The 72,089-nt window shown below is 39.1% G+C and overlaps 1 protein-coding gene across 1 annotated transcript; it reads left to right on the top strand.

The window, feature by feature from the left end:
- Window positions 1–15,829: 15,829 nt before the first annotated feature.
- LOC129740280 (calcium-activated chloride channel regulator 2-like) lies at window positions 15,830–49,285 on the top strand. Its single transcript, XM_055731892.1, has 3 exons — window positions 15,830–17,130; window positions 44,849–48,605; window positions 48,715–49,285. Exons 1-2 carry the CDS (start codon window positions 16,915–16,917, stop codon window positions 48,326–48,328), a joined length of 3,696 nt encoding a protein of 1,231 aa, XP_055587867.1. The 5' UTR covers window positions 15,830–16,914; the 3' UTR covers window positions 48,329–48,605; window positions 48,715–49,285.
- Window positions 49,286–72,089: the final 22,804 nt, after the last annotated feature.

Genomic DNA, 72,089 nt, shown 5'->3' on the forward strand with positions numbered 1-72,089 from the left:
TTGGTTATTCATAAGCTTGATTTAACAAAACTGAATATGAAGAAATAAACTAATTGAAAATCAAAACCTTAACTGATTTAGACAAAAAATGCCTTTTGAAAATAACATCTCACTGGACGTGCAAAATCACAAAGCTGCGTTTGCCGTAGCATTTCCGAAACTTATCAGCACCTAAACGAGACACTTTTGACTACTGAGAACAATTACTTCAAATTTTATCTTACGCTCCTATTATTTGTAAAACTAGTAAAACTTCTTGATTGAAATGAATGTTATAGATAATTCCTGTAGATCCTGTTTTCCAATCTCAGACACTTCGATCTTATTCATGAATTAACGGTTGTTAATGAAACCATTCAAGAACTTCATTTTGATTTTCCTGATCAGATTAAAAGAAAAGAAAAACAAACTTGAAAATCAACCAAACACTTAGGAAATACTTGTGTATTACTACTTTAACAGCATTAAACAAAAATTAAGTTTTATTGCCTCTATAGTTGAATAAATAACAAAACAGCTTCACCAAAAAGAAAACTAAAATAAATTCAAACGGGGCTCCTTGTATATTTTTTGTTGTTTGCCTAAATTATTTTAAATCAATTGTTCAGTTTTCGGATCTCAAGAACATTCAATTTTCTCGTTTGGTTGTGATGTTTCATATGTTATAAGCGTTTAATTTTGAATTATGTGCATTCAATTTTCAAATAACTATTACCAATGATCTTCACATGTTTCTACCCAAAACCATCCGGTTCCATAACTTTTAACATGCTCAAGCTCAACTTTCAAACATTTGTACTACTAAAAAAAATGTGGATGAACTTAAAATTTTCAAAAATTTTGAAGAGTGCATTGCTTTCTTCATATTCAATCAAATATTTTGAAACCTATCGTTTGATCCAAACTTATTCTAAATCTACTTGCATGCAAGCTCGAATTGCATTGGATTAGTTGAAACGTTTCCATGGAAAAATGATGGCTGGAAACATTTCATGTTCTGCTTCTCAAAATTGAGGTTGGGACTACACAAATTTTAAAATAAACATTCACAACAGCAATAATGATTACATTCAATTAATGTGATTCAAAGGCAAGATATAAAAAATCGACTTAGCTTGGATATTATCTGGAACACATCCATCAAGGCCCTGGCTAGCTTGCTAGTAGAGCACACCGGTGCTTGTCCGGAGGGCAAAGGACCAGCCCCCTTCTCCAAGCTTGAAAACAAATATTCACATTTCCTCTCTACTACCCGAAAAATAACTTTCTCACGACTTCACAACACTCTATAAAGTACTTCAGCATAATGCGTACACAAAAATAACAGCATTGCAAAACAATTTTATGAAAACAAAACAATTTATACAAAACATCCACTAGCGAACGAAACACCAAATCCTGAATTTCCGAAAAATTTTGACAAGCGGAAAAAAACGCGTGCGGTTACCACGAGTTCACGCCTACTCCTCCATTCCCACTAGCTGATTGATTTTTATGGTTGGTTTTCTTAAAGCCTAAGTTAAGACAAATATTTCACCCCAAGACTGTAACTCGATTGGATTTGAAACAGAAAAGTTATTGCGCTTCAAAGGCCGCAAATTTTGTCCAACATGCAATGAGTACTTTTTACGCATTGCGTTTTATACGACAATTTTCGACCAAAATACAATCTTTGAACCGCAATAACTTTTCTGTTTCAAATCCAATCGAGTTACAGTCTTCGGGTGAAATATTTGTCTCAACTTAGGCTTTAAGAAAATCAACCATAAAAATCAATCAGCTAGTGATGAAAAAAGTTATTGATGAAAAACCAGTATTTTTCGTTCCTTCCGGGCAAAATACCTCAAAATTTTATTCACGTTTGAGACTTAAGCAACCCCTCCCTATGGTCAGATCTTCCTGACACTTGGCATGTGACCTTCTGGTAAGCTAATAAATAATTTTGACCTGGAGCGAGTGAGATTTATCATGTTTAATCCTTCTATACTATGATAAGTGTACTGCAGTTCGTTAAATTATTAAAAACTGCAAAAATTACAGTTATGGTAAAGTAGCCATAACTTCTTCAATTTTCAACCGATTTTGATAAATAACCACTTGAAATCTTTGTTTTAAATTGACATTTAAGCGCAAAAGAAAATCAGATTTTTTAAATACTATTATCGAGTCTAAAACTTTCGTTGAATCAAAATTTTCTCTAAAAAATTGCGTTTTTTATAATTTTTTTTCTCATAAAGTCACTAATATCAGCAATACTGTTGGTCAAACGCAAAACTAGTGTTCAGATGATCGATAGAAAACTTATTTACCTTCAATATGCAAAAGAGAGATTTCAAATTACTGTTATGCCGTCCGAGATATTTTAATCTAAAAACAACAACTTTTTTAATTTTCTCGAAATTTCATATTTGGAGCATAACTCAAAAACGGTTCTACTGAGATTTTTTTTAATTTCATTTTCGGATTCAGCGCCCGATTTCACATTGGAAATGACCTTCAGTTTACTGAGTTCAAAAATGCTGTAAACTAGTGTAATTAGTATGGTGCGTATTATACGGTATGAAAGCTAACGCCGAAAAATATAAGTGTACAAGTGTACGCATTGTTCTGGAATATACGGTACCAGTCTGGGCACCCTACCACTCTGTCCACAGCGAAAGACTAGAAAGGATTCAGAAAAAAATCCTCCGCTACACACAGCGTCGATTGCCATGGGAAGATCCCGTACGGTTACCACCCTATTCAGAGAGATGTGCCCTGCTATCAATGACGTCTTTGAGCCAAAGAAGAACTTTTCTACAGCGCATTTCGTAGACGAGAATGCGCTGTAGAAAAGTTCTTCTTTGCTAACCCCACTATCTCGCAACAGGGCCGTCGCAATGTTGCTGTGTTTGGTACCGAACACCACCAGGACGTTGTTGCACTCCACACGCCGCCTCTGACATGGAGAACAAACGCCCCCTATTTCAGTTATCATCCACCGGGGTTGAGTAACCGATCTGCACTATGGTTGCTCGCACCTCAGCTAACATCACATGGGGAGGAAGAGAATCGGAGTTGTAAGACAAGATGTGATATGACCACTACCTGAGAGTTGATGGTATGGGGTCTCGAGTTGCACATCGTCTAACATCCGCCAGCCAATACAAATCCGTTTCAAATTAAGATTATAAAATATTACAATAAAAACACCAATAACGGTCGAAAACATAAATTTAACCCCACATAATGGCTGAAATTAGAAATGGTTTCTTTCTGCACATCGAAACCAACTATGGTCACATTAAGATGGCTGTATTGGATTAATGAATTATTTCAAAATAAGAGGATCACTTTGAAAAATGCTTGCATGGTAGGCATTGTAAAACTTCTGCAACATATTTTATTTGTTTTGCGGTCAGTCTGCGTAAAAAGTTGCTATTCAGTAGCCACTAGTATTTTTTTAAACTAACAAAATTCAATTATTTGGTCCCTCTCGAAGATCACCAAGTGTTCACATTTCTCGATTCTATGTAGGATTGCTTCCACGAAAGCAGCATGAGAGTCTCAAGTTGTCAGTCCGATTCAATTCACCCGCAAAATTCACCCTTCGCACCTTCAAGAATCTAACACTTACCGAAGAAGTTGTTTCGTTTTTCTTCTCAACCAAGAGGTTTTTCGATCGTTGGCAAGTTCAGGGGTAGAACCAGCAGCCCCACAATGGTACTCAACAATGCTGATAGAAATTGCATTCAATAGCAAAAAGGATTGGAGCCGTTTCGTTTTTTTTTGCGATTTATTCTCCATCGAATGTTTCATTTTGCGATTTTCTCTTGAGGTTGGAGTCCTAGAGGAGGATATTTTTCATCTGTAGATATTATTTCACAGACGTGTTTTTTCCATTGGGAGACTTTGTATAGTTACAATAACTAGTAGGTGTGAGCAAAAATTGTGACGACTTTTGAATTATCGCTTTTATAATTTTATCATTCGAGGTTCAAAGAATGGTACCTACTACTATGTGATTTGCTTGTAAAAATATGACTGATTGAAAATCACAAAAATTTTCTTCTACAATTTGTTTGAATTGTTTAACGGATAAATCAAGCATAAGTTTACTTTTTTTGGACGTTGAAATTGGCGTTTAGGACCAAAAATATTTAAAAAAAAGGGTCCGCAATAAGAATAGTACCACTTGTGTTTATCAACAAAAACAAGATTATTTCTAGAAATTTACTGTGTAAAAGTGAATAACAATGCTTCTACGAATTATTTGATTAGATAACAGCTTTTTAAGGAGTTTTCTAGAATTTCAAAGGTTTTCAAATGTTTTAAAAGGGGGTTTAAGAGATGATCTGCTAGAACTAAAGAATTTGATATTTGATCTGTAAGTCTTTACCAAACTACTAACTTTCTTCGTACTCGTCATAGGATTTGAGTGTTACCATAGCGATGTCATTTTTGTCATTTTCGTCATTTTTGTCATTTTTGTCATTTTTGTCATTTTTGTCATTTCTGTCATTTTTGTCATTTTTGTCCGTTTTGTCATTTTTGTCATTTTTGTCATTTTTGTCATTTTTGTCATTTTTGTCATTTTTGTCATTTTTGTCATTTTTGTCATTTTTGTCATTTTTGTCATTTTTGTCATTTTTGTCATTTTTGTCATTTTTGTCATTTTTGTCATTTTTGTCATTTTTGTAATTTTTGTCATTTTTGTCATTTTTGTCATTTTTGTCATTTTTGTCATTTTTGTCATTTTTGTCATTTTTGTCATTTTTGTCATTTTTGTCATTTTTGTCATTTTTGTCATTTTTGTCATTTTTGTCATTTTTGTCATTTTTGTCATTTTTGTCATTTTTGTCATTTTTGTCATTTTTGTCATTTTTGTCATTTTTGTCATTTTTGTCATTTTTGTCATTTTTGTCATTTTTGTCATTTTTGTAATTTTTGTAATTTTTGTAATTTTTGTAATTTTTGTCATTTTTGTCATTTTTGTCATTTTTGTCATTTTTGTCATTTTTGTCATTTTTGTCATTTTTGTCATTTTTGTCATTTTTGTCATTTTTGTCATTTTTGTCATTTTTGTCATTTTTGTCATTTTTGTCATTTTTGTCATTTTTGTCATTTTTGTCATTTTTGTCATTTTTGTCATTTTTGTCATTTTTGTCATTTTTGTCATTTTTGTCATTTTTGTCATTTTTGTCATTTTGTCATTTTTGTCATTTTTGTCATTTTTGTCATTTTTGTCATTTTTGTCATTTTTGTCATTTTTGTCATTTTTGTCATTTTTGTCATTTTTGTCATTTTTGTCATTTTTGTCATTTTTGTCATTTTTGTCATTTTTGTCATTTTTGTCATTTTTGTCATTTTTGTCATTTTTGTCATTTTTGTCATTTTTGTCATTTTTGTCATTTTTGTCATTTTTGTCATTTTTGTCATTTTTGTCATATTTGTCATTTTTGTCATTTTTGTCATTTTTGTCATTTTTGTCATTTTTGTCATTTTTGTCATTTTTGTCATTTTTGTCATTTTTGTCATTTTTGTCATTTTTGTCATTTTTGTCATTTTTGTCATTTTTGTCATTTTTGTCATTTTTGTCATTTTTGTCATTTTTGTCATTTTTGTAATTTTTGTAATTTTTGTAATTTTTGTAATTTTTGTCATTTTTGTCATTTTTGTCATTTTTGTCATTTTTGTCATTTTTGTCATTTTTGTCATTTTTGTCATTTTTGTCATTTTTGTCATTTTTGTCATTTTTGTCATTTTTGTCATTTTTGTCATTTTTGTCATTTTTGTCATTTTTGTCATTTTTGTCATTTTTGTCATTTTTGTCATTTTTGTCATTTTTGTCATTTTTGTCATTTTTGTCATTTTTGTCATTTTTGTCATTTTTGTCATTTTTGTCATTTTTGTCATTTTTGTCATTTTTGTCATTTTTGTCATTTTTGTCATTTTTGTCATTTTTGTCATTTTTGTAATTTTTGTCATTTTTGTCATTTTTGTCATTTTTGTCATTTTTGTCATTTTTGTCATTTTTGTCATTTTTGTCATTTTTGTCATTTTTGTCATTTTTGTCATTTTTGTCATTTTTGTCATTTTTGTCATTTTTGTCATTTTTGTCATTTTTGTCATTTTTGTCATTTTTGTCATTTTTGTCATTTTTGTCATTTTTGTCATTTTTGTCATTTTTGTCATTTTTGTCATTTTTGTCATTTTTGTCATTTTTGTCATTTTTGTCATTTTTGTCATTTTTGTCATTTTTGTCATTTTTGTCATTTTTGTCATTTTTGTCATTTTTGTCATTTTTGTCATTTTTGTCATTTTTGTCATTTTTGTCATTTTTGTCATTTTTGTCATTTTTGTCATTTTTGTCATTTTTGTCATTTTTGTCATTTTTGTCATTTTTGTCATTTTTGTCATTTTTGTCATTTTTGTCATTTTTGTCATTTTTGTCATTTTTGTCATTTTTGTCATTTTTGTCATTTTTGTCATTTTTGTCATTTTTGTCATTTTTGTCATTTTTGTCATTTTTGTCATTTTTGTCATTTTTGTCATTTTTGTCATTTTTGTCATTTTTGTCATTTTTGTCAGAATTACATTATGAAAAGTTTGCTCATTGGCTCTACCTGTGTAGAATCTATCTGCTCGATATTTGACATTTGTGTCTAATGTCATAAAGGTGAATTGATCGATCTGCTCCAATCACTCGGCTGGTAAATCAGTAGAGCACAAGCTATGAATCATATTGCCGGCTCTTCCGCTTGCTCTTCACTGGAAAACAAATATTGGTAGAACTTCCACGAAAATAACAAAACCATCAGATTTCCCACATTCACCCACACCTATTGAGAATCTTGGCGGGAAAAGTGATTTTCACGGAATTCGCTCAACATCACGAACTGCAAGCTTCAGCTTTGCGGCGTTCGCTTTGTCAGCCAGAGCACGGTGGATGTAGGATGGATTTGTTTCCGCTTTTCCTCGGCAACTACCTTTCAGAGACGTCAGGGTAAACGGAAGGTGCTTTGAGTTGTTCGCATTTTCTTTTCCATTTCGCACCTTTGATTTGGTGCTTTTGTTAAGATACTAGGGTATCGGCTCCCCTTTTGATGATTGCTTTAAATCAAACATGTCTCATTATCTCTTTTTATAGAAATTCGAAGTTTAAAATAGTTTTTAAAGCAAAGATTTAATGGATTTTGGAAAACATATATCTAACAGTTGCCTATACACTAGAAAATCCATTTGTAAGAAGCCGATTTTCTTTCAACAGAGCGTTCCCTGATGGAGAAGTGTCGGAACAAACAACGAACGCGAAAATATGTCCTCGATACGTACCTCCCCCGCTCACGATTGAGCAAAAGAGTGAAAGAATGAGTGCTCAATCCGCAAGGCACATTGTTTTCATCGTTTTCCACATCCACAACAATTGTGGTTTTCATCGAACCCAAGATTATCGTTAAGACGATCATGGTGATTGGCACTGTGACTTAGATTGAAGGTCTGAGCTGTACCTAGTACGGATTGGAATTCACTGTTGATTTAGAGAGTCAAGTGCTCACCGAGAACTCGTTTTGTTTTCAAAATTTATGCAGTACAATTTGTTTATATGCACTTAGCAGAAACGGACCATCCTATTGAAAAATGAAAAAATAGGGAAAATAAGTTGAAGATGCTTTACAAAAATTCAAATGAGTTAAACGTCGTTTGTTACGATTTGTGATTTATATCATGTTTATTCGAATTAAAATTATATTGTTCAACTGCATCAGTAATTGCTTTTCTCACTTTAAAAATATCTATCATGCATTTAAGGGTTGATAGAATAAAAATTTGTAAAAATCTAGAGAAAATAGTTTATACAAACTAGCTGACTCAATGGAAGAAAGGAGGGCTTCAAATAACCATGAATAATGCTCGTACTCAAATAACTATCTATTGAAAATTTGGTTTATTCGAATAGTTCTCGAGTTATGCAATACCCTACCCTACCTATCTCTCCACTGTAAGGAGGAAAGCGTCCCTAATGATGTTACACGCATTACTCGTATCAAAAAACAATTTGGCGACTTTCGATTCTCGAAATCTTCAAAAACAATGTATGGTTGACCCTCCCTTATTCCTATTTCCTCACCGGGATCAGGGTGAGGTCTCCAACAACCATGAAGTCTTTTCCCGTATCCAAATATACTCCCATGCCAAATTTTAATCCATTTGCTCGAGGTATACGAGAGACCCCTCTTACATTTCTGTTTTCCAATGGAAGGTTATGCAAAAATTTGTATGGGTGTCCCCTCCTCTCTTCTTATCCCTTTAATGGAAGTAGGAAAGGGTCTCAAACAATCATTGCATCCCCTCCCATATCCATTTACCCTCCCATGCCAAGTTTGGCTTGATTTGTTCAACCAATTCTAGAGTTGTTTAACAATCTATATGGAAACCCCCCTCCCCCATAACTTAACATGCCAAATTTGGCTCCATTTGGCTTATTAGTTCTAGAGTTATTCTAACATGTTTTGTTCAGAAGGCTCCCTCCCAATTCCAGTTAAAGGGAGTGTTTTCCGAGTCTATAAAGAACAGACCTCCTTTTTTAATATTTAAAAAAAAAAAATACGTCACAGAAAGGACACATCATCTACTGGATGATTTGAAACGTTGTTATCATGTTGTTATCTTGTAAGTCACACGGTTCGTTTGACAATTTTCAAATCCGTTGTGGAGAATGAGGATACTTGATCCCTGGGGATACTTGATTCCTTAGCTATATCTCGAAACTGGAATGTCGTACAAAGATCAAATATTCTAGAAAAATGTGCCAAAATGAGCAAAATAACAATGCTTGTAGTTTAAAAAATTTTAACAAAATAATTGTTTGAGTAATTGAACTTTGTTTGAAAAATTTCACAAAATGTAACTTGAAGATAATTTTTCATCACTTTAAAATGTTCCTTACATGGGAAAATTATGAAAAAAAAGTTTGTTCCAATGTATCAATCGTTTGAGCGTAAAATGAACTTCATCATGTCATATTTTCAAAGCAATGGAAAACTCTCAACTTTTTTCAGAAAAAGTTTTCTAAAATGTTGATTATGGGTACAATTGATCCCCTAGAGTTGGGTACAATTAATCCCCCTTCCAAACGGCATATTCTTCTTCTGAATTGATCGTCATGATTGCTGATAACGAAATTACTAATATTTATCCCAAAACTAATATTTAAAAAAAAAAGACATACATCGTCTTAGCCGATTTAGGCTTTACAGACTGAATAAATGACGTGGACAACTTAAGATTAACATTTAACACCCAGTACCGAGATGGGAATCGAACCCATGCCATCAGTGGATCAGCGATTACCGTCTTACCACTCTAACCACTCGACCACCGAGACGTACCATATTTATCGAACAATTGTCTGAAGAAAAGAGCAAAACTAATTAATTTTCTCTTAATTATAAAGAATAGCGTCTTTAAGTATGCGATGTTATTAGCGTTGAGACAAAGTTATAGAATTTTCTTCTTATGTCTGCTATAAATTGTGAAATGAGAACAAACATGACCAAAATAGTCAATTAACATTCTATCTTGGAGTTTTGTTAGATTTTTATACAAGGATTAGGGCTTCCTGAATAAAAGATCAAGTCTCCTTCAATAGGGAATCAAGTCTCCCCTAACTTCAGAAAAATCGCAATTTTTTACTCCCACGAAAAAACTTCTGGTTTATCAACGGGTTCAAGTATAGTTCTAATTTTTGGAGCATAGATACTTGAAGTTACAAGCTGTCAGAAAATGTCAAAGACGACGAGTTGCTAAATTTTTCCAAAAAGATATGGTGAAAATAAGAAAAGGGGATCAAGTATCCCCACTCTCCCCTACATATTTGATACTCTCTTCGACATAATAAAACAGGGTGATATCTTTACTTTTTTTAAATAAATAAATGAGTCAGGGGATCATTGTTGAACAATATTTGAATGTGCGATCGAGACTTCCCGTACCGCCTCGGGTCGAAAAACAATTAATCCCCCTTCCAATTAATCCCCCCCCCTGGTGAGTTCTCATACATAAAAACATACATACATATTCACATTCATACATACATAAATGAGTCAGAGGATCATTGTTTTCGTGAACATGGCCTTTTCAAAAATCAAATTATCCTGCAGCCTAGCTGAATTACTGTTCAATGTACTTTACCCCAAGAATCGTTCCGATTTTACCGTTTCAAGTCACATCGATTACATCAAATATTCATATAATGGATAGCTGTAAAAAATAACAGGTTTCTTAATTCGAGTTAAAACATTAAAACATAAGAGATTTAAGCAACAGTTAATCCAAAGAGTGGATTGCGATCTATAAAGATTATTCAGAACCAAAAAGGGATATTTAGTAGGTATGTATTTATAAATACTGTTTTAATATAAAGCAACTGGTGTTTTCGTAATACATATTTTTATTCAGAGCTCAAAATCCATATTCACAGTTATAACACAATGAGCTAAATTCACGTTGAGCATTAATTTGAAAATGGATTTTGAATTATTTTTAGGCGTCGCTGATTACATTTTTTATTTCTGTAAGCTCTTGTTTTCGATATACCTTTTCAAAATAAGTAAAAAATCATCAAAAAAATCGTGCACTTTTTTATCCAAAGTGTGACATATTATAAAGATTTGGAAAATAGAGGTTTTATCTTAATGATCAATTTTCCGGAAGATGTTGAGTAAATTTGTCATCTGGGTTAAAGTTATAGAAGTATTCATTTTTCATGTTATGTTTCTTCGTTACTGAATTTTTAAATCATTTTGAACCAAAGTGAATATTTGATATTTTTGAAAGCTTTAATAAAAATAGATTAATATCTTCAGACAAATACTTAACTAAAAAAAACTTCCTTTTGTGATGTCAGAAATATTTGAAATGATATCTATTAAATTTTCTGAAAGTTTGTGACATTGATCTTTTCAACGTGTTGTATCTCTGAAACAAAATTATCTATGCAATTTAAGTGTCGTTTTCTACCGGGAATATACCACCTAGTGACGCTTTGTTTTTCATGGAGGTTAGTTACTTCATCAGTAAATTGATTGCACTCTGATTGATTTCTCTCACTGATTAATTTCAAAACTTCTAAAACCATATCTCTAACAAAAGAACTGACAGACAAAATCTGACTGGGGCTTGTGATATAGCTCAGTTGGCAAGTCTGTTGCCTCCTGAGCCGATGTCCGCGAGTTCGAGCCCAAGAGTAAACATCGATCACAGTTGTACCGGATAAGTTTTTCAATAACGATCCGCCAGCTGCAACGTTGAAAAAGTCGCGAATGCCATAAAGATGGTATAACGACTATAATCGAAACAAAAAAAAAACAAAATCTGACCAAATGATTGAGTCGGAACGCAAAAATCTTTCACCAAAAATGTGCCTTTGTTTTGATGGTTTCTTTGTGAAATAAAAAAATTCTGTTGTATTCGACTATTTTCTTTGCAACAAGGTAATAGCTCAAGTTTAACATTCGGAAGATCTTTTTGTGCTTTTTGAAGCGAATATTCTACTCTTAATCTTAAAGGTTGATTATTTCAATAACAATTGATTAAGTTTCTTCATCAAAGAATAGTATTAACAATCACAAATTAATCTGTTTTTTCATATTTTTTGAATACATAAAAAACTCAACAAAAAAATAGATTTAAAGTGTACATAATAAAAAAATCAGATTTTCACTTATTTCATAAAATATATGTCGCTAATTGTTAACTATTTGATTCGTTTCAGTTCAAATAAAATTTAGGTTTTCAAAGTCAGAGGGGGATAGGTGCCAAAATAATCGATTTGAGTTAAGTTTACCTATAAGAAAAATCTTATCTTAATCTACATCCGGTTCAATACACAGATTTTTTTTTAACATTTTTAACACTTTTTCGACTGATTTGCAACTATTCGATTTAAAAAGAAAATGAAAAATTGAGCAACTTGACAACTTTTAAGCGAAAGTTTCATTGGGTCTGTCTCTGATTCGGAGGGCTTCATTTTAAAATCAGGCATGAGAGCTTGAAAAATAAAGTTCCAAAAGATTCAAACCTCAGAATTTGATTTTGATAATCTTATTTTAGAATTAAATTTAAATTTAGATATTTATGAATCGAAACCAGAATTGATAATAATTTTTTTTAGATAACTGGGAGATTTTTTTTTAGCATTTGCATCTTCAAAAATGTGTGTATTATTTTCATTTGAAAGATTCATTAATGAGTTTATAACGTGATAATTTTTTTAACCTCTAGATATAAAAATCACGAAAATAATCTTTAAACCAACACTTTTTTGCAGTGATTATTATATTTTCGCCGTTTGTTTCTATTAGAGCATGTTTGAGTTTTGTAAAAGGATGTCAAAATGAGTATATTGAAATTTTGTTGAAATTATCATTATTCTGTTCAATTTCATATTTGTCAATACACCTCTGCTTTTATTTAATGAAATTTTAGGGGAGGAAGAGGAGGAAACCTTAGGCTTGTGATACGATCAACCACGCTATTTTGCTTCGGAAGCTAGATACCTATCAAATCTATTCGCAAATTACCTGACTGACATGATGCAAAACACTCAGAATCAACGCAACCCAAAAATAAGAACGCCAGCGCATCAAAACAAAGTTTGACTAACCTTTTTGATTTTAGGCTACTGTCAAAACTCCAAAATTAAAATTCGAAGCTTCAACTGATCACTAAAAAAAAAAAAATTCCTTTTGTTTTCAGTTAGTTTCGTTTTGTAAGCGAAAAAAAAAACTAATTCGTGTCTCTGGTAAAATGCTTTGAATTTGATTAAATTGTATTATGTATAATTCATTTTAATTTATCGATTAAATATCAAGAAAAAATCCAGTGACGATTGCAGCCTGGTTTCCCTTCGGGGAGCATCCTGCAGGTCGGACCTATTGATGTTGAAAGAAAAATGTAAGCTTTAAGTTACGTTCGTTATAATGGCAACAGCACTCTGTAATTCCAGACCGAATTCATTAAAAATTGCTCCGAGATAAATCAGGGTCGGGGTTCTAAATTACCTTTTTCAAATACTTCCGCGGAAGTCAGTCAATTACAAAATATATATTCTTAAAAATATAATAAATGAGGAAAATATGACCAAAAATATTGTCTTTAATAAATTTTTATAATCGCTTTTAATATTATTAGCCCAACAATTTGAGTCTGCTCATGATTTTAATTTAAACGTTGTAAGTTCAATTGGTGCTCAAATTGCCCTTGAATTTGGTTATATTCTTTCTAAACAAAATGTGTTTGAAAGTTCTTGTGAGACAAATATTGATGAACTTAAATTGATTTTCAAAAAAATTGAAAATATGAAAGCCCCGGGGGAAGATGGGATTTTCTATATTCTTATTAAAAAGTTGCCTGAAAGTAGTTTAAATTTTTTAGCTAAAATCTTCAACAAATGTTTTCACTTGGCTCATTTTCCCAATAAATGGAAAAATGCCAAAGTAACTCCAAATTTGAAACCTGGAAAAAGTGCTTCAGAGCCTTCAAGTTATCGACCAATTAGTTTGCTTCCTTCTTTAAGTAAACTATTTGAGAGAGTTATTTTGAATAGAATGATGATTCACATACATAAATCAGAATTCTATTTTCCCTGATGAACAATTTGGTTTTCGTCATGGACATTCTACTACACATCAACTTTTGAGTGTAACTAATATGATTAACGCTAGCAAATATGAAGGTTATTCAACTGGTGTTGCTCTTCTTTATATTGAAAAGCTTTTGACAGTGTTTGGCAAAAAGGTTTAGTAGCTAAATTAGCTCGATTTGATTTTCCTGTATATCTCACCAAAATTATTCAAAATTATTTGACTAGCCGAACCTTTCAAGTAAGCTATCAAAATTCATGCTCTGAAAGGACACCCATTAGAGCTGGTGTCCCTCAGGGCAGTATTCTTGGGCCAATTTTATACAATATTTTAACTTCTGATCTTCCTGATGTACCAGAAGGAAAAGGTAGAAGATTATTTGCTGATGATACTTTGCTTTCAGCCAAAGGTTGGAATTTACGGGTGGTACGCAGTAGATTGCAACAAAATTTAAATTCCTTTTTGAATTACTTGAAAATGTGGAAAATTTCTCCTAACGCTTTCAAAACTCAACTTATTTTATTTCCCCATAAGCCAAGAGCAAATTTTTTAAAACCTAATGAAAACCATTCCATAACTTTTAATGGGGTTTCATTAGAATGGTCTGATCACTTGAAGTACTTGGGACTCACACTTGATCGGAATCTTACCTTTAATAATCACATTGAATATCTTATTCAATCTAAATGTAATAAATACACTAAATCTCTTTATTCTCTCATCAACAGGAAATCGAAGTTGTGTCTGCGAAATAAGATGCTGATATATAAACAGGTGTTCCGACCAGCGATAATAAATGTAATGATGAATTGATACGAATAAAGATATATTAAAAAAAAATCGCTATTCGGTTCATCAAATGAAAAAATCTCAATAAAAAATCCCTGTCGCATGACATGCACCAAAATTGATTTGAAAAAAAAGACGTTTGTTCTCAAGTTTGGGAAAATCTCCTCAAACTCATTTTCGTTGGGAGCCAGTTTCATCGGATTTGGATTATTTTGGTTCTACAGGTCTAGAGTGTACGTACAAATAAATCAGTTAACAAGTGACCCTGGAAACTTAACTGTACCCCATGGTAGCAATCTAGGTTCGCTCTTGTTCAAACTCTACGTAAATGATCTGCACATATTACACTTTATTGGAAAACCTAGACTGTTTGCTGATGATGCACCACTTTCGTATGAGCTGACCACTCTGATGTCAAAACGATTATTTCACTAATGTCAATTGACCTGGGAATGCTTTAAGTTACTCTCGCTCAATCTGGATAAAACCAAACACGTCATCTTTAGATCGACCAACCACCTGCCTATGCACCATGGTCAGCTGAAAGTCGACTCAAAAGTTATTCAACGGCGCAGATTATTTCTTACAAGATCGAGAGGAAATCTAGCATATAGAAGAGCAAATACCGAAAAATTATTGAAAAGTTATTCTATTCTAAATTTTTAATTTATAGAGGATTTTACCAAATTGGTCATTAGTTCTCTCTTTAGAAAGATATATTTATAAAAAAAAAGATAAAAAATGATGAGGAGGATTTTGAGAAAAAAAAAAAATCAACTCCCGCGGGCTTTCCCTGCTCTTTAAAAAAAAGCAGCAAGCCCCGAAACATTGCCCGTTACATAAGGGCAGCCGGCAGCATAAATTCTAATAGGATGGAAGGGCACGGTTGTCACATGTTGCAACCTTCATGTTGCGCAGCTACTGTTGCAACTATCATGATGCATGATGCGACTTGTTGCATGCTACATTGTTACCTGCTACCCTCGATTGAAGGTTCATTCGTAGCATAAAAATATGCACGAATGAACTCATCACCATCCGAATGAACTACACCGTAATGAATAGGTCGGCAATCTGGCAATTGCAAAGCGGCACGCGAATATCCCGATCAAAACAAAACCATCTTCGGGTGAACGCGCCACCCTGAAGGCGTGTTGAATGAACTCATTGCATCAGCATAGCTTCACTCTCTTTTCTTATGATTTCTTCTGAAGCCGAATCGATGTTGGTTTGATTGGGTTGGGGTGGAAAGTTTCTCTCACTATCTACGCTCTCTTTCTCTCTCGCTCTTAGGTTTATCTGGGGTATCTGGTTATGGTCGCATGGTGCAACATATGTATGGGCCATCGGTGGAGGATGTTTTATGCTGCTCGAAAAGTCCGATGGAAAGAAATTTGGAACGAGTCAGTCCGCAGTTGACGTTCGTTGCGTTTGGACGGAGTTAAACCGTTGCTCCCGGTAGGCCATTTGTGAGGCCGTGGCATAATCCTTGAATGAGGTTTTTGTTTGTTGCTTGAGGAGGAGTGAGGCTTCTTCATCTGCACTCGTTCGAAAGAGCCGAATAAACCACAGCCATTGTGGGAAGAACCATTAAACGTTCCGGAGAGTGAGAGAAGAACGAACGTCTTGGGTACGATACGGGTCGCGTGGTGTTTTAGTTTTTTGTTTTTCGAAAGCGGCCGTCCGCATGGTGAAGAAGACCCAAGCAGTGAGTGTTTTTTCGGTCGTTTTTCGGTCCGTTTGGAAGCTCCAGTGAGCTGGAGTGCTGCGGCAATCATAATTGTGGAACCCGTGGACGTATTTCTGTGTAACAAGGGGGGGCTCACATTGGAAAGGTGGGCCAGCGGCCAGTACGTGTAATACCGAACGGATCGGTAACATAGACGTTAGAGTGCCGAGGATTTGATGTTGGAGTGTTTTTTCTTCGATTGGAACCAACGGTTGATACTTTGAACCTTATTGGCTTGTTTGTTTGGTTTGATTTTTTTTTGTATCGAAACGTTGAATCGTTGAGAACAACAAAATCGTGGAGCAGAACAGGGAATACAAATAGAAAACCTACAAAAAATACTACAGCAGAACGTATAACGACGACGTCCACTTGACTTACCGACTCGTGGATGTTTCCATCTAGGCGAATTACCTTACAACGATCGGCGCTTGTGGAGGCGGAATCTAACTAGTGATTGCCTTTTTCGTTGGGCGGTTTTGATGAGCTTCTTGCAAATAAACAACGATCTCTACAGAGCGAGAGCTCATGTGAATTTTACACAACGCTGGAGAATTGAATGCTCGCTTTGACTGAAGTTGGAGTGTTCCATTCAGACAAGTTCATGCCCATCGGTGATTGAACCTTTTCATACGGAATAACTATGCAAACGATGAATGGAGTTCGGATTCTGTGAAAGCGTAGTGAAATTTAGTGAATCCTTTTGCAAAATCATCGCAAAACATTCTATCCGAGGGTAGCCAGTGAAAAGTCAACTAGTAGAAGAACAGAATGACCTCGAGTGACGTTGGTGTGTCGTGGGTGACAAACCGCGGTGGATTTTTGCCCCGGCTGGTGCTGTTCACCCTGCTTCTGCCGGCAGCAGTTTTCTGCAGCACCGGAAACTCGGCAGTCTTCGTGGAAAAGTCCGCTTACAAAAATGTCGTCATCGAGATCAGGGATAATGTGCCGGTGGAAAACTGCCAAACCATTTTGCATAACGTGGAGGTAGGTGCAATGATGATATGATATATGTATGCGGGATGTTGAACAGAGCTGAAAAATCGCTACCAACTATGAAAAAGTAGTCAGTGGCGCAGTGCCGAATGTTGGGGATGATAGATTGTGGAGGATTTTTTTCGTGACCCAAAGGACTTTTTTGAGGGTAACTTGACCCGGAAGTGACACTTCCCCGTGAGGAATGAGGGATTATCTTGTAGTCCAAGTGACAGGTGACAGAGATTTTTCACTAGGCTGAGAAGAAATGGAAACTGTTTAAGGGATGGATTCAGTTTTACTTTTTTTCTCGAAAAAAAAAAAAACTCGTCATTTCAACAATAATTGTACGATACTGAGTTTTGTTTTGAAATCGGATTCATAACAGTAAAAATTATCGCTATATATTTTCGTTCTCTTGATTTGGAAAATACAATAACAACCATAATGCTTTATACGTTGTTTAAAAGTTTAGGCGTTGCAAGGGAAACGAAATAACACAAAAAAAGCATGCCAAACTTTGTCGATTTTGCTTGATTTTTCGTTTCAGGAATTAATGGCTTAATTTAAGTTGAGCGCAAAACAAACATTTTTGAAATTATGTTCCTAAATAAAAAAGGAAGCTGCCATTTTTTTTTCTTCTAAAGTTAAACCAAAGAGGTTCTATTTTTTTCAAATATTAGCATGTCCGGCAAGTGCTGCCACCATGCGGGAATACCGAAACTAATAAATTCATATCGTATTTTTCAGTACAGTGAATTTCGCGTAAAGTACAACGTAGTAGATTTTTGGATGACATACAAATTTTGTGTAAGACGAAAGATATTTAAACTTAGTAATGGGTGTGATTTGGATGACAAAAAATGCATTGCAATTACTCACTTATTCAACGCTAATGAGAGAAATTGATTGAATTTATTCAAAAAATAATTTTTGTTCGTCTTCTGAATGAATAATTTTAACCATGATGCCATATATTTCAATCCAGAATGCGATTTTAAAATCCAATTCTGAATTTTGAATCTGAATTCTGTATCTGAATTCTGAATCTGAATTCTGAATCTGAATTCTGAATCTGAATTCTGAATCTGAATTCTGAATCTGAATTCTGAATCTGAATTCTGAATCTGAATTCTGAATCTGAATTCTGAATCTGAATTCTGAATCTGAATTCTGAATCTGAATTCTGAATCTGAATTCTGAATCTGAATTCTGAATCTGAATTCTGAATCTGAATTCTGAATCTGAATTCTGAATCTGAATTCTGAATCTGAATTCTGAATCTGAATTCTGAATCTGAATTCTGAATCTGAATTCTGAATCTGAATTCTGAATCTGAATTCTGAATCTGAATTCTGAATCTGAATTCTGAATCTGAATTCTGAATCTGAATTCTGAATCTGAATTCTGAATCTGAATTCTGAATCTGAATTCTGAATCTGAATTCTGAATCTGAATTCTGAATCTGAATTCTGAATCTGAATTCTGAATCTGAATTCTGAATCTGCATTCTGAATCTGAATTCTGAATCTGAATTCTGAATCTGAATTCTGAATCTGAATTCTGAATCTGCATTCTGAATCTGAATTCTGAATCTGAATTCTGAATCTGAATTCTGAATCTGAATTCTGAATCTGAATTCTGAATCTGAATTCTGAATCTGAATTCTGAATCTGAATTCTGAATCTGAATTCTGAATCTGAATTCTGAATCTGAATTCTGAATCTGAATTCTGAATCTGAATTCTGAATCTGAATTCTGAATCTGAATTCTGAATCTGAATTCTGAATCTGAATTCTGAATCTGAATTCTGAATCTGAATTCTGAATCTGAATTCTGAATCTGAATTCTGAATCTGAATTCTGAATCTGAATTCTGAATCTGAATTCTGAATCTGAATTCTGAATCTGAATTCTGAATCTGAATTCTGAATCTGAATTCTGAATCTGAATTCTGAATCTGAATTCTGAATCTGAATTCTGAATCTGAATTCTGAATCTGAATTCTGAATCTGAATTCTGAATCTGAATTCTGAATCTGAATTCTGAATCTGAATTCTAAATCTGAATTCTGAATCTGAATTCTGAATCTGAATTCTGAATCTGAATTCTGAATCTGAATTCTGAATTCTGAATATGAATTCTGAATCTGAATTCTGAATCTGAATTCTGAATCTGAATTCTGAACCTGAATTCTGAATCGAATTCTGAATCTGAATTCTGAATCTGAATTCTGAATCTGAATTCTGAATCTGAATTCTGAATCTGAATTCTGAATCTGAATTCTGAATCTGAATTCTGAATCTGAATTCTGAATCTGAATTCTGAATCTGAATTCTGAATCTGAATTCTGAATCTGAATTCTGAATCTGAATTCTGAATCTGAATTCTGAATCTGAATTCTGAATCTGAATTCTGAACCTGAATTCTGAATCTGATTTCTGAATCTGATTTCTGAATCTGAATTCTGAATCTGAATTCTGAATCTGAATTCTGAATCTGAATTCTGAAACTGAATTCTGAATCTGAATTCTGAATCTGAATTCTGAATCTGAATTCTGAATCTGAATTCTGAATCTGAGTTCTGAATCTGAATTCTGAATCTGAATTCTGAATCTGAATTCTGAATCTGAATTCTGAATCTGAGTTCTGAATCTGAATTCTGAATCTGAATTCTGAATCTGAATTCTGAATCTGAATTCTGAATCTGATTTCTGAATCTGAATTCTGAATCTGAATTCTGAATCTGAATTCTGAATCTGAATTCTGAATCTGAATTCTGAATCTGAATTCTGAATTCTGAATCTGAATTCTGAATCTGAATTCTGAATCTGAATTCTGAATCTGAATTCTGAATCTGAATTCTGAATCTGAATTCTGAATCTGAATTCTGAATCTGAATTCTGAATCTGAATTCTGAATCTGAATTCTGAATCTGAATTCTGAATCTGAATTCTGAATCTGAATTCTGAATCTGAATTCTGAATCTGAATTCTGAATCTGAATTCTGAATCTGAATTCTGAATCTGAATTCTGAATCTGAATTCTGAATCTGAATTCTGAATCTGAATTCTGAATCTGAATTCTGAATCTGAATTCTGAATCTGAATTTTGAATCTGAATTCTGAATTTGAATTCTGAATCTGAATTCTGAATTCTGAATTTGAATTCTGAATCTGAATTCTGAATCTGAATTCTGAATCTGAATTCAGAATCTGAATTCTGAATCTGAATTCTGAATCTGAATTCTGAATCTGAATTCTGAATCTGAATTCTGAATCTGAATTCTGAATCTGAATTCTGAATCTGATTTCTGAATCTTAATTCTGAATCTGAATCTGAATTCTGAATCTAAATTCTGAATCTGATTTCTGAATTCTTAATCTTAATCTGAATTTTTCATTCTTTTTCTGAATTTGAATTCCGAATCTAAATTCTGAATCTGATTTCTGAATTCTTAATCTTAATCTGAATTCTTCATTCTTGTTCTGAATCTGAATTCTGAATCCTAGTCGCAATTCTGAATTTGAATCATAATCGATTTTATTTCATAAATTTTGAAGCGGAATAATTGAATTAGATTTTGATCTGAATGTGTTTTTGTTTGTGTATCTTTAAAACAATTAAAAAACCCCAGAAACATAAAGTTTGTGAAGTCTTTTAACATATCCGATTCATGATTTGGAAAAAGTACCAGCCATCCAAAGTTGTTTCAGCTTTACATCACGTAAAACATAATCGACTCCAAGTGGATTGCACCATCCATGTAATATTCAATTTTTTTAAAGTGCACCACTCAACTGTGCATTCCTCGAGATCTTCCAGAGGCAGCACTCAGGTGAGTGGAAAACCTCTAGAAAAGTTTCCACCCGATAAGAGCTCGTTCGGAATTGATTTCTTCTTCAAGTGGGCCCTGTAAGTTGTGCCAGGGAACGCAACGGTTTGGCTTGGTTTTGATGGTTTATACGAGGACCGTATGCGCCCGGTCGATTCCACGCGGCATTCATACAAAGTAAAGCCCGGCAAAACTTTGTCTGAGTAGAACGAATTCTTTTGAAAAGTTTCCTGGAGTTTTTTCTGTGCCTCTGCCCCCGGAATGTGGGTAGACTTTTCCTCTGATGGAGGTCAATCATAAATATATAATGCCGGGGAGCCACGACCTCGGAATGGGGGAGTCCGAAGTTTCCACTCATCGATCTTGGGGAAAACTTTTTCCTCGGACACCCACGCATTCCACGGGGGAATCGAGGAAGGGGTCGAAACAAACCAATGAACTCGAGCATCGGATTTGGCACCCTTTCCTGGGAAAGTGTATTACAAACCCATTAGTGATTATTGTAAACAGCAAATAAAATAAATCCCTGGTATTGAAAAGTTCGTTCAATGGAGCGTTAGGATAATTCCACAATCTTTTGAAGGTTCAAGAAGAAGGATGTGAATGGAATTTTGTCGTTGTACGATTAAGGCTTTTGGACCAAAGGATTTTCAGAAAAAAAAAGTTTTTCCAGTCGAGCAGACACGTACTCATTTTACGATAACACAGACAACAATAAACACAAAAATGGCATCTCAACTGGAGTTACGCTGCCGCAAGATGTTATCTCTCCTAGTATATACAGCTTCCGGATCGATTGCCAAATTATTCTGGTATTTTGATCTTTGACGGGACCCCCCGAAAACCGTAACCCGGGGATGAACGTTCGGATTCCCTGTTTGTTGTGGTTGAATTTTTCCGCTTTTGGCCACCAAACACCCTACGTTTACATGTATTTAGGCATTTTGGTAGGAACGTAAACATACTTGGAGATATCTATGCGGAATGGAAAATTTCGGCTGTGCACCAGAAAATTCCATAAACCCGGCGAAGCCATTGCTGTTTGTTAACAATAAAAGTTGCTGCTGCCAATGTTTCCGGAGCACATTGTCTGCGGATTTTGTGTAAAACCGTAAAATTCAAGAAGAGAGCGATATATTCTAGCTTCGGAGTCGAACTGAGAGCTCCATACTTTGATGTTTGTATGTTGGGAAAACTTTTTTCCCGTACAGCAGCTACTCATATGCATGCTAGGATTTTTGGCAAATGGGTGAGCTATTGCATTCAATAGTTGGGTGTTTGGTTTGCCAAATTGGTACAGTTGAGACTGGGTAAATTGTAAAAAAAACTATTGGTGGAATGCTTCTTTATTCTATACTCAAAAGTAAAGTACATGTATTTTTTTTATCTAATTATTTTTTAATAGTCTTCGGGGATCTCTTTGAGCTTCTCTCAATACTCGGATTCATTGCGCCTGAAGCTGTGCAACGAGTTCCGGAGATGTATTTACATTCAAGCACGTTTTGACGGTTTTCTCATTCTGGTGACGATTTGAAGGCTGCAAACTTTATGACACGCAGTGCCACCTAATATTTGTTTCCGAAGCTATCAAAAGGATTTATATTTGAAAGATGCATCATTTGCCACATGCAACGAATTTTATAGAATGTACAAGCCCAATCCAATAAGAGCTTGGTAACTTTCACAATGCTTTTAGCATATGTGTAATAATATAAACCCCGTTTGAAGATGGGGTTGGGTAAAAACGATAACAAATCGACAAATATTAAAATTTAAAACTTTTCCCATAAGTTGAAACATCTCATTTATTTGTGTAATCAAGCTAAGCTAGGTTGAAACATCTCTCTTATTTGTGAAAAAAAATTTACAATGATTACATAGAAATATCGCTATGAGGCATTTGTAATGTGATTCGAAAATAAGGAAAATATAGAAAAGTGTAAAAATTTCTACCGAAAAAGTATTTGTTTTTGTATTTGTTTTGTTTGTTTTGATTTTCTTTTCAAATAATTAACTTCATAAAGTTGCTGATGCACAGTAAACATTTTCGTAGGTATGTTAAAAAGACATACACCGTCTTAACCGATTTAGGCTTTACAGACTGAATAAATGACGTGGACAACTTAAGATTAACATTTAACACCCAGTACCGAGATGGGAATCGAACCCATGCCATCAGTGGACCAGCGATTACCGTCTTACCACGCTAACCACTCGACCACCGAGACGTTTCTAATGAAACTTGGTTCTACATTTCATATAAATTGTCGAATCAACGCATGAAACTCGATAAAAACAGCATTTACCTACCAAAGTGAAGGTAAACTAATTTTTAACTTCTGGCTTAAGCGATAAGAATTATACAAATTCCACGATATTCATCACTATATTCGTACATCCTGAAAGTATGCGAGAAAGCACAAGTTTTGCTCTCAATGCATGCAAACCGATGCCAGCGACAATATGTGTTGCTTCTCTCATTGGACAATTTTTCCAAATGAACCATCAGATTTTTAGCAATCTGGTTAAACTGCTGATCGCAGGAAGTACAGCAAGATTGCCCAGCAAACATTTTTGTGGGTATATTTCTCAACAACTTTGTCATACGTTTCATATACATTATAGAATGATCGTATTAAACTCGAAAAAACAGCATTTACCCACCAAAGTGGAGGCAATATACGTACATATTTTCAATTTCTGGCTAAAACGATAAGAGTTTACGATTTGTGCAATATTCGACACCATATTCATACATACCGAAAGAATGTAAGAGAGCACAAATTTTTCTTCTCAATGCATGCGAACCGTTGCCAGCGACAATATTTACTGCCTCTGTTATCGGGCAATTCTTGCCAATACACTATCTGTTTTTAAGCAATCTGGTTGCACTGCTAGTCGCAGAGAGAACAACAAAGCTGTTCTCTCACTTGACCCACACGGGAGAAAGCAAAGGAACGAAATCGTCCTCAAAATCTGCAAACATGGCGGACTTCCGCCATCCGCCATCATATCCGATTTAAACCATTTAATCCGACTTCGAGTAACGATTTTTACGACCTTTTACTTGCGTTATTGGATTTACGATTCGCATTAACATTTTTAATGACTTGAGCTAACATTTTTATGCGATTTTATGTTTGTGGAGTGTTATCTCACTTGAATCCCGCGCAGGAGAACAAATTTTCAAACATGCCGGACTTTATATCATAACCGATTTATACCGACTTTAAGTAACTATTTTTACGATTGTGTACCTATTAGGTAGGAATTGCGATTCGCATTAACATTGTTAACGATTTGAACTATCGTTTCTAGTGCGATGTTATGTTTGCTGGGTAGAATATCGTTCCTTGAAGATGCTTTCAAAAGATTATACATTATTGAAATCTCCTTTCAAAACTTAATTTTTATAATGCATCATAAATTGCTGATGGTGAATTCGATGGTGAACGATAAGTTTTTTAGCCCCTACGGTTGTTCAATTTTTGCCAGCTTTCGTAGAACAAAACTGGTTGTTATAAAAATAAACTTCTGTGATTTTAATTGGTAAAATTTATTGACTGGGTTTTAGTGTGTTAAAGAGCTAGAAAAATTTCAAACTACCAACGCCAAACTGTCGTCTTCCAATTCGAATCAATCCAGCATTAGGACTCATGCTAGGATGGAGAGCGGCCAAAATGCCATTTTCCCGAGGGCAATCGCCATTAGGTGGCAGTACCTACTAGATATATCATCGTCGTAGCACAATTGATCTATAACGGCAGAAGAGTATAGAGCAAAAATCTATTTCTCATTGCATTTTTATTTTATTGAACTTCGAACTCTGAAGTTGGCTTGCATGCTTGCTGGTTTGCTCGAGTCGCAGCTGCAATATTTTTTTTCTGCAACTATTGATTTCGTTCATGAATTTCCTAATGGCAACCGGATTTTTATTGCAATCGAACGAGGAAGTTTTCTGATGTAGTTCGTGGATTTATTTGGATTAATTACTTTTAGAAAACATTTTTTTTGGATACAAAGCTATCTCACGACTGCATCGGATAGGGATGGAACGGTCTTACGTAACAAATTTGGCATCTTATTAAGCCGGTTTAATCAGTCCGAGTGATTTTCCTCGCTTCAGATGGTGAATAATTTAATTCACAGACTCCCAAAAGGTTATGTTTTGAATTTCGTTATGCACTCGAGTAATGGAAAGAGTGCAACAGAAAAATCTCTACTCGCTGATTTATCTAACGTTTTTCCCTCCGAGATGCAGTTTGTTGCACCTTCCAATCTACGGGAAGTGATCAACGTGAGCTGGGGATTGTGTCGTTAGTTTTTCCGCTTCAATCTGCACCAAAGAGGAGATGCCCAAATTGCAACACCAAAACATTGGGGAAAAAGTGCAAATGTACCGAAAACCCGAGCACTTTCACAGAAACACATAGCTCTCTGCCTCTTGATTGCACGAACAGCATCTTTCTCATAACTTTTCATTTTGAGGCTTCGTCTTTGAAGGACTCTCACGACCACGTGGAGATGCACTATAATTCATCTCAACACATTTTGCTAAAATAAAAGAAAACCAGCAACTAGGCGACAGCTAGCACGCGCGGAGAGAAACGGAGGCACCACACTTGTCAAAAGTGTAGAAATGTGTAGACTTTCTGCTGCAACTCATCGAGGAGCTCCCCCCTCCCGCCCCTTTCGATGCAGTTTTCCGTTTTTCGCATCTTAACTGTCCGTCCACCGTCAGTCGCTGGGAAATTGCAAGAAAAACATACAAAAGCAGAAAAAGAGGAAGCAAAAAAACAAAAATCCGAAAGAGCCTGGAACAAGACTTAGAGACGAAGCTTTGCTATGCTCAGTGCCTTTGTATGCACAGCAGTGATTGAATTTTGCTGAGCATGAGTTGATCAACCATCTCTCGCTCAACGCTTTACTCGGAAGCAAAGGTTGCTTTGAGGCAGCGAAAACGACAAAACCGATGATGTATACGCTCTCAACATGGCCGCCTTCATGAAGCAATATACATTCGAGGCAGCGAATCCAAAAAACCAAACGAATGGCTCTCACTCATCTCCTGTCACAACCTTGAGGGAACCGAATTCAAAAGGCAGAGCAAACCCGAGTCTCCTCGTTTGTGCCTGGATCGAATGCGTGAGGTTTTTCTGCTATTGCTATTATTGCACAGCAACCGCAAGCAGGCAGCTAGTTTTTTCATTTCTTTTTCTTCCCCCCTCTTTCACCATACGTTGCGAGCCGTGCAACGCAATAAGTTCGGTTGTTTTTGTTGTTGCCTCAACCTTTGCGGTCGGCTCGAGTTATTCAAATTCAACAACGTAAATGAGTATGTGTGCCTCGTCTTCTTCATGCATCATGTAGCAACCGAACGTTGAGAGAGTTCGTTCGGGGCAGCAAACGGATAGTGTCTCTCAGAGCAGATCCTCCTCATGGGGGGAGGTTTGAATGAATGTATATGTATCGTCTCCTGTATAGCTATGCGAGGCCTCAAAGTGTTTATTTTGAATGCCTCTGATGAGAAAATTGGTGAGGATTTCAATCACTGATGCACAGACATGCTCCAAGTTCGCCGCAGCTGTGAGTTTGAGGGCTTCCTCCACTTTATCTTCTTCTGCTTCTGGGCTACTCTGGTCTCTGGTCGTATGGTGCCAGGCACTTGGCTGAGTTGTCTTTTCAACGGAATCGGCCCTACAACGGCGATGGTAATTGGTGGGAAAATTTTTTAGCATAGGAAAACTAGCAGACCTAAGTAGAGGTAACTATGTCTAGGCCCAACCGGTAATGGAAGGCTGGAAAATGTGCTGCTGGCAAACTGCCTGCCGTTTTTCTTCCTCCGAGCTGGAGATGTGAAATCGGTGGGGAAACGAGGGAAGCGGAGGCTTCCGATTCGTACTCAAGTCTCGTTTCAGGCTGCTCTGCCAATCGTCTTAACCCTTCCTTCGAGACCGGCACATGTTCATTCGATGGTCGCCGTGAAACGGAAAGTGTAAAACGTTCGAGTTTTTCTTACAAATCTTCCCGATAAAGGTGATTCATGTCTAATCAGGGCTTTTCAGTAAGGAAAATTATTTTGAGTTTGCTTTCTCAAAGATGAGTATTTTTTCATTTTTTTTTTATTCAAAGCTACCTATTTGAAGCACAAATTATAAAATATGTATATCATGTTTTTTTTTATTAAGAATATTCCCACTTTTTTCTTTCCTATCCCGTGAAGTAACCAAATCATCTAAGAAATATTTCTTGTATTTAAATTCTCTTCCAATTTGTTATCATTTGCAAGATAAGCATCCGAGTTATTAGGAAAGCATATATGGGAGCTCCCCTTCCCCTTCCTATTAGTGAAAGGAAGAAGAAGCCTTAAACAATCAATGTTACAAAATTCTACTTAAATACCCTCTGCTATTAAATTTGGATGATAAGTTCTCGAGTTATCCAAAAATACTGTACGAAAATTTTCCTCCGCCAAAAAAAAAAACATTCTTCGTAATCGAATATTCATCCATGATAAATTTGATTTTTTGTTCGATTAGTTCTCTCCTTCGTATCCTCCAGTGGAAGAACATATGGGTCTCAAACATCGTAGAAACTTTATTCGTAGCCTTATACCTTTCTATGTGAAATTTGAATTCATTTTCATGATTAGTTATCAAATAATGCGTTAAATTGAATGGAAGACTCCCTCCCCCTCCCTTTGTATCAACCCAATTGAAGAGGGTGATGTCCCTAATAATCATAACAACCTTTCTCGTTCCCAAATAACCACCCATGTTAAATTTGGTTCCATTTGCTTGATTAGTTCTCTAATTTTGAAAAAAAAGTATGGGAAACCCCTCCCTTTTTTCTATCTCCACACTGGAAAGAGAGAGAATCTCAAACCATCTTTAAAATATGGTTCCTACCCATATACCCTCGCATGCCAAATTTGGTTCCGTTTGTTTGATTATTTCTCGAATTGTACGAAAAATTATATGAAAGCCCCCCTCCCCGCTTCCTATTTCCCCATTTCAAGGAAGGAGGGGCACCAAACAATTTTAGGAACATATTTCGTAACCAAATAAACTCCCATTCCAAATTTGGTTCCATTCTCGAGTTATTCAAACATGTTTCTTTTGGTTAAGAGGCCCCCTCCCTCCTTCCATGGGAAAGGTCTCAAACTATTATAGGAACCTTCCTCGGCCCTCAAGTTTCACGCAAATCGATTCAGTAGTTTCCGAGTCTATAGGGAACAGACACACAGACAGACAGACAGACAGAAATCCATTTATATATATATATATATATATATATATATATATATATATATATATATATATATATATATATATATATATATATATATATTATATATATATATATATATATATATATATATATATATATATATATTATATATATATATATATATATATATATATATATATATTATATATATATATATATATATATATATATATATATATATATATATATATATATATATATATATATATATATATATATATATATATATATATATATATATATATATATATATATATATATATATATATATATATATATATATATATATATAGATTGATATTGATTTTGTAAGGGAACCCCCCTTCTTTGAATTCGGAGAGGTTTTAAAGTATCATAGAAACCATTCCCGATCTTGAAAATGGCTACACATATATTTTCACGTTGATCGGTGCAGAAATTCACGAAAATTGTCCGAATTGTGTAATATTTTTGTTAATTTTGTATAGAAGTCCCATCTTTATGGATTCGGAAGGGGTTCATAGTATTTTGAAAAACATTTCCAGTCTTAAAAACGGCTACACACCAAGTTTCATGTTGATCAGTTAAGTTGTTTCTGAAAATTGTTCGAATTATGTCCTATTTCTATTAAATTTGTATGGGAGCCCCCCTTCCTTAAAGTCGGAGCCATTTGACAGTATTTCAGGAACCATCTCCGGCCCTAAAAACCTTTAAAAACCAATTTTCACAATGATTGGTTCAGTAGTTTCCGAATCTATAGGGAACAGACAGACAGATAAACATAATTCTGATTGTGAATTAAAAAAAAATCTTATTTTTTTCTTATTTGTTATCTTTTTCGAGGTTTCATTCTGAATTTTGATGATTCCATTTGCTCGACCTTACCTAAATCTTTTACACAGTCATTGTGCTATACCTTTGTAATGTGTATCTTTTGGAAATTGTTTCGCCAATATTTCAATTTAAAAGTGTTGATGCAAGTATAGTTGGAACCATCGCAAGTTAATTTTCGTTTCGGGATGTGCCTCCGACTCCCTATAATTTAAATAGTGCTGTTTCGCTTGTCTTTCGACTTTAAACGAACGATTTAGCTCTCTCGTTCACCGGCAAAAGTTGATCTTTTCTGTGTATCTTTTGGCCGTGCCACATTAGACTGGCCCATAACCAAAAAAATCCTCGTATTCCACGCGGCACCCCTTGGATTGGTGCCTTTAGATGAAAAAATGACTTTCTGAAAGTTTCAGGTAATTTGGCAGAAGCACGAGCTGGCGCAAATGACTTAAAATTTGTATGGAGATTTTCGGCAAAATGTATGAAAAATCGACATACTTTCACTCTTTGTTTTCTAAAATATGTTTCCAGTATGCTAGAAAGCTTAGAATTTCAGGAATTGTAGTTCAAACAATGAAAAACAAGTTTGTAGAAGGTTGTGACGTGATACGAGTTGACTGAGATGAGTTCTTCGCAATTGAATGTGTGGTTTTTTCCTATTTCTTTAATATATCGTGAACGGTGTATGGGCTTATAATCGCACTCACTTGATCGCATCGTCACACAATGCAGCAGTTCATAGTTTTTCAAACCTTTCTTTCAACTTTTTGCAAAAATATTTGTTATAAAATAAGTTACAACTTTGCCGAGGACACAAACTTTATATCTGTTATTCTCATTGTGTGACAATGCTATCAAGTTAGTACTAATAATCCACCTATACACCGTTCGATGCAATGTGAAAAAGATCACACATTCAATTGCACACCCATAGAAGAGGTTGCAAAAATCCAATGCCTATTTAGCACATCTCTGTGCCGATAATGCGCTGAAATGTGCACTGTGCCGAAGATGATATGTTTGAAAAACCGTAACTGGCATAAGGACTCGGCTCCCAACTAAAATGATGCATGACCACTACATTCAAGCAAAACAAGAAAAACATTTTATGGGATTTCGTTCCTATTGGATAATTCATCCCAGAAACAAGAAAATAAAAATAATAACCACAGCGCCATAGGGAGATTCGAACTCAAATCACCATTTGAATCGACTTGCCAGTCCAACATCTTAACCAGTGTACTATTTGAGCTTCATGCAGGAAGAGGGATATTTGTCATAGGCATTCTGCCACCGATCAATCACAAAAGAAACGCACGACAGTGGCTTCCCGGCGTTTGGCCTCCTTTCAAGGTATTCATTTGTCTTGCGATGGAAACGGGAAAGGGAACGGGAGTGGAGGAAACGGGAAACCCATTGAATGAGAACTGTGCTTTGCTTACTGCCTGCTATTACATACACACGCTACATATACACAGCTGCTAAAGCCGGGCAGCTTGGCCGGTGCTTGTTTGCCGGTGAATTGAAGGAATATATTCTTGTTGCTTTTGCTACATACACACGCACAGCTTAGCCGTGGTTGTTTGCCGGGGAATTGAATTGAAGGAATGTTTTTTTGTTGTTGCTTTTACTGCATACACACGCACAGCTCGACCGTGGTTGTTTGCCGGGGGATTGAAGGGATTGAATTAGAAGGATGTTTTTGTTGTTGCTTTTGCTACATTCACACGCACAGTGCTCGGTTCGCTGGCTGCCTGGTGTTGGCCGGTATTTATTTCCATCCTTCTTCGTCTTGTGATGCGATAGGGAGGGACGTGAAAGCGTTTTTATTTTGTTTCTTTCAGACATACGCAATTCGGTTAACTTGGGAGATTAATGCCGGTGGGAGCAAATCGAATCAGCACCGATCGCGTTATCATCTTGTACCAATGATGCTATGTAATTGACTACACGCCATTGGCACAGAGGCTGAATTTTGGGTGCAGATAACTCATCACAGTAAACTCGTATCGCGTCACAATTTTTTACAAACTTGTTTGTCAATGTTTGAACTACAATTCCTGAAATTCTGAGCTTTCGAGCATACTGGAAACACATTTTAGAATACAAAGAGTGAATATAGGTCGATTTTTCATACATTTTTCCAAAAATCTTCATACAAATTTCAAATCCTTTGCGCCAGCTCGTGCTTCGGCCAAATGACCTGAAACTTTCAGAAAGTCATTTTTTCACCTAAATGCACCAATCTAGGGGGTGCCGCGTTGAAAAAAATGTTGTAAAAATCATCCCATACAAATTTGGGCCAGTCTAGTGCCACATGTCTTTATAAAAAGGGGAAAAGGCTTGCAACTTTTTCGTGAACCGCCTTGAGGCGGAGGCGAAATGTTTACCAAGACTCTACAAAAGTTAACACTGATTCCTGCAGAACAAACCGGACCTGAGAGCTTTTGGGTGGGTGGGTGTCAGCCGAGTGGATAATTGAGTAAAAACAGAAGTTTAACCATCAATCCGTACCGGGCGGGGGGCTTCCGACCATCCCCGAGGGAGGAAAACGGTGGACAGCAGTTGCACATCGTCAGCACCATTGTGCCAAACCAGGAGGGGAGGGGGAAGAGATCCAGTTAGAATCACATTCCCCATCAGCACCAGACACGAGACGTCCAACCCGAAGAAGCCGCACGAGAATGTGTGAAAATGGAACAAGTTTAGAACTTACCAACAACCATCGGAGAGCAATTATGGTGAGCGCTTCTTCAATTGTTCTTCAGAGTTTTTGTGTGTTTAGCTCACGTTGTTCTGGGAGCTCCACCCAAATGTCCCACCAAGTTGTCGTCTTACTTGCTGGTATTATCTGTGTTCGATTAGGTAACCCCTTTGGTCTCGGTCGTCGTCTTCTTCTTAGCCGTCGTCGTTCTGCTAAGAAGAGGGACCGTAAGTATTACTTGTGCAAATTTTCATTCCGCCCACATGCTTTCAAGCGACAATCCGGGGGATATATCGGTTCAGATCGGATATCGTTGCAAAGTTTTTGAACCACTTCCGAAAATGTGTTTGCCCCCATTTTGACTTTCGTTGGTGGTTTCCCGGTTGATGGCTTGGTGAAGTTATTTAGTCAGTCATCCAATATATATGAAGAGAAAACGGGAGCCTGGTGTTCTACCAAGGATGTGTATACCAAGGATGATAGTAATTGAAAATTATGTGCCGAAAAGGATGTTAAATTTTCCCCATAATGGCTCTCGGAAGACCGTTTCCGGCAATGCGAATGCCCCTATATTCGAAAGCCGCCTCACATTTGAACCTGCCATAAGCTGGGTAAAGTTATGAATTTGAAGCACAGCTTGGCTCGTTCACATCCTCGTGACCTTTGCCGGTGGAAGAAGGCTTTCGGAACCGCTCTGAGGCTGACGGCAGGCCGAGCAGTCTTTTCAACAATGGCGCGTCAGCTTTCGCGGCGATTCTTCAACCATCCCCTTTCTTCAACCGAAAAAGATGGCAGGCATCGTTTGCGTTTCCTTGAAGCCAGAGGTGCCAGGTGGTTTGGACCATACAATTATGAAAAAAAATATGGTAGCTTTTAAAAGTACACTTTTGGATTAAACTGTGTTCGATTTTTTCACTTGGGTTTGAACTCAACCCATCAGATCAGTATCAGGCATCAGTATGAAATTCTACGTCAATTGCCGATACTTAGCGTTACTTTAATCGCCTGCACTTATGCAACCAAACATGGCTAAAATGTAGAGGAAAACGGCCTTCTAATATCATGTTTTTAATCTGAACAGCAAATTAAAAATCCCTTAAGTACAGAAAAACAAAATTACTGTTGGCACCACTGCCCGAGGCCCTCGGTCGAGTGAAATGAGTTCCGTTATGGTTTTCGCAGCTGATGTTCCATTTTAAATTTTACTTCATTCGATAACCCGGGCTTCAGCTCGTTCAGCAAGGAGCATGTTCTGGAAACAGAACCTTCGCCTGAACGGAAGCATAACCATACTTACGAATGTCTCGGCAAAATGGGAACCAAATTTGGACGCGTTCCGTTCCGGCCGACCTAGTCGTCAACATTGACACAGACACCGGTTGCCCGAGACTTCAATATTCCGGGAGGCCCGAAACATATTTTGATAAACTTGCAAATTCATCATCTCAACGACCCAGAAGCCCCTCTCCCCCCCAAAAAAAAAACGTTAACCATATTCATATGCGTGAGTTCCATAGGAAAACAAAAACGCAATTTGTCAGCACAAGCTCCGTTTCCTTCAAGCTTGCTGCCTGCTGCCTGCTACAATAAATCATTCGTTTTGCCTTAAAAAATGGTTTGTCAAACAAACTTTTTTTTGACGGTGCGAAGGTCAATATTTTCCTTTTTTTATGCAAACTGGACAGTTTGCTGCCGCTAGCTGGACCGGCTGGGCCGAGAATTTAGTTCCTGCGATTATCGGGTTTCGTTGTGCCGATTGTGATTGCAATTGAATCACCTTTTCACATTTCCGGTGATTCAACCGAAAGTTTTGTCAGAAGACAAATTACAGAAAAACAAATATTTTTGCGCAAAAGCGCTGAGGGAGCATGATATTTTGTTATTCCATGAATGTTCCGGCAGAAACGAAATGCATTAAACGTACATTCGATTAAGTACTTGTTTCAAAACTTTTTAGTTGAAGAAGTAAAGGAAAAGGATAGCAAAACATAAGTATTAAACGCCTTTTAATAGGTAATATAATAACAAGGTGTTAAACTTGATTCAGTTAGACAATGCATGCAGCAAATTTATCAAAGCGGCCTGTGGTAATTTACTGCTAATATCGGTCTGTTGGACAGATTCTCAACAAAATAAAAATGAAACCCCAAACCGGATCGTGTCGTAGGAAAGAGCGTTGCAATAATCAGGACAAATTGTGGTGCATCAACACCGAATTCGAAACGATCTTGCACGGAATCCACTCAACCACGAAAACCACGCAAAGATTTATAACCTCAATCCGTCGTCGGACCAGTTCCTTTGCTAGCTCGAAACACCTCTACAGGACTAACGGAGGGGGGAACTCAATCTTAGATCGTTTTGCTGCTCCGGCACGGGAAGGCAGAAGACCGAAAATATTTCAAGTGAAATAAAACAACCTCCAGCGGCCAGAGTTGGACTGGTCTGTCCCGAAACCTTCTAGTTTAGTTTAGCTTTGCATATGCTACGGATTTCGTGTGCAGCAGCAGTTCCTCTTGGCTGCCAAGTTTCTTCTGCTGGTGCTGTCCCTTAAAAGTTCTCGTGTCATTGGCGATAAATTTTTCCGACTGCAGCAAAGCCGTTCGGACAGCTCTGGGCTAGAACGATTGTGCGGATCGCTAGCTCTCGTCTGAAGGATGGCGTGAATAACCCCGTCACGTTTGCAGCAAATGATGAATCACACCGGGAATCAAAGATGTCTTCCCGTCTTGAACCAACCAGAAGCAGCTGAGTTGCATCTCGCCTGAATGAAGCTACTGTAATATGGAATGGACAATGATGATTACTTTCTAATATTTCGATTTTAAAATTGAGCTGTTATAAGTGAAATTTGAAAGTGGAACTAAGACTTGGCTCTTTGACGTCCTTATTTCAGGAAATCGTAAAGAATAATGAATCCCGGAATTTTTCACCTGTTTTAAAATTTCTGAAAACCATTACCTGCTAGTCATATTCAAATTTTTCGGCAACTTTCCTCTGTAAGAGTTATTATAATTTGCATATTTTTGCCGCGTTCATTATCGATGTAGAGCTATTTTCTTGCCACAAGTTGCTCGCTCCAAAAAAGATTCCCGGGAAAAGATTAGAACTCCTTTATATTTCTATATCATTTTAACAACTTTCATCCGCATTATTCCGTACAGCTCAGCGATGAAAGGCTTCGCCCGGTGTGGTGTAAGTTTTCCCATCGAAACGATACAACAACAATTTCGGGGAAACCGAGCCGAGGGAAATGGGCCGCGCTTTTAAATACTGGAAAGGTGTGGGAGCAATCGAGTTTGGAAAATGATCAAGTGTAGCTCCATCGAGTGCGGGGGTGCTTAACTTAGGGTAGAAAGTTCACCAAACTTTTAGCAATTTTGCCGAACCAAAACGTGCTTTTCACCGATGGCGCCGGTAAGTTTTCTATGTCGAAACCGAACAGAAACGTGCTCTCGGGAGCTAACACGCGTAGCTTGGGAAGGCGCTCTCGAGCACTTCCTTCATCATCCAAACCCCTTTCAGGAAAACTTCCCATTCGGAGGCGAGCGACGCGGGGAAGGATCTGATTTATCAAGCTTATTCCTGCCAAACCACATCGACCGGTACCGGTGTGAGCAAAGTTAGGATGAGCCACCGGCTATCTTCCAGGGAAACTTACTTTTCGGTTGAAAAATTGACTCTGGAGTAGCAGCATTTTCTTGAAGAAGATTTTAACCCCAGCTCAGCACGTTATGTGTAAGCTCATGTAGTAGGTTGGTACCATCTGAGATATCTGAGTCTGTGGAAACTTGTTCCAATCCGTTTGTGGCTGCAGTTTGTCATTTGCCGGTGAGGACCCGGTCCGAGGCTACTGGCACGGAATCGAGGACCGAACTTTGAGAAGTTCGGAAAATTTGTCAGAGTTTCAGCTGTATTGAGCTTTTTGTTCAATGCGAATTGAAGTGGAGATATAATTTGAGGAAATCAGTTTCCGTTGGTTCGAAACTTTTAGCTTCATTTATATGTTTTTGAGGTTGCTGGTGATTGTAAAAATAGTTGCCTATTGATGCCTCAACACGTTCGTCGCCATGGGACCCACATTCGGGTGACGGGTGTATTTCCTGGGAGGTCTCGTCACATAACAAAGGGTGACGCTCTCTTACTCTAGTTTACTGCTCAGATAAGCCACACGTTGCAAATCTGGGAATACTCCCTGTTTACTTTATCGCTCCAAGAATTTCTTTGGACCCGGCTAGTAAAACTATCAAAATGAGAGTGGCAACGAACGTGTTAAAAGTTGAAGGAATGTGTAATATTTAACGCCTTAGGGTAGGCAACGTTTTACAAAACCCGCTTAAAGAAAAAATGGTTAACATTCTAGTAATTTATCATAAGTAGTTTGTGTGAGGTTCAATCGAAATCAACTCGAATATTAAGCTATATTTTGTCTTGCACAGTTTTGTAAGGGAACCCCGAACGTAATTTTTGGAATTTTTCGAACGAATACTAAAGAAAACGACATGACTTCCCAACAGACCTCACGGACCAAGGATAAATCAATACCACCTTCCTCTTATTCCAAATAAAAAGAAACCCCCCATTTCACTGACGACATCTCAGTCCTCCTCAGCATGTAAACATTCTGAGAACGGATGACATTTCCGGGCCAAAACTATCACAAATTCTATCAAACTTATCAGCAGAGAAAGTTATGTGCAAAACGTTTTTCGTTTCCCAGATCATAAATCACCCCCGCACCAGCTTTACCCGGTCGACGAATTCTCGAAATGTCCTAGTTCCCATAACAGAACACCGCCACACCGGTCGGTGTGCGAGTCTTTCGAGCTCTGGGAGCACCCGCACGTCAGGACCGTGTTACCTGCTGAGTTCCCCTTTGGGATCTGTCCGCTTGAATGAGAGAACACAGAGGAAAACAAGCAACGACAAAAACGGCGACTAATTATATGCACCCCGACTCCCGGAAGTGTTGGGGCGTATCCCACAGCCTGTGGATTGGGAAATCTGTACCGGTTCCCGAAAAAGCAAAACAAAAATCCTAACAGGGACAGTTTGGACAGTTTTTCAGCCGGTGTTATCCGGACTATAAGTGTCCTTTTTTTCCCACGGTCTTTCGGGGGAAAAACCCTTTCAGGGCCATCGCCGCCAACCTTTTTGACTTTCAACGAGTTGGTCAATTACGCTTTACACAGGTTATTATTGAACCGATTGAGCTGATCCCGTTCTGTGCTCAGAATAAATTTTCCACCTACTCAGAAACATTGCCAAATAGGTTCTCGACTCGGTTCACTGCTGTGGACCCAAATTTATGCCAAAGTTTTCCGAACAACAAAAAGCATCATCAGCTGGCACCGGTACTGAGAGATGACAGTATGTGTTCGGAATTATATTTCAATCTGTCACCCCATGTTTACGGCCAAACATGAGCTGTGTGAGGAGAAATTTATTCCTCGAATAAACTTTTCCCCGTTCACCGGTCGTGGTTCCATATAGTGTATAGTTGTTCTTGCTAAAGAAGCTGCGGGAGGGATTCGGGCGAGGGAATTTAGAATTTGTATCCCGGCTGGCGAAGGAAAAACTGGTGTTTTTCGAACGCTGCCGACGATGACAACAGACCATAAGGTTCATGCGGCAACATATTGCGATAACAGAGCGGCACATGTCCTATACATACATAGGTGTCAGTTTTATGTCCGGAAGCTCGACTCGGGGACAAAATCGCGACTTTACTGCTCTGGCCGCTGGAGCCCAATATCCGGGTTTGATTTGAGAACCTTTCGAAAGCTAATCCGCATTCGATGTTTACGGGCGACTGCTGCAGACAATTTTACTAACGAAATTGACAGTGAAGGGACGCAAATGGGGAAACATGTTAAATTTGTTTGTTTGAATAGCTTCAACTGGATGATTTTGGGTTTTTTTTTAATTAGAAGGAAGTTTCATGACTAAAGGGTGTGTCACATCAAATTGCATCACGGAAAAAACGCTGTAGTAATTTAATTTTAAAGGAAATAGATCCTCAGCTTTCGCCTATAATCAGATAAAAGTGTATAGATCACGTTGGCCATACTTCACTGTAAATTTTTCGTAAATTTGGGAAAATGTCGTCAAACGAAAAAGAGCGTCGTGAAATAATCCTGCGCACTCATTTCGAGAATCCAGAGTTGTCACATCTGGACATCGGTAAGATGCTGGGAATCGTCCAATCCACGGTCAGCAGAGTACTAAAACGATACTTCAAGAACCTAACTATCAACCGGAAGGTGAAGAATGAAGAATGAATGCTCCGTCACTGCGCGTAGTTAAGCAGTTTAGACGTGATCCGAGAAGTTCGGTCCGGGATGTCTCCAAAAAGCTGAATTTACATAGTATTCCGTCTCACGACATAACTTGACGAACATAATTCCTAAAATTCACTCGGTTCATAGCAACCGTTCTCCAATTTCTCGGGCACCCCACGTTCGCCAGATCACGCTCCACTTGGTCTAACCACCTCGCTCGTTGCGCCCCCGCTCGTCTTGTTCCTACCGGATTCGTAGCGAACACCTGTTTTGCGGGACAGTCGTCCGGCATTCTCGCAACATGTCCCGCCCAACGTATCCGGCCAGCCTTCACCACCTTCTGGATACTGGGTTCGCCGTAGAGGCGCGCGAGCTCGTGGTTCATCCTTCGCCTCCACACTCCGTTCTCCTGTACGCCGCCAAAGATGGTTCTTAACACTCGTCGCTCGAATACTCCGAGTGTACGCAGGTCCTCCTCGAGCAATATCCATGTCTCGTGCCCGTAGAGAACAACCGGTCTAATGAGCGTCATATACAGGTTACACTTCGTGCGAGGGCTAAGTCTTCTCGACCGCAGTTGCTTGTGGAGTCCATAGTAGGCACGACTTGCGCTGATAATTCGCCTCCGGATCTCACGGCTGGTGTCATTGTCTGCGGTCACCAGTGAGCCGAGATAGACAAAGTCTTCGACTATCTCCAGCTCGTCGCCGTCGATCGTGACCTTGTTATTACTGGACAAGCGGGTTCGGTCGGTCTCGGATCCGCAGGCCAGCATGTACTTCGTCTTGGACGTATTAATCATCAACCCAATCCTTCCTGCTTCGCGTTTCAGTTTGCGGTAGATCTCCTCCACCGCCGCAGATGATCTGCCGACTATATCAATGTCATCGGCAAAGCAGATAAGTTGACTGGATCTGTTGAAAATCGTGCCCCGCATTTCGCCCACCGCTCGTCGAATAACACCTTCTAGCGCCACGTTTAACATCATGCAGGATAGACCATCACCTTGTCGAAGCCCCCTGCGCGATTCGAATGAACTCGACAATTCACCCGAAATCCGCACACAGCACTGCGTTCCATCCTTCGTCGCCTTGATCAGTCTGATCAGCTTCCCGGAAAAGCCGTTCTCGTCCATGATTTTCCATAGCTCGTTACGGTCGATCGTGTCGTATGCGGCTTTGAAGTCGATGAATAGATGATGCGTAGGGACTTGGTGTTCACGGCATTTTTGGAGGATTTGCCGCAATGTGAATATCTGGTCCGTCGTAGACCGTCCCTCCATGAAGCCGGCCTGATGACTTCCCACGAATCTGTTTGCTTGTGGCGTTAGGCGGCGGAGTAGGATTCGGGACAACACTTTGTAGGCGGCATTGAGGACAGTGATCGCTCGGTAGTTCTCACAGTCCAATTTGTCGCCCTTCTTGTAGATGGGGCATATTACCCCCTCCTTCCACTCCTCCGGTAGCTGTTCTATGTCCCAGATCCGGATTATCAACCGATGTAGGCAATCGGCCAACCTGTCCGGGTCCATTTTGATGAGTTCAGCTGCGATGCCATCCTTCCCAGCCGACTTGTTTCTATTCAGCTGGCGAATGGCTTCCTTAACTTCACTCATCGTTGGGAGTGGCTCCTCTTCGTCGTTGGCTACGCCGGCGATGTACCTTCCCCCACCGTCTTGATCTCCTGCATGTGCGCCGTTCAGGTGTTCATCGAAGTGCTGCTTCCACCTTTTGATCACCTCACGATTGTCCGTCAGGATACCCCCGTCCTTATCCCGGCACATTTCGGCTTGCGGCACGAAGCCTTTGCGGGATGCATTGAGTTTCTGATAGAACTTTCGTGTTTCTTGGGAACGATGCAGCTGCTCCAGCTCCTGGAGCTCCTCCTCCTCCAGGCGGCGCTTTTTCTTCTGGAAAAGTCGGACTCGCTGCCTCTTCCGCTGTCGGTGATTTTCCACATTTCGACGGGTGCCTCTTTGCACTACTGCCGCCCGCGCGGCATTTTCTTCGTCCATCGCCCTCCTACACTCCTTGTCGAATCAGTCGTTCCGTCGAGATCGCTCCACATAAACGATGACGTTCTCCGCCGCACTGTTGATGGCTGTTTTGATGGTATCCCAACAGTCCTCGAGAGGGGCTTCGTCAAGCTCACCCTCTGCCGGCAGCGCTGATTCGACCGATTGCGCGTTGTCTGCCGCGACCTTAGGTTGCTTCATTCGCGCGATGTTTAACCGAGGCGGGCGCCGGTTTCGCTTGTTGTTCACTACGGAGAGTTTTGGGCGCATCTTCACCATCACCAGATAATGGTCCGACTCGATGTTGGCGCCCCGACAGGATCTGACGTCGATGATGTCCGAAAAGTGCCGGCTGTCGATCAAAACGTGGTCGATCTGTGATTGCGTTTGGTACGGTGATCTCCAGGTGTACTTGTGTGGGAGGCGGTGCTGAAAAAAGGTACTACGTACGGCCATTCGTTTGGAGGCGGCGAAATCAATAAGTCTGAGGCCGTTTTCGTTGGTCAGCTGGTGCGCGCTGGACCTTCCAATTGTCGGTTTAAATTCCTCCTCCTGGCCGACCTGAGCATTGAAATCCCCGATGACGATCTTGATATCATGTTTTGGGCAACGGTCGTATTCACGCTCCAGCTGCGCGTAGAATTCGTCTTTGTCGATGTGTCGGTACTTCCGAGGTGAGGGCTGTGCACGTTGATGATGCTGATGTTGAAGAACCGGCCCTTGATTCTTAACCGGCACATTCGTGAGTTGATCGGCCACCACCCGATCACGCGCTTTTGCATCTTTCCCATCACTATAAAAGCTGTTCCAAGCTCGTGTGTGTTGCCGCAGCTCTGGTAGATGGCACGACCATCTGGATACGTTCGTACCGTGGAGCCCTTCCAGCATACCTCCTGCAGCGCTACGATGTCGAATTTGCGGCTCTTCAATTCGTTGGAGAGCACGTGGGTACTGCCCACAAAATTTAGAGATCGGCAGTTCCATGTTCCAAGTTTCCAATCGCTAGTCCCTTTTCGTCGCGTGGGTCTTTGCCGATTTCCATCCGAAATTTGTTGTTCGTTATTCGTTGCTTATGTTTTTTTAGTAGTCACAGGCTCGCAAGGCCCGCAGCTAACCCCACTATCTCGCAGGAGGACCGTCGTGATGTTGCTGTTTTGGGTCCCGAACACCACCAGGACGTTGTTGCACTCCGCACGCCGCCCCTAACATGGAGAACAGACGCGTACGAAGCCCCCTAACTCATTCTGCATGCGACCAAAGCATCCACCGGGGTTGGGCTGAATTTATCAAGTTCATTCGTCTAGCGGACCTAGCCTGCTTACATACAAGGTACAGAAGGCTCCTAACCGCAACGAAAGGCAAAACATGGTGGGCAAGACGCGAGCCCAGAAGCTGTACACCGAAATGCTGACGAAGCCGCATTGCCTGGTAATGGACGACAAAACCTACGTCAAAGCGGACTTTCGTCAGCTGCCGGGTCGTTGTTCTTCACCGCTAAGGACAAATTCAGCGTTCCGTAGGAGATTCGCGTGCAGAAACTATTAAAATTTGCCAAAAAGTACATGGTGTGGCAAGCGATCTGCTCTTGCGGAAAGCGGAGCGCCCCCTTCGTGAAGACCGGAGCTTCGCCCAATAGAGAAATAATGGGCGATTATGAAGCAGGCCCTCCGGAAGAACCCAAAAGTTGTCAAATCGGAGGCGGACTTCAGGAGAAAATGGATTTCTGTTTAAAAAACTCGGGCTTGGACTCGGAGTATGAATAAAAAAAAAATGCCAAAAGTTGTTTAATAGTTTTTATTTTATTGTCTACAATTTTCAATAGGATCGGTCTACTGGGCGAATTTCTACAGTGTTTTATCCGTGATGCAATTTGATGAGACACACCCTTTATGGACACCAGAACATGGTCCTGGACAGTATTTGAACTTTCAACGGTAGCAAGCTCCAAGCCCATACTTGCGGTAGCAAAGTTTGCCCGGTTCAGCTTCATTGTCGGTTTTCCACTTGGAAGAAAACGACGACGACGACGATTTTCCGAAAGGATTAATGGCGGTGTGGGCACAATCTAGAAAGCGAAAGTGTGTTTGTGACACACCAATCATCCCGCAGCCAAGATACCAGAGGTCGTCAAAGGACGCAGGGGGATAACTTTCCAGGAGCTATAGAGCGGAGGGATCGAGGAACAAAATATATGCAAATGGGCAAACAAGATCTTTTGGTCGCTTTTCCGGGACCGGTCGGGGTCCCTCGTCAGGGACATACATATACAAACACAAACACACATACAAATACACAAGCTTGGTGACTTTCGGTCGGTTGGATTTTCCTACTTGTTTGATTTCTAGAGTTTTTTTTTTGTGTTTGTTGGGATCTTTTCTAACGTGAGATTAGTTATATTTTACCCAAAACCGACCTTCCGGGTATTGAAAAACCACACATAAAATCGGTGAACCGATTGTCACCTGCAGAGAGTGGTGTGGTTTTCGTTTTTTTTTTCTCAATTATCAGTTGTGGCTCAATAAAGTCCTTTTTTGTTCATTAAAAATTAAAAAAATCAATGTATTTTTTTTATTATTTACAATTTCCTCATAAGATTTCAAGAACGATTCCTAATCTTCCAATCAGGATTTTATGGAGCATAAAGTAGGGTGTCAACTTTTCCCCTCACAATGTCTATGAATTAGCATAGCTTTAATCGTTAAACCCGGCGCGTGCTGGATCGAAAGCATCTGTGCAAAAATGTGCTTCCATCGTCACTTTCCTAGTCCGGCGGCACTCTCCTGCATCAGTCGCTGCCGAAAGAAGGCTCAAGCTAAATGAATTTAATCCCTCCAGAATCCCCAAAGAACCCGGTTGTGGATGGCAAGAGGCCTCATTTCAAATTAGTTCCTATCTAATCTGCTCGGCTCGGGAGAAATGTGACAATAACATCTTCCCACAGTTGATTTCCTGCTAGTAGCTGGTGGTGGGTTCTAGATTTCATTTTTACCCTTCGTCTACTACCGGGCGGACCCAAAGGGTTGATGAACTTGGTGTGGGATGAGGTTATTCGGTCCAAAAAACCACAAGACTTATGATTACGAGGAGAATCCCACAACGGAACGTGACTGCACACAAATCGTACCTTGTTGCTTGAATCCGTCCAGATTCGAGTGGCCTTTTCCTTCCGAAGGTATCACACCCGCCCAGATGTTGATGATGGCTTTCGGTTCTCCCGATATGGGCTGTTGCTGTCTGTTTGATTGGGCTCTATTTTCACCCCATACTCATTTTGGGAAACCATCGAGAAAAGATTAAAGTTTTTCCTACTTTATCACCTACGCCGGACTTTCGAGTCTCGGGAGAGCGATGAAATGGTTGTTCCAATATTGGCACTTTTCATCAGCCCGACCAAATCGAGCACAGATTGGACGATTGGCACACTTTTAATATGGTTTCGGACTCACGGCACGACGATGACTAAGCATTGATTTTGGCTTTCATCGTCTTGGCTTTTGGCACTTCTAACCATCCGAACCGTCTGCTACACTCAATAATCATCTGGTGGTCGGTCACACAGCGTTGCCGCCAACATCTCTAGATTATTATAGCTCTGAGGCCATGTGATCATATCTCCACAAAGTTTACGGTAACGGCCGGGGCGATTTCCGAGATGATGGAAAATGCTTCGGATGTCCCGACAAAAGGGAAAAAAGGTGAGAAGGTCAAAATGGATTTCTGTTTGTGCCCTGCTTGCCCGTCTTTCGGATTAGAAAGACGCCGTTGACGTTAACCCTAATGCGGCGCGGTACCGTACAGAACATTCAGAACAAGATTCACAGCCAAACGCACACCAGTCGAGGCGACCGGACATCGTCGTCTTCATCGTATATCTGGGACACTTTATGGGATTCGTAATGCTCTCTGGCATGGTGCTTATGCTCTTGGGTTGCGCTTTTTTCGTTTTTCATGGTCCTTTACTTCTGGCGAGGGTTCATAATGAGCAATTTGATGCTATCACGGATAATTCCTAAAGTGCGCTCGCAAGGAACCGGTCAGGATGGCTCCGGCCGGCTGAAAAAGCAAAAGCAGCAAAGAATCGTAAAAAAGTAATCTCGTTTTGGCCCCAGGTTAACACGCTCTCTAACTTTTTTCTGGAAATATTATCTGCGTACCGAAGGTTGTTGATATTCTTGATGGTACCTACTCTGCTCTACACGCTTCCAGATGCCTCCGGGCGCATCGAGGGCTGATCGAATTGACGTGTTCTTCAAAGATATGCTCTTACAAACCAGCGCGTTGGGGAACGCATATTCAACCGAGGGAAAAAAGTTTCCCGCCACTTTTCATCAGCAATTGGGTCATAAAGTTGATTTCCCTAGAAGCGATTTAGAATTCGAATGAACAGCTCTGGGTGCCGTATGGAAAAAAAAACTTTTTACATTCCATCATCGCAACCACGAACTTTACATCACGACGAATCGTAAATAAAACAATGATGGCTCCCCACACCTTTCAGCACCAAATCTTGAACCAGCTGAACGGTAATGAGTTCAATTTTTGGTAAATTAAATTCAATTCAAAAATACCCACACGTAATTGAAGGAATGGTCGTTAGACCGGCAACTAAGGCTAAACTTATAGCATAGAAAAAAATGCAAAATAAAAACTTTTTATAGGATACTCACTCAATCTAAGATCATCAATATTTTAAAATATATATATTCTCTTCGCTAGCCATCATTTTTATTTTAAATCCCTCACCCAACAACATCGATGATTAATATCCACCTTTTATTGCTCTCGCTTTCTTCACAGATCATGGTCACATCGGCGTCGCAGTATCTGTTTTCGGCTTTGGATGGGCGCATCTATTTCGGCGAAATCACGGTAATTCTGCCACCTCATTGGCCAAACTCCTGTATTCCGTACAACCAAACGCGAACATCGGCCAGTGGGGAGCGAAGTGATGTCACTATCAAAGCCCATACCAAAACGGAGTCTTCAATCTGGACCAAGCAATACGCGGGCTGTGGACAGCCGGGAGATCAGATCTTCATTGATGCCGACATCCTTGGAAGGGACACCATTGGGCGGGAGTTCATCCGGGAATGGGCCAAGTACCGATATGGCGTATTCGACGAGATTGGTTTCGCCAAGGATCCAATTTATCCACGGTGCTACATCAATGACGATCACGAGCTTAAACTAAGTGGCTGCTCAGACGCACCCGTGCACGATCGAGGTCTGTGTGCAAATCCTTCTTCGTACAATATAAGTGATGTGATCGATCGGAACGCACGTTCCAGCATAATGTTTGCAGCTGAGTCCCCTAGTGTGACGATGTTCTGCGACGAAGGAACTCACAATCGCTACGCTCCCACTAAACACAATCAGCTGTGCGATCGCCGAAGTACCCTGGATGTAATCCTCAAACACAACGACTTCCTCATGGAAAACCACATCAACGTAAACCCTTCCATCATAATCAACACAACACCCAAGTTCAGCTACAAAACACGCAAATCAACGCGCTACGTCTTGATCATAGACGAAACACTCGACATGCAGCTGCGTGAATCGTGGAGTTTTCTTCGTTCGGCAATACGCAAGTGGGTGGTTCACGATCTTCCTGCAAACACCGAAGTTGGAATGGTCCTCGCAAACGATACCGCAACCGAAAAGATGCTTCAAATATCCTCCCTCTACATCCAGGAAAACAAGGACCTGGTGGCCTCCTTCATTCCCTACTCTCCGAGTGATTCCCGTCAACCGGCTTGCCTCACCTGTGCCGTATCCGACGCCATTCACATGCTAAACGAACACAGCCGTATCAATGGGCCAGCAAATTCCATAATCCTCATCATAGCTCCAGGAATGGAATACTCTATCGATCACACTTCCCTGTCGAACTCCGCTCGTGCTTCCCGAATCCGCATTTCCACCATTAACTATCCGAACGTCATCCGACGCCAGCCTTTGGATGCTTTATCTTTAGCCACCGGAGGAACTGCTCACTCCGTTTTCGAAAGCAAGTACAACCTGGAGAAAAGTTTCCTCACCACTTACTTCGAGCTATCCAATACGCTTTTCAATATCGGCAAACACTACTACGAAGGGATTCGAAACGATTTGCCGATCGAAATCTACCGAAAGCAGCTGCTTGATAACGATGATGACGAGAATGAAACACACATGTTAGCTAAGCGAACCAGCCGCACGGTCACGGGAAGTTTCACACTGGACTCATATATGGGCTTACCAGCGTATTTCTTTGTGTATGTGCACAACCCGGAGAACCCGCTGATAACAGGAATGAAACTGACGAGCCCCAGTGGAGTTGTTTACTCATCTAGAAGTGACGCTAGATCGTTGGTTAAGCAACTCATGGTATCGGCTACGTTGAATGAAACCGGAAGCTGGATGTACAAGATCGATCGATTCAACGGAAACCCGCAGCCACATTTCGTGCAGGTGCTGGCTACGCCACGTTCCAAGCATGCTCCGACCATTCAAGCTAGAGCATGGATTCGGCAGCGCAGCGGAGGTCCACCGATCATCTACGCCGAGGTAAAACGAGGAGATCTACCAATCGCTGCTGCTTTGGTTGAAGTTTCTGTTACGCGACCGGATGGGATTTGTCCAGCGGGTAGTGGGAACGAGTGTCGACAAAAGTTTCGGTTGCTGGATTCGGGTTCTGGAGATCCAGACATCACAAGAAACGATGGAATCTACTCGAGATATTTCAATGCAGAAGATTTTGGTGGGGCTGGAGCGTACCAGTTTGAAGTTACTGTTACCGACAACGGAAACATGGCTTACACTCGATCGGAGAGTGTTTTGAAGGGAGCTCCACCTCGTTGTTGTGGAAGTACGATCCGTTCAAATCTGATCTCATCTACGGTTCCTTTCCAGAGAACTCTTCAGCCCATAACGGTGTTTCTCTCGCAAGATCAGCTGGATGAAGTGGGGTATCGCACAATGGGTAAAATAAGTGATTTAACGGTTGATGTCGAGGGAATGCGAGTCCGTATTAACTGGACCACTCCTGATATGGGAGGTCGTTCAATTGCTCGTTATGAAGTGAAATATGCTACATCGATCCGTGATATTGTTGATTATTATGACACTGCTGCGTTCTTATGGCATCATGACACCCCATTGATAAATTCTATCGGAGAAGAAAGTTCGTTTAACATGAATCTTTCCCACGAGCCTCATCTTATCGGACAAGTGTTGTACTTTGCTGTTCGAGCTCACGCGCTTGGCGTAGCAGGTGGATCGGTTTCTAACTATGTGAGAGTTTTTGTCCCGAAACCAAAACGCGCCACTTCGCTGTCACCCTCTACTTCTGCGGGGACGGAGAGCTATGAATCTGTTTGGTCTTCATACGATGAAATTCGTGAAAATCACAACCGAAGAGTACACATTCATCAACGTATTGCAGACACAATTAGTCTGGAAATGGAGGTTTTACTGGCAATAATAGCAGGAGCTGTCTTCTTGATCATAGTCATTCTGATTTGCTGCTACTTTTACTTTGTGCGGAAACGAAACAACGCGCAAGAAGATGATCAGAAGCGACCGATCAAACCTCAATTTCCTAGTGAAACAAAAACAGCTCTTGGTCACAACGTATTCGTAACACCAGGCAATGTAACTTCATCATCTTCGAACGCGACCAGTTCCACATCCGCGTCCCCTGACTGCGTCCAACAAACGAATGTATCCTCCAACATCCCAACCATCTACAACTCAAGAACTCTACCAATTGAACAGAAACTAATTGATGAACTTAAACAGCAACAGCAGATCGTCGACACTCAATCGTACATCATCCAAGCTAACGAGCCCATTACCTACAACACGACTCTCTCTCGGAGCTACAATCCAGTGCCCATAGGAGACAACCGAACGCTAAGCCCATTCGAATCGTGGTCCGCATCGCAACTATTGCAAGAACACGAACAGCATCAAAAGCGGAGAAGTCCAAGTTTGATGGACAATTACCTGGACAGCGATGTCCAACAATATTACGCTAGCCAACACGATCAAATGTCCTTACTAACCGGCAATAACCCACCGGTACCTCCACCACCAATCTACACAACCAACAATGGTCCATATTTCTACGAACAAACACTGCAGCAGCAGCAGCAACATCCAAACCCACACCAAATACAGCTGCCTCCGCAGCACGCACAGCTTCTTCATCAGCAACAGCAACAACAGCAGCAGTACACTCACGATCAGCTGAACTCCGCCATGACGACGCCACTACACGTAACCATCACGTAATAGCCGGCGAAGGCGGGACCAGCTGATGTAGTCCCAGAGGCCAGTAACGCGAGTACCTTGACCCGGAAACAGATGCCAGAGAACGGAGCTCGTAACGAGTTCCGGCTTACGACGATAACGTTCAAAAATCCCTTCGGTGGAATTAGAAAATTGCTGCGAGGTGAAGAGGTGGCTGTGATGAAAGATGCTTAGTTTTAATTACTTAGAGTGCAACACTGCGCGTTTGATTGCCAGAAGACTGATTTCATGCTGAGGACTAATTAGAGTTTAATTTGAGGTAAGTTGCCAGCCAAGCCATTGTGTTTTCGAGACAATGTTTCACCAATCTAATCCTGGCTTTGAACTAATCGTTTTGTTTTTCTTTCTCTCTCTTTTCTCCTTGACAGAATGCAAGCACCCGCTGATTGTTATTTATGAACTTGCGACGTTTAGTAATTAAAAACCCTCGTATATATGAAAAAAAAACAACAACAGAAAAACACCATTAAAACTTTGCATTGCTGATGCAAGTGAGTGTGTGATCGCGCAAAGAATTGAACTGTTACAGGCCAGTACATAGTAGGACATTAAATCAATTAAAACATGTAAAACTTTATCCAAAAATGTGAGAAGGTGAAAAAAGCAGCAATCGTACGTAAGAAGTTTCAAACACATGATAAAAAATAAATTGTGAAAACCAAAATGAATATAACTACAAAGCAAAAACAAAAAACACAACACAAAATAGACCAGTACGGTGCAGTGGAAGGAATTTGATCGATGTTGCTAGTCCCCCCCTTGAAGTGCGATTCCGAAGTGGTAAACTGAAAGTTACTTCGGGGTCGGTTGTTTTTTATAAATGTAAATCAAATAACAAAACTAGAATCTCTATCGTAGTTATAATAATAAGAAGATGGAAATTGTAAATATATCTATTTCGAATAAAACAATAAAACAGTAATTGCTGATAAAATTTGACTCGTTTGTTGGTTGATTGATTGCTTCCGAAAGTTTCCCGGATGATGATGATGACAATCGACTATTAATGAGGCTCTGCGTCGAACATTTTGACGCAACATTAACAGTGATGAATATGTATGTATGTAAGTATGTTGGTTATCTCCCATGGGTGCACGGATTCACCGCAGTTTCTGCCTAAGTATGTGCTCACATGCATTCTTAGATTATTAGATTCGACAAATCTCCAATGTAACGCGTACACCATACCCGGACTCCATGGCTTCGTATGATCTGTTATGGGGTGAATGTATTAGTGTTTATGTAGGTTTATTTTGGAAGAACGAGCCAATCAGGTGGGCTAGTTTACTAACAGGCATTCCGGCATCCGTGTATATACCTGGCCAGATGGCAACTGATTAAACATTCTTATTATATCGTCAGTTATAGGAGGACCACTTACCTGTCGGCCACTTATGGGATTCGAACTTAAAAGTTTTCATGCCGATACCGGGAATTGAACCCAGTCAGCCTAGTATACCAAAACCTGACTCGCGCCAGCCTATCCGCTAGACCGCATCGGCGCTTTTAACATTGATGAATATCACCCTTAAAAAGTTAGCCAATATTTAAAGTCTAATTACTTTTTTATCTAAACTAGAATCGAAATGCAGTCTTGAGATGAAATATATGTCATAGTTTTGGATTTAAGAAAAACTGTATTCAAAAGAAATCGGCCGAAAATGACCAGAGTTTTTGATGACCTAAAGTTTGCGACTCGTTGATCGACCCTATCTGGCTCAAATTTTGCATGAGATCTTTTACTAGGCCTAGGATCAATTTCAGCCTGCAACGCATAACTTTTTCAAAAGTCGCATCATTTGGGGCATTCTAATGCGTAGCCTATATATCATTTCCTATTCTCACTATGAATAATTTCTAGGTCTATTAGTGCGAACAATATTACTCTTCGCTAACTTTGAAGAACAAAAAAACCCAAAAATTTGTAAGTTTTCGCTTATTTTATTTTGACATTTTTCTATGTTCGAACCAATATATGATAATATGACGGTGTTTGATTAGAACATTTGTGTAATTTATCTAGATTCAATACGTAATCTATAGAGATGTACTGAATATTCGGTCGGCCGAGTATTCGGCGCCGAATAGCGCCAAAAAACCGTTGAGCCGAATATTCGGCACACCGAATAGTTGAGCTAAGTATTCGGCCATATAGGCCGAATATTTATGTTTTAATATTTATAAAATATCAGAATTCTTAGATTTTTCAATCGATGTTGGATAAATTATACAAAATGCCATAAATTCATCATAGAATTCAAGAAAAGTCAAATCTAACCGAGATAGTCAGATATTGTTTAAACTTTCCGGATTTTACCCGGGTATATTCAGACTATTTGCTAAATCAAATAAAATTCACAAATTTCTTTTTGAAATTTGTTAGGTTCTAAGTTACAAAACAATGTTTTAAGTATAATTAAAAAGTGTACATCAATTTTCGTTTAATCAATAGATACGATTGTAACACTGATTTTAGTTTGAAATTTAGCTTTGAAAAAGCTGCTTTCTGAAACATTAAATGCCGAATTTTGTTGTCCTTAATGTGTTAATAATGTTAAACAACACACCGGGGAAATATAGAAATTTGTACAGATTTTTAAGGTGAAGATCTTCACAGCAAATATTTTTCATAAAGAATCAATTCGATAATAAAAATCCTGTGGATAATTTTTTTTTAATAAAGTTATGGTTTTCATAATTAAACAAAGAACTAAAATTTGACCTTTTATTTTTGTTTTTCAATTGAATTGTGTTTACAAACTTATTTTGTTTAAAAAACAGAAATTTGTAAATTGAATTGACAAGCAATTAAAGGGTGATACGGTCAAAATTTGGTCAATATCAACTTGACGTATTTCTTTCAATTTTGCAATTAAAAAAACCTGAACACACCTGATTTTGAAGGTGTGTGTGTGTAGAATGTTGCTCCTATTTTGATTTTGGAATTCACTCTTCAGTTGTCAAAATGCCGTCCAGGAAAAAAGAGCAGCGTATCAAAATTTTGCTCGCGCATCGCGAAAATCCGAGCTTCTCGCACGCAAAGCTAGCAAAATCGCTAAAAGTTACCAAATCAACCGTTACAAATGTAATCTAATTCTGTAAGTCGATAGTCCGGCTCGTTTTTTTGGCTCGATGCACGGTTGTAGACAATACACCCATCTTATTTGCGGCATCTCGGAGAGAGAGGTTGAGGTTTCGCCTGAAACTACCGGTAACTCTCTTTGTCGTCTCAGCGGCTTCAGGTTTTCGATTTCTCCCTCGTTCCCCAAACACTTTAATTAGAAGGTAGTGACTCCAAACCGCGATGATAAACAAAATACGACGGCCAAAGCGCGATCCCGGAAGCTGTACACGACGATGCTGACGAAGTTTGACTGCGTGGTAATGGACGACGAAACCTACGTCAAAGCCGACTACAAGCAGCTTCCGGGACAGGAGTTTTATGCGGCAAAAGGAAGGGGAAAGGTAGCACATTTTTTCAAGCACATGAAACTGTCAAAGTTCGCAAAGAAATATCTGGTTTGGCAAGCCATCTGTACCTGTGGCTTGAAAAGCAGCATTTTCATAGCTTCCGTGACTGTCAACCAAGAAATTTACGTGAAAGAGTGTTTGAATAAACGTCTGCTGCCTTTCCTGAAGAAACACGGTTGTTTCGTACTGATTTGGCCGGATTTGGCATCTTGCCATTACGGTAAAAAGGCCATGGAGTGGTACGCCGCTAACAACGTGCAGGTGGTTCCCAAGGACAAGAACCCTCCCAACACGCCAGAGCTCCGCCCAATTGAGAAATACTGGGCTATTGTCAAGCGGAACCTAAAGAAGACCAAAAAAACTGCTAAGGACGAGCAGCAATTCAAGGCAAACTGGCTTTCTGCGGCGAAGAAGGTGGACAAGGTGGCTGTACAAAATTTGATGACAGCGGTTAAGCGTAAGGCCCGGCAATTCGGATTTGGAAAAGCGGAAGCCTAACTGAATATTTTTCCTGAATTTTATACTAATTAAACTTGAAAAAGAAATTTAATTTGATTTTTTAATAAACGATTTCACAGATTTACACGCGTTTTCCCATGACCAAATTTTGACCGTATCACCCTTTATAAACACATTAAGTACCGCGAAGAAATTTATGACGAAAAATTCGGCATTTCATATCTCAGAAACCTCTGAACCAAATTTTACAAATTAAGCGTTTTTAAGTTACGGAAAATGTTGTGTTCAATTTTGTCGAATTAAAATTTACACTCAAATTGAATCCATTCCAGTTATACATCGAAGTGTAGCACACTTTTGGTAAGCGAAAAAACGGGATATCTCGTATTTGGTCCGCAACTTGTTAAGTGCATGATATTTTGAATTCCTCAACAATTTGTGATGATTGTAAAATTTATTTACAAGTTAAATCTTTTTCTGAAATTTTGAATCTGCCTTCTGAATCTGATTTCTGAACCTGAATTCAAAAATTGCGCTTTGAATCTATATCTGAATTTTCATACGATTTCTAAAATGTACAAAAATACGATTTCCGAATCATGTCCCAGATCAGATTTTTATGGGCCATCTTTTAGAGCCCTCTTTCATGAAACTATTATTAGAGTTCTGCAGTTCATGTTCAATCTAAATTCACCAGTTATATAAATTTTTTATTTTAAATCTGCATTGTAAATCAGAATTTTAATATGAATTTACAAAGATCTGAATCTGACTTTATAAATTTTGGATTGCCATTTCGAAGCTTGAAATTTTTGAGTTTTGTGTAAGAATTTAAATTTTTAAGAACTTTAAATTTGAATATAAACAAAATTTCTCTTTTTTCGTTTTCGAAAAACTATTATCAAAATATTTCATCTCGAAAAACATGATTTCAAATTGATATGGAATTCAAAACCAAATTTGAACCAGGATTTCAAAGCAGCTTTACATTTCTGATTTTTTAATGATTGTTTGAACTTAAAATCAAGAATTCTTCTTTGCATTTTACGCTACTTTGTTTAAGTTTTATGTATGAATTAAAATGTTTGTTTTTTTTTTTTCAAATTACACAAGACAACAAAATTCACAATTTCCAAGGTGCAAAGAATTTAAGAGCAAATTTTGATATACTTAGGGGCGCTGAATTCAAATGCGCAATTAGCTTTTCTGTCAGCTATCGTTTTTAGATAACTTTTGAACATAGGTTAAAATTTATCATTTGTGCACATTTTTGGTAACACCATTAAAAATTTCAAAATTTTGAAAATAAAGATGAATGAAGGATTTATTTAAATGATAAAATTTTCAAAGACCGCGTGTAATTTTGCCTTCCGAGAATAAATTATCGAGGTTTTTTGTTAGTAATTATTTCCCAGTTCAGCAAAATAGGGATGTTTTGACGGAATTGAAAAAAAAAATTGAATCAAATGGAATCCTCGATGGTTCTCATAGCATAACTCCAATATGTTCGCAGTTTTCTACAAAGTTGTTAAATTAATTAAAATCTTTAATATCACATTCTCAAAGATTTTCTTGACCCATGTTATAAAAAGTTGTATTTTAAGCTATTCAAATTTTTATAATTTATCTGATATCTGATATCTCATCAAGCTCTCGAAATGGATTGAATTTGAGTTTTTCTTTATCATGGCTGAATGAACTTTAAATTTAATTTATAACAATTATTCTATATTTAATGCTAATAATTTAATTTGATTGTTTTTCTTCTTGTAATATTTTAAATAATTCTTTTGTGATGAGTGTATGGAATGCGTATGTATGGGGCTTCAGAACATACATGTTATGATCTTCAAGTAATGTAGTTTTCATGTATGTACATAGCTTTTTCAATATTTCATCTTCATACTTTTTTCATTTAAAAATATATTAAACTAGCTGACCCAGTAAACTTCGTTTTACCTTTTACTTAATAAATCGTTGGAAAGGTTTCATCAACACATCTCTAACTTCGTCGAGTTCTTGAATCAATTTTGATGAAAATCGTTATAAAATTGTTCAAGTTGTGTTCCATTTCAAATTGATTTTGTATGAGTGTTGTATCTCACATAAAAGTGAGATTCTCGAGGCTTTTATACAAACCATCTCTGATCTGAAAAATCTTCGGATAACAAATTTCCCATCATTCCGACTGTCCGTTTATAAGTGATAGTGTAACGAAGAAAGCGTCTCCATTTTTACATATAAGATAAACCACACAAAATGATTAATTTTGATTTCTTGAAACAAGCTTTTACAATTTTAACCTCTCTGGCTTTGAGGGCCTTACAAAACTCTTTGCTCTTTACTTTTTGCTTATCCATACGAAATGCTTATGGTTCGAAAAACATATAAATTGAATTCATTTTACTTGATTTTTGTTTTTATTATATCTATCAATGATTGTCGGTTGTTGATTGTTGACTCGTTGAACAAGTTTACACCCTTGGTGAAGAAGTAATTTCCTTCTAATTCTGATTTTTTTTCAGGAATTCAATCAAAGGTTTACGTTATCTATCAATGGCTCACCAGCACGTACGTATCGATGGTTGTTATCAGCAGCCCTATAAAAGGTGCCCACCCTTGTAGCACTCCTGAGACCGTAATAAAAATATCAATATCAGAGATCATAATTTTCTACCTTCGGCATCTGAATATTGCCTCATAACACATCATATGCCGATTAAGAGAAAACATAAGGAGGAAGATTTTGCGCCAAACGGCAAGGAAGCATGCACGAGGTGTCGTAAACCGATAAAGGCGATGATGATGGGCATGTAAGTAGACATCCGGGGTCTTATACAAAACACAATTCCTCCCCTGCTCGCCCTGGCTGATTGGGCACAAGCTCACTTACATCTTTTACCTGACGTACCTGCCCCAACTTACCTTCCCTCGACGCTTGATGCCGATTTAACCTACTGGTTGGAAGGAAGCATTCTCACAAAAGGTTTTGCTCGATGAAAATGAAATCTAATTTGATTTTATGATTTTTACACCTCCCAGTCCCAGGGAGGTTTAATGGCCAAGCAAGGGTAGGCGGCGTGAGGTAGAAAGGTAGTGATGAGGCATACCGAATCAGATCCAATGATGCCGGTGTAACGATTCCTTCCCTCGTTTCCCCACTCCCATAAACTCCCAGAGAAAATGGTGACTGTGGGAATTTGATCGGCCGAGAACACGGGACAGGAGAGAATATTCGACAATATGACGCCATAAATCACCTCCGAGAGCTCAGCGATATTAAACAGCGCCTTTCTTGCCTCATTTCCACCTTCTCGTTTTGGATCCAAGTGGAAAAAATATACTTTTACTCGAGATGTCCGTCCTTCCTCTGGTTTCCCCCCAATTCAAATCAAGTGCTAAGATATGCGGGAATACATAAAACAAAGCGAACCAATGATATGACACAGACTTGAAGAAAGATAAAATCTCATCGAAAATGACAGTTTTATTATCTTGACCGGCTTCCGGCAGCACCACCGGGCTGCTAAAACAGGGACGATGCAGTAGGTCGCATTCGATGTTGAAGGGCACTATTCTACCGTCACGCCGTCACATCGTTAGATTTTTTTCTCATCGCGAGAATAATGACTCAGCGAGGATATTATCATTCATGCATTGTTCACTAGGTGCCGTTAAAATATTATCGTTATGATTTTAGGAAAGTCAAATTTTCTTCAGAATGTTCATAGTCCGAAAAGGTTTCTTACTGCGCTTAAAATGTACTAGATTCTCAGGGACTCCTCTCGTCATCTAACTAACCTACCTACTTAATAGTCCCGCGTCGAATCTCCGGCGCATAGGGCCGTGGTAAAAGACCTCCACTGTTGACGATTCGGAGCCAGCGTCTTCTCTTGATCCCAGTCAAGACTCTCGTCGACAGTTCGTATTTCGGCGACTAGGCTTCGCCGCTACAAATTTCTGCGTCTGCCTCTTCTTTGCTGTCTTTCTGGATTCCATTCAAGCACCTGCAAATCTCGATCTCATCTTTTCGCAGCGTGTGTCCAATCCATCTCCACTTACGTTCGCGTATCTCGATTTCTAGCGCCCTTTGATGACACCGGCGATGTAGTTCCTCATTTGAGATCCAGTTAATAGGCCACCAAGGCGGATGATATTCCGCAGGCAGCGGTTTACAAAAACTTGCAGTTTTCGCGTCGTTACCGCATATGTGCACCAAGTTTCACACCCGTACAGCAAAACAGGTTTTGCCGTTTGAGTTAAAGCTTCGAATTTTCATTCGTAGAGAGATTCGGAGTGACTGCCAGACTCGAAAACGCAAATTGGGCCTTTCGGATCCGGACTTCGATGTCCTTCTTGGTACCACCATCACACGTTTTTGGCTACCAAGATACTGGAAGAACTCCACTTTCTCAACTTGTTGCCCAGCTACCACTAAATGAGAAAGACTTTCTGTGTTGATCTTCAGCGACTTGGTCTTTCCGACATTGACTTTGAGACCTGCTGCCTGTCTATCGTTTGAGCTGATCTATTCGATCGGTCAATAATTGATCTGCTCGGTCTTTCAGCGGCATTCTTGCATTAGTCCTTGCACCATTGAGGCGGTGAGAAATGTCATAAAATAATCGGATATCTCAATTTGCGGCGGCACTTTCTCTCTCTTCGGCTAGGGAGTTTGTCCAGGCTCTCTTGTTTCGTTAACAAGCTCGTTTAACTGCCTTTTCCAGCTCCGCATATCGTAAGCGGGCGGCTGCTTTGGCTGACCCGGTACATGCCTGCTCAATTCCGACTTTCGCTTTTCTCCAATCATCGACCATCCTCCAAGTTTCATCCGATATCCATCAACTTCTTCTTCCACGAACTTTAACGAGAGTACCATGGATCGTCGTGATAAAGGCATTCTTGATTCCACACCACTGTTCTTCGACTGTACCGTCTGTCGGCAATTCCGAGGCTCGGGATTCTAGCTGTTCAACGTATGCCCTTTTCACCTCTGGATTCTCCAACCGGCGGACGTCGTATCGACACCCGACTTTCTCCTCGCGCCGTTGGACACGCGCAACTCTCAGTCGTATCTCGCCAAGGACGAGATGATGGTCAAATGCAATGTCTGCGCTTCGTTTGTTGCGGACATCAAGAAGGCTCCTTCTCCATTTTCGACTGATGCAAATGTGGTCAATTTGATTTTCTGATCGGCCATCTCGGGTTACCCAATGACCTTATGTGCTGGTCGATGGGGGAAGAGCGATCCACCGACCATCATGTTGCTGTTGCCACAAAATTCTACATACAGCTCTCCGTTTTCACTCATCTGTCTTAGGCCATGGCGCCCCATGATGCGCTTAAGATCTTGATTGTCGAAGCCAATCTTGCGATGAAGTCGCCCAAATGGATTTGAATGTCATCCTTCGGAATTTGCTCTACCACGCTGTTCAGTTGACTGTAATACTGCTCTTTCTCCAGCAAATCAGCAACGTCAGTTGGCGCATAATACTGGACCATTGTAAGGTTTCTAACCCGTGTTCTAAATCTGGCCACGATTATTCTTTCGATTATCGGTTCCCATCTTACGAGGGCCGCGTAGGCCTGCGGGCTTAACAGGAAACCAACTCCTCGTTCCCGAGTAGCTTGTTCTCCTCGTATGTCAAGTAAAGCAGGACTTGCCCGGATTGTGTCTTGTGTTCTCCAGTATTAGGCCAACGGACTTCGCTCAGTCCCAGAATTTCAAGCTTGAGGCGGCTAGCTTCTCTAGCAAGTTGAGCCAGCTTGCGTTGTTGGGCAAGGGTTAAAACGTTCCAAGTTCCAATTCGTGTCCGTGTTTTCATGCTAAAAGTCGTCGCCAAAGTTCTAGTTCGGTCATTTCTCTCGGATTCCGTAACAATTTAATGAATCGGGAGCAGAAGGTTGTTAGCTTTAAGTCCCTATCCCGTGATGGAGCTGCCATCTTGAATTTATCTGGCGGGAGCCGCATTTCGTAAATTCAGCCGTTCACTGCGAGACAGACGCTGTTTGAGCCGCCCCTGACCTGGAAAACAGACGCTCGCTCACTGACTGTTCAATATTAAACCATGGTGTTCAGTTATTGGAACAAAAACAACTTTGAGTAACAAGGCTTAAATGATGATTTTAAAACATATTTCTGCTTCATATCGATTCGAAGCTGTGGAGCAAGCTTAAGCAGCGCTATCAAAATTTTAGCTTAATACCTTCCATTATTTTTTATGGATTACAAATTCGATCTTGCCATCATTGCCGGGCTCAGAACCAGCAATTCCTCGTATGCTGCGACGCCAACGCACATCACACGCTGTGGGGAAGTACCGACATCAACGCTAGAGGTGAGTCCTTACTAGAGTTTCTTTCACAAAATAATATCGAAATTTGCAATGAGGGAAACAAACCAACGTTTATAACGAGAAATAGACAAGAAGTCCTCGACTTAACTCTATGCACACCACTACTTCTAGATAAAATTAAAAACTGGGAGGTATCGGATGAAGAATCACTGTCTGATCACAGACATATCTCATTCGACATAGTGGGAGGGGTCATAATCAAGGACGTTTATAGAGATCCCAGGAAAACCAACTGGAGTCTTTATAAACACACACTTGAAGCTTGCAATCCTTTGTTGGAAACGAAAATACGAACAACAAAACAATTAGAGGAAGCTTCAAACAGGTTCACAAATAAAATTATATACGCTTTCGAAGCCAGCTGCCCACTCAAGGAACGTGTTTCAAACAGGAAAGTTCCTTGGTGGAACAGACAACTAGAAAAGTTGAGGAAAAAAACAAGAAAACTTTTCAACAAAGCAAAAGCTGACTCAAGCTGGGATAATTATCGTAAATCCCTAACAGAGTACAATAAAAACATTCGAAAAGCTAAGAGGAGTAGTTGGAAGCACATGTGTGAAACCGTGCAAACTACACCCGAAGCTGCCAGACTCCAGAAAGTTCTATCAAAAGAACATTCAAATGGACTGGGTCAATTGAAGAAAAAGAACGGGGAGTTCACTACAAACCCAAATGAAACGCTTCAATTACTACTAAGTACGCATTTCCCAGAATCCATTGAAGGAATAGAGATTAATGACACTCCGATTGAAAGACTCACTCGAAATGTCAGACGTGATGAAGCACTTCGCAAATCACGCACAATCTTTACACCTTCAATGGTTGACTGGGCAATAAGTACATTCAAACCATTCAAAGCAGCTGGTGAAGATGGAATTTTACCAATTCAAATACAGCAAGCTAAACAAATGGTAACACCTGCCTTGGTAGAGATGTTCGTCGCCAGTATGACCCTCTGTCATATTCCAACTCAGTGGAAGAAGGTGCGCGTGATCTTTATCCCGAAACCAGGGAAAAAAGATAAAACACAACCTAAGGCATTCAGACCTATTAGTCTAACGTCCATTATTTTGAAAATAATGGAGAAGATACTTGACGAGTACATTAAATCGCAGTATCTTAGCTTAAGTAAGCTAAACAACTTCCAGTTCGCTTACAAAAAAGGTATGTCCACGGTTACGGCCTTACATACCCTTACACAAAAACTAGAAAAGACTGTAGAGGCAAAAGAAATAGCACTCGCTTCTTTTTTAGACATTGAAGGGGCATTCGACAACGCATCTCACACTTCAATCGAAACAGCTATGAAAAGACGAGGGTGCCACTCGGCAATTGTTAACTGGACTAGTGCGATGCTAATAAACAGAACCATTTATGCAAGCTTGGGAGGACTTACAATCAAAGCCACACCAACGAAGGGATGTCCCCAAGGCGGGGTTCTATCACCGTTGTTGTGGTCCTTGATAGTGGACGACCTCCTAAACAAACTTGTATCCATGGGATTCGAAGTTATTGGCTTTGCAGACGACGTAGTTATTATAGTTCGGGGAAAACATGAGAATGTGCTGTCTAATAGAATGCAAACTGCACTCAACTACGCACTATTTTGGTGCAGGGAAGAGGGACTAAATATAAACCCTTCCAAAACTACTGTGATAGCCTTCACTAGGAGACGAAAAATTACACTAAAACCTCTAACATTAGATGGGGAAGTGTTAAACCTCGAATCACAAGTGAAATATTTAGGCATAGTACTAGACTCAAAGCTATCATGGAACCCACAGATAGAGCATGTAATCGCTAAGGCTACAACAGCTCTATGGGTCTGCCTCAAAGGAGTAGGGAAAAAATGGGGACTACAGCCGAAAATTATCTACTGGATATTTGCAGCTATTATAAGACCCAAAATCTCTTATGCCTCCTTAGTATGGTGGACCAAAACTATGCAAATTACGGCCCAGAAAAAACTAGCGAAGCTCCAAAGACTTGCAACGCTAGCTATAACTGGCGCAAAGCGAAGCACACCGAATGAGGCTCTAAATGCACTACTAAATATTCTGCCTCTACATCAATTCATTGAGTTAGAGGCGGAACGTAGTGCCTTGAGACTCTCCAAATACAAAACTCTCTATGAAGGAGATCTTACAGGACACCTCAAAATCCTAAAGAAATTTAAATTAAACTCACTTATTGTGAAAAATGATGACTGGATGGAGCCCATTTTCAACCTAGACATACCATACAATGTAACTATCAATGATAGGGACGTGTGGGAGTCAGGTGGACCTGCGGTTCCTCCCAGATCGATCCTATTCTTCACTGATGGGTCAAAAATGGATAAAAGAACTGGGGCAGGGGTTTTCGGACCTAGACTCAGGATCTCAATTCCTATGGGAAACTGGCCAACAGTATTCCAAGCTGAAATTCAAGCCATTCTAGAATGCACTTTAGCCTGTTTGAAAAGGGGATACAGGTACACAAGTATCTGCATGTTCTCTGACAGCCAGGCTGCTCTCCGAGCACTAAGTACGTTCACATGTTACTCCAAACTAGTTTGGGAGTGTATAGTTGCACTAAGAAACCTGGCCATAAGGAACAGAGTATCTTTATTCTGGGTACCAGGCCACTGCGGTATCCTAGGGAACGAAGAAGCAGACCAACTAGCTAGGGAAGGATCTCAGGGACTGTTGATTGGACCTGAACCTTTCTGCGGAGTATCGAGAAGTGCCTTGACTATGGAGCTCAAGAACTGGGAAAGCACCACTATTGTTTCCAACTGGAAAACAGCGGAGGGAGCAACCCAGGCAAAAAGATTCATTGAACCAAGCGCACGACTCTCAAAAAACATGTTGAACTTAAGTAAGCACGAATTAAGTACTTACACAGGTCTCTTGACCGGACATTGTCCAACAAAACAGCATCTCAAAAGGATAAACATAATTCTGAACGATGACTGTCGGTTCTGCGGGTTCGAAAAAGAAACTGCAGAGCATCTTCTATGCAACTGCTGCGCCCTCCTAAATAGGAGAGAGCGAGTACTTGGGGCAAAGTTAATAAGCGCACAAGACATATGGTTGCATATCAGCCCTAAGAAGGTTATATCATACATCTTTGATATCATACCCGATTGGGATAAAATGCTTAGTCAGCAATCAACTGTCACTCCAATCAATAGTGCAGGTGAACCTGACAGCATATAGTAACGCGGGGTAAACACCACAATAGATCAACTACTGGTCGCAGTGGGCTCTCCCCTACAGGAAAAAAAAAAAAAAATCATTGCTAAATCGTTCAACTGATTTTGCGGCTTCCACCTTGGCACAGCACCGAAGATCTTCATCGGATTGCGGGCATTGAATCGATCGAAGAGATGGCCAACAAAATCATCTCCAACTTCAGAGGCAAATCGATGCAGTCTTCCATCGCGGAGATTCGTTCTCTCTACAATTAGTTTAATTTTAGGATAGTTATAGTTTTTAGTTGCAAGTTTAAAATATTTTTGACATTACAGGATGTTCTCCTAAAAAAAAATACTTGATTGTTCTCAGCAAATATAAGTCGAATAAATAAATTTTAGTGATTTGTAAACTATAGGGCTCTGGACAGTTCATTATTGAACTGAACACCTAATGTAATGTAATAATGTAATATAAATGTAATGATGAATTGGTACGAATAAAGACGTATTAAAAAAAAATAAAATAAAAAAACCCCTTACCATTTAGGCCTCCTCTTCCAATTTGATTAAGCAACATTTTCACTTTTTCACTTCAGCTATGGTACCCACTCCTGTTACTTACTACCCATTTTTCATGACTTTCGCAAAAATCAGGTAAAATCAGGCATATTTTCAAAAATCAGGGAAATTCAATGGCTTATCAGGTTGTCAGACAGAGTCTCGAAAAATCAGGCACATTGGCATCTCTGGGCTGAAGTGTTAACGAAATAGGGGCTCCAGGCATGCCAGGTGTTTGAGATGAAAATCAGAAAAATTAGGAAAAAAAGTCTATGTATGCTTTTTGCAACATTCCAAAACATTGTTTTTTGACATTTTTTTTGTTCTATTTTAACTTAATAAAGAATAATGTATTGATATGAAATTTATTAGATTGGCTGAATTTCAGATGTTTAAAGCAGTAAAAAGAATTTTTTTTTCTGCTTGAAGCTTTTATAACCGACCAAATCTAATTTGTTGAAGGCTCAAATTTTAAGATTTTAAGTAGATTAAAATCAAAATAAACAATAAAAAAGTGTCAAAACCCGTTCGCTCATTCATTTGTGTTTTGATATCATCAAAACTTGTAGGAGAGTTGAAGATCCCTGATTATGATTAACTATGTGCTGAATGTACTTTTTCGAACACAAGGTAAGATGTTTTTTGTTGTTTTCTTTTTTTCCGAGAGGCTAAGGTAAGATATCATTATAAAAAAAACACAACGTTGACGAGTGGGGGAGCCGGTACACACAAATTTAGAAGAAAATAAACGCCCGATGGCTTAATACTTTACCGGAAAATTCCTTTGCAAAACATTTGCCAATACAAACGCGATTGTAATCGTTTGGTGATTGTGTTCGTCGATCATTTGCGAATCAGTTCGAACGTCCGTGGTGAAAATAAAAAAGCGATCCAGTTTACTACGGTGAATGTGTCGGTTCGTCTACCCGAAGTTTGTCAAAGTTCATTCGTTCGGGATTGTAATCGTTAGCGTTCATTTTGGTGTGTGAACTTTTTCCATTCCCGATTGCTTTGATTTTCAGTTAGAACTGAACGAATTCAACACCGATTGTAAATTGATCGAACTTCGATGCGATTTTTCCATGCTTGATTGCTTATGTGAAGCTCAACTGCTGAAACCAATAATGTTTTTGACTACGTCCATTTGATGCCCCATCAACTTTATAACTTCTGATGTACAGCGGTATAATTATCTATGTACATTACGTTTTTAGAAGGGGCTTGTGATATAGCTCAGTTGGCAAGTCAATTGTCTCCTGAGCCGATGTCCGCGAGTTGGAGTCCAAGAGTAAACATCGAACACAGTTAGACCGGATAATTTTTTCGATAACGATCCGCCAACTGCAACGTTGATTAAGTCGCTAATGCCATAAGGATGGTAAAACGGTTATAATTTAAAAATTGGGTTTTTAGAAGCTATTGAAGTTGAAAAGTGTATGGAAATGACCATGATGCCCCAGTTGACGCTACATCTCTATGTGCACCAAGTTTTGCACCCGTACAACAATACGGATTTGACGTTTCAGTTGAAGATTGAGTTTTCGTTTGAAGAGATATCTAATGTAACCGCCAGATGTTTGGGATACTCGCAAATTCAAATCGGGCTTTTCTGATCCTGGTTTCGATGTCTTTCTTAATTCCTTCATCAGCCGCTACCAAGATACTGGAGGCACTCCACTTTCTCAACCTGTTGCCCAGCTACCATGAAACTGGAGGGATTTCCTGTGATGATTCCCATCGACTTGGTCTTTCCGACATTGACTTTGAGACCTGCTGCCTTAGAGTTTTCGGTGAGGTCGTCGTGTTTGCTCTGGATATCCGGTTGTCTTTCGGCGAGCAAAACTATATCGTCTTTTTTTTATTAGTTGATCACCCAGGTGGTAAATCCTTTTTACGGATTGCATTCCAAGGCACGGCGAGCCACCGCGTCCCCCCAGTTTGCTACTCTGGGTCCATGGGTGCAATTGGACGACTCATGATACTATGTACTCCTACGCCATAAAATCCACCTGGGGCCTCTGGCCATAATTCCCATCCGGACCTGCAACGAAGGCTGTACCCAGGGATGGGAGACCATACTCGAGCAATGCGCTCCACGGCAAATACTCGTTTTATACGTCCTACACCAGCAATCATCATCCACTCTTTGTCACGATTCACGTCTTACGGGTTGGCAGTCCGTTCGCCGCTACTCGTGACTCGAGTCCCACACATTCGGTCTCTTGTCACAATTTGAGTCGTCTTGACCCGTCTCTCCGCGTGACTCGAGACCCCCTCACATTCCTCCTCTTGACACGAATTGAGGCGTCTATACCCACCTCTCCTCGTGTCTCGAGAGCCCTCGATCATTACGTCTCTTGACCCAATTCGAGACGAGAACAACTCGTCTCTCCTCGGGTCTGGAGATAACCACACATCCTTTTTCTCCATCTCGACTCTTCGAGACTCAACCTGAGGCCCATCCACTAGCGCCACATGTTACGGCACAAGGCCTCTCTGTCTGTCGTGAGTCAATCGTATCCGCGAATCGGGGCCAGGAACCTCCCCAAAAGGCAGATCGATCGAAACTCGCCAAACATTTGGTCGTCCCGCATATTGGGGTCGCGACTACCCGATACACGTTACGACCCCTCCCTCTTGCAACTGAGCACTGGTACCAAGGTGCCCAGTCGCACCACGTTTTTGCCACACTCGGCACGCAGCCCGTCGGTAGCTGACTGTACCAAGTGTGACGTGTAGTTCTCTTGGCCGTACATCTACAGGTGACAAGTCTGTAGACACGTTTCCACTCTGCACCACGGGGAGGTAGAACTACGTCGCAGAGCAAACAATATCGTCTGCCAGGTCAAGGTCGTTCAGTTGCTTATTTGAAGGATTCCACGGCAATCTTCGGTTTGGTGCACAGTCGGTCGATCCAGTTATTACGATGAGAAAGAGTAGCTACGTTAAATAACATCTTTGTCTCACTTCCACTCGGACAGTTAATTGAAGCTATCAGTATCGATTTATAATTTCTCAGCACACAAACAAAAAGTTTCTTGAAAATATATAACAAAATATTTCTCCTACTACCAAGGTAGTATACAAATAACTGTGCCATTGTTTTGACTTGCCGAGCGTTCTAGGGGGTTGTTATTGTTTTTCGAAACTGACCATTGCGGAAACGGAAAACGTCTCTCACATGCCCAATTCCAAAGTTCCGAAAGGGATCGTCGCCTTTGGTTGGTTGTCTTATTCGGTTTTTTCATTGTCCTGTTGAAGCATTCTGGGAAGAGGTTCAGGGAGCCACCAGATGTTTCCCATAGAACTGACCGAGAAATTAAATATTTATCTGGTAGGTTTTTCGAACATGCACACATACAAACACGCACAGACATTTTGCTTTCCAATTTACAACATGCTTCCAATTGGTTGTTTTATTTGCGCTGTAAATTTTTAGGATATCACTTTCTCGTTTTTCTTTGCTATAAAAGCGGCAAAAACCGTCCGGGAGGTGCTAAAAACTGGGACAAAGCAGATCCTGCAGCAATCAAAACGCCCTCTGCTGTCGGAAAACTTCCCCATTCTTGGTGCGATTCTTGGTGTTCTTGCAGTGGCGAAAAAAAAGAAGTGACTTGACGTGACTTTTCGTTCTACTCCACCGGTGGAAATTTTCGGGGAGGTGCCGAAGATTTGGGAGCCAGCTGATAATAACAGGTTTTGTGTTGTTGCTGGAGTGAGGGGATTCGAAATGGGTGGCAAAAGGAAAACTTATTCCATCATCCGGCTCGTAAAAAGAATTCGACTGGGGGGCGTTGTTAAAACCGAAGGAAAATAAAAAGGGCACACTTCGAACGGATAAATTTATCATATATACCTTCACTTTTTCTACACTGTTGGGAAACTATTTGCTCGATTCAGAGGCGCTGTCGAGAATAAGGCAATACTGAGCTTTGTCACATTACACAAGAAAACTATAGGTACTATCTAACGCACTTTTCCAAAAAAAAAATCATTGTGGGATCTAAAAAACTTTGCTTTCAAGATGTGTATACGAAAGTGTGTACTTGCGTTGTGTTCAAATTTTAAAAATCTATCTAGAAAACTTTAGTTTATTATTATCTCAAGCAAAATCTCTCAAAAAACTGCATACGTGGAAGCTCCCCTCAGCTCAGGCCAAACGGAACAACCCGAGCGGAGATGAAGTGCACAATTTTCCCGGGGCCATGCAGTCAGCTACTTTTACTACACAACACTCACACACCGGTTATTGCTGATTGCGAGACCCCTGGAGGAAAGGCGCGTTCCACAACAGCACACGGCATCAAACACACATATACACACTCCGGGAGACCCTTCATCCGAACAAACACTCGACAAAAGATGGGGTGTTTATGCTCTCATAAATGGTGCCGAGATTTACACCTGGCCCGGTGATCCTTTGATAGTTTGCTATAGTTGTGGGGCGCGCTATTTTCCGGCTTTGCTCGGGACGTTTCGCTGTTTTTTGCTGTTCTTGGTTCCCGGAACTACCTATTTACCGACTTCTTGGACGGGAAAGGAAAAGTTTTTCACGCCCCACTCGGAAACTGATGCAGCTCGACAGGTGAATTGGAAAGTTTTGGGAATTTGTGTTGTTTGAATTTCTGGAATGCTTTTTAGTTTTTATTCTACTAAACCCTTTGGGATAATATGAATGGAAAATTGATTTCAAATTTTGTCAGTAAAGTTCGTTCGGCCATTCGTTTACTTAATAGATACAAAGTTATACACTTCCGTACCCCAAGAACTCCTATACAGATTCGGGACAATTTTAAAGGAAAATTGAGCGAAAAATGGTATTGACATAAAAAATAACAATGTTTTCATGTAAAGTCCTCAGTGCAATAAAGGGTGATACGGTCAAAATTTGGTCAATATCAACTTGACGTATTTCTTTCAATTTAACATTTAAAAAACCTGAACACCCTTCATTTTGAAGGTGAATTTGTGTAGAATGTTGCTCCTATGTTGATTTTGGAATTCAGTCTTCAGTTGCCAAAATGCCGTCCAGGGAAGAAGAGCAGCGTATCAAAATTTTTCTCGCGCATCGCGAAAATCCGAGCTACTCGCACGCAAAGCTGGCAAAACCGCTAAAAGTTGCCAAATCAACCGTTACAAATGTAATTAAAGTGTTTGGGGAACGCTTGTCGACAGCCAGGAAGTCTGGATCGGGGGTAATCGAAAACCGGAAGCCGCTGAGACGACAAAGAGAGTTGCCGGTAGTTTCAAGCGAAACCCTAACCTCTCTCTCCGAGATGCCGCAAATAAGCTGGGTGTATCGTCTACAACCGTGCATTGAGCCAATAAACGAGCCAGACTATCGACTTACAAGAAGGTAGTGACTCCAAATCGCGATGATAAACAAAATATGACGGCCAAAGCGCGATCCCGGAGGCTGTACACGACGATGCTGGCGAAGTTTGACTGCGTGGTAATGGATGACGAAACCTTCATCAAAGCCGACTACAAGCGGCTTCCGGGACAGGAGTTTTATACGGCAAAAGGAAGGGGAAAGGTAGCAGATATTTTCAAGCACATGAAACTGTCAAAGTTCGCGAAGAAATATCTAGTTTGGCAAGCCATCTGTACTTGTGGCTTGGAAAGCAGCATTTTCACAGCTTCCGGGACTGTCAACCGAGAAATTTACGTGAAAGAGTGTTTGAATAAACGTCTGCTGCCTTTCCTGAAGAAACACGGTTGTTCCATACTGTTTTGGCCGGATTTGGCATCTTGCCATAACGGTAAAAAGGCCATGGAGTGGTACGCCGCCAATAACGTGCAGGTGGTTCCCAAGGACAAGGACCCTCCCAACATGCCAGAGCTCCACCCAATCGAGAAATACTGGGCTATAGTCAAGCGGAACCTAAAGAAGACCTAAAAAACTGCTGAGAACGAGCAGCAGTTCAAGGCAAACTGGCTTCCTGCGGCGAAGAAGGTGGACGAGGTGGCTGTACAAAATTTGATGGCAGGGGTTAAGCGTAAGGCCCGGCAATTCGGATTTTATAAAAGCGGAAGCCAAACTGAAATATTTTCCTGAATTTTATACTAATTAAATTTGAAAAAGAAATTTAATTTGATTTTTTAAATTAAACGATTTCACCGATTTTCACGCGTTTTCCCTTGACCAAACTTTGACCGTATCACACTTTAGTTTTTGTCATTTGCAAACTACATGTTTTTGGATTTTATGGAATGTTTGCCTTTTTTGAGTCCTTTTTTATTTGTTATAGTTGTTATATTTTATCAATATTAAAGAACGTTAACAAATATTTGAAATGATTGTTCAAATCATATTGATCCTTAAAAAGCGGATAATATTAAGAAGGGGAGATAAGGGCATAACGAGCATCCACGGAATAGTTAGCACTGATATTTCCACCAAAGAACGAATTTTCTCTAATAAATTTTCATGAGGAACAGTTTTCTAGTTCCTATAGTATTAATTTTTCAGCAAAAAAGAAATCTCCTGATCATCTATATCGAAAAATAAAAAAAAACCAACTAGATTCTCAAGTGACGAAAATATTATAATTGTTGAGCACCGGAAAATAAGCATTTATGATTGTTAAATGATCTTGATCAATAAAATATGCACTGCAACTTGGTGTACATATTGTTTCTCAATTTTCACCATGATTTTTTGTTTACTTTTCACTATAATCAACGCGTTTTTACTTTAACTTGTTGACTTGGGGCGTATAAAGCACCATTGACTGGGGCACGATGAGCTTTTTCTGCCATAGAATCTAGCAGCGAATCCAACTCGTTGAAGTCAACTGAATAATACCACAGCCTGATAAGTTTACATCTGACGATTTAGCCTATTGGTTAGGTATCGGAAAATTATTCAGAAGACTCGAGTTCAGTTCCTGGTCGAGGCAATTTTTTTCATTTACCATTCATGATCGACTATTTTAGATAGTAGCATTATCCGCCAAAAAAAGTTGGAGAAACAATATACACAGCAAATTTCAAATTACTGGAGATCAGCAAAATTTTGCTGGTTTTTTGTCCCGCTGGTTTTCCAGCAAAATTTCCAGCAATTTGAATAGCTGAAAACGATCAGCAAACTCAATTGCTGGAAATCAGCTTACTATTTTGTTGGAAATCAGCTTTAAAAAAACCGGACATTTTTTGGTTTCTAAATATAATTTAAAATTTCAATATAATACTCTCATTGTGGTCATATTTATAAATAGAATTTGGTTTGTTCATTTTTCTTGAGCGACATTTTACAAAATAGAATAACATCTGCCAGTGAGTCGGCCGCTTTTCGTCAAGTCTTGGACATCTTGCTCCATCTTAAATGAAAATAAAAATTATTAGTTTCTTTAACGAAATATTTTATTGTTTCAAAAATATTTTCTTCTGGATGCAATGGTTCGTCACTGGAATAGAGAAGAAAATAAAATTTGATTAGTGTTGCAGAAACGAAAAACAAACTAACACTTTTCGCGCGCAACGAAAAATAACTAGCAAAAAAAAAACAAATTCGAGTTTGACAGACCGATTGCTGGTTTCACAGCAAGACGAAGAATGTTTGCTGGTTTCCAGCGAAAATTGGATTGCTGGAATTTTCCAGCATTTTTTTTTTGTTGGAAATCGACGCAAAAATTTAATTTGTATCACTGTGTCAAGTCAAGCTGTAGCTCTACAATTCAGTTGACTTCATTGAGTTGAATTCGCTGCTAGATTCAACGGCAGAAATTGTTCATCGTGCCCCGATTATTGGTGCTTATACTGTCCCAGTAAAGGTTCTTATTATGCCCCTACAGTGGCTGATTTTCAGCTTTTTGCATGAAAAAATGCTTCTTTAACACTAGAAGGACCGGCAAATTGAATATACCTATTCGGACCGTGACCAGTCAAAATGACTGGTAAAGGGGAAATTTTTTCTATCAAAATATTTTTAACTTTTTTCTTTTGAAATTATTTTGTTATCTATTCGATAACATTTTTGTTATAAAATGGAAATATTTTTTCACCATGGGTGCCCGGAATCACCTCATTTTGGCATAGTTGACGAATCCTTGTATGTCATAAAATGAATATGTCAAATAATTATCAAAAAATTAAAACACATTATCAATCTTATAATAAAAACATGTTAGATGGCTATGAGTATTGACCATGGGTGCACGGGTTCACTTCAGTTTTGTTTTAGTAGATATTTTCTAACATCCATCACTCTGAAATTTTTCAACCCGATGCCTATAAATTAAACCTGATATTGTAGGTTTTGAAGCATATTTTTTATATAAGCAGAGCAATTTACCATGGGTGCACGGATTCACCGCCATTCATCCAAAATTATTTTTTTTGCATGTTAAAGGTAAAGAATACAGACTTTTAAAGATTCAAATGAAAATTTGTGTTATATACATGATTTTTCACTATGGGTGCACGGATTCACCGCGTTTTAATCAAATATTGGACTTTTTGCAATTTTTTAAAAAGCATTATTACAAATCTTAACTAAACCAAAGTCGAAACCATGTCTTTCATGTTGAAACATAATGATTTAAATAACGATTTTTATTTTGAGTTCCGTTTTTTTCATTCCTGGAAAAGAAATATTTCAATTATATCTTGAAATAATAAATTTATTTATTCATTATTAAAAAACAGGTGTTTGCAATCGTATATTTATCTGATAAGATCTGATCAACATCCAAGAAATTGGAAAACGGTTATCATGGATCGAGTGAATTTTAGGAATTATATGCATCAAGTTATGTCGTGCAACGGAAAATAGTGGAAATAAAAAAAATGAATTAACATTGTCAAATGTACACATTGATTCATTTTTCCTTAAAAGTTTTTCGGTTGACTAATATTGCATTTCAAATGCCTATCTAACTCAAAAATATTTTTTTGGTCTGAAGCAAGTTAAAAACTATTTATTTCTATATAATTAACAACGGCGAATTTACAGCCATTCCGTGCACCCATGTTGAAATATCTTAACGCCGATGTGGTCTATCAGATAGACTGGCGTGAGTCTAGTCTAGATATGCCAGGTGTACTGGGTTCGATTCCCGATATCGGCAAGAAAACTTCAAACCCCATAAGTTGCCGACAGGTTTTCTTATAATAAGAATATTCAATAAGAATGTTCAATCAGTTGCCAGCTTTATATACGGGTGCCGGAATACCTGTAAGTGAACTTGCATTGGAAATTTGTCGAACCTAATAATCTAAGAATGCATGTGAATACATACTTGGACAGAAACTGCGGTGAATCCGTGCACCCATGGTGGATAACCGACATATGAAAAATATTTCGTGCACCAATGTTGAAATATCATTTAAATTATTCAGTTTCATAGCTGATGTCTTCAAATTTGAATAAATGAGTACACAATTCATAATTATTTCACTCATTCTAGTTTTGTATAAAACATGTTTATAACCTAAAATTACTCGATTACTCGGATGGACATGTATTAAAACTAACATAACTTTGACAAATCTTGATGAAATTCCCCCAAATTTGGACAGAAAGTTCGATTTTAGTTGCGCAACAAAACAGATCAAAAAAATTAGGAGTCAAGTGCTTGAAGCGCCACACAGCGGCCAATCCGAGAACTTTTTCTACAAATCTTCATGACTTCGCATCGAAAATCAATAATTTCATAACGAATGACACACTTCTGCCCACCATAAATAAACTAGGGCTCATTGACTTGAATGTAGCTTG

The sequence above is a fragment of the Uranotaenia lowii genome, chromosome 1 (genome assembly GCF_029784155.1).
Source record: "Uranotaenia lowii strain MFRU-FL chromosome 1, ASM2978415v1, whole genome shotgun sequence".
Taxonomy (NCBI): domain Eukaryota; kingdom Metazoa; phylum Arthropoda; class Insecta; order Diptera; family Culicidae; genus Uranotaenia; species Uranotaenia lowii.

Excerpts from the sequence above, each read along its gene's own strand:
- LOC129740280 (XM_055731892.1), top strand. The coding sequence starts at position 16,915 with ATGACCTCGAGTGACGTTGGTGTGTCGTGGGTGACAAACCGCGGTGGA. Across the intron at positions 17,131-44,848 it reads CCATTTTGCATAACGTGGAG|ATCATGGTCACATCGGCGTC; the intron begins GTAGGTGCAATG and ends CTTTCTTCACAG.